Source organism: Perna viridis, chromosome 4, assembly GCF_037379345.1.
Source record: "Perna viridis isolate PV_CMFRI_1.1 ecotype Kerala chromosome 4, ASM3737934v1, whole genome shotgun sequence".
NCBI classification, from domain to species: Eukaryota; Metazoa; Mollusca; class Bivalvia; order Mytilida; family Mytilidae; genus Perna; species Perna viridis.
In genome coordinates this window covers 37,920,370-37,992,458 of record NC_142448.1, presented here as the reverse complement: position 1 = coordinate 37,992,458, position 72,089 = coordinate 37,920,370, and the positions used below count along the sequence as shown (strand labels likewise).

At 32.3% G+C, this 72,089-nt stretch overlaps 3 protein-coding genes across 5 annotated transcripts; 2 read left to right on the top strand and 1 right to left on the bottom strand.

Annotated features, from left to right (window-relative positions):
- The first annotated feature begins 3,664 nt into the window (after positions 1-3,664).
- Positions 3,665-27,716, top strand: LOC148619992 (inhibitor of nuclear factor kappa-B kinase subunit alpha-like). The gene is made up of 19 exons (XM_088580472.1): positions 3,665-3,752; positions 5,699-5,796; positions 6,319-6,531; positions 7,559-7,717; positions 9,312-9,401; positions 10,513-10,637; positions 10,817-10,924; positions 12,271-12,400; positions 13,050-13,250; positions 13,943-14,080; positions 14,631-14,722; positions 16,140-16,241; positions 17,339-17,456; positions 18,085-18,197; positions 18,844-18,893; positions 20,310-20,409; positions 21,645-21,789; positions 22,532-22,674; positions 24,142-27,716. The coding sequence occupies exons 2-19, from the start codon at positions 5,701-5,703 to the stop codon at positions 24,233-24,235; spliced, it is 2,217 nt and encodes a 738-aa protein (XP_088436598.1). The 5' UTR covers positions 3,665-3,752; positions 5,699-5,700; the 3' UTR covers positions 24,236-27,716.
- A 6,483-nt stretch (positions 27,717-34,199) lies between these two features.
- On the bottom strand, positions 34,200-44,798 carry LOC148619991 (multiple inositol polyphosphate phosphatase 1-like). The gene is made up of 4 exons (XM_088580470.1): positions 44,027-44,798; positions 42,581-42,702; positions 40,609-40,724; positions 34,200-38,569 (listed from the first exon to the last, which is right to left on the bottom strand). The coding sequence occupies exons 1-4, from the start codon at positions 44,760-44,762 to the stop codon at positions 38,197-38,199; spliced, it is 1,347 nt and encodes a 448-aa protein (XP_088436596.1). The 5' UTR covers positions 44,763-44,798; the 3' UTR covers positions 34,200-38,196.
- A 171-nt stretch (positions 44,799-44,969) lies between these two features.
- LOC148619990 (bifunctional 3'-phosphoadenosine 5'-phosphosulfate synthase-like) lies at positions 44,970-71,873 on the top strand. 3 transcript variants are annotated; one of them, XM_088580468.1, is made up of 12 exons: positions 44,970-45,060; positions 60,669-61,019; positions 63,200-63,338; positions 63,709-63,827; positions 64,766-64,879; positions 65,833-65,944; positions 67,147-67,352; positions 67,718-67,849; positions 68,130-68,259; positions 68,837-68,979; positions 69,583-69,708; positions 70,544-71,873. In XM_088580468.1, the coding sequence occupies exons 1-12, from the start codon at positions 45,028-45,030 to the stop codon at positions 70,778-70,780; spliced, it is 1,842 nt and encodes a 613-aa protein (XP_088436594.1). In that variant the 5' UTR covers positions 44,970-45,027; the 3' UTR covers positions 70,781-71,873. The 3 variants fall into 3 exon arrangements, with proteins under 3 accessions (XP_088436594.1, XP_088436593.1, XP_088436595.1); XM_088580467.1 differs by lacking the exon at positions 44,970-45,060 and adding an exon at positions 50,962-51,118; XM_088580469.1 differs by lacking the exon at positions 44,970-45,060 and adding an exon at positions 55,943-56,103.
- Positions 71,874-72,089: the final 216 nt, after the last annotated feature.

Below are 72,089 nucleotides of genomic sequence, written 5' to 3'. Positions count from 1 at the left end.
TTTAGCTCACCTGGCCGTAGGTCGTCGTCGTAAACAATTCTTCAAATATCTTCTCCTCTGAAACTACTGAATGGGTTTTGATTAAACTTAATATGTTTGTTCCTTAGAGTATTCTGCACAATATGACAGCATGGATTTTTGATCTGTTAAAAAAACATGGCCGCGGTTACTAAAAATAGAACAAGAGGGTCGAAATACAGTTTTTTTTTTTTTGAAAATAATTCAAAAAACGTTGAATTTAGCAAAATTCAGATAGCGAGTAATATTGTTAACCGTCAGAAGACGGACCTCCGCCGAAATTTTCAAAATGATTTTTTTTTTGTCGTTTTTCACGTGTACAACTCTATGAAACCAATTACAACAAAATTTATTTACGTTGGCATATATTTTAGTGTTTCCTTTACACACTGATTATTTAAATTTTTTATTCATCGGTCGAAAAACATGGCCTTATTTACCAAAAGAACATAGGGGTCAAAATGTTTTTTTTTTTTTTTTTTCCTACTTTTCCCTCAATTATGGAAGAATAATGAAATGAAAATTAAAGCTACTTATAAGATACACATCATATTCTGATTTGACCACCCATATTGAAATTATTTTTAAGGCGGCCATTTTGCGACCATTTTCACCAGTTGCTCAGATTCCAATGATTGCTTTGTTTCTGTAGGAAACTAGGTATTTAAAGTTTAATTCTGATGACAAAAGATCGTTCTGGGCGGCCATTTTCCTGCGCTAATATTTATACTCGCTTAGATTTCAACGGTAAATGGTTTATATAGTGAACATGGTCTGATATGAATAGTGACGATGGAAATGTTGAATAGCCATGGTGTAACTTCATTTTATTTTCTTTTTCATCAAGTGTATACTGTGCTAATGCCCACTTAGACCCGTTGGAATAACAGGGCATAGGGGTACCTCCGCCCAATTCTTTTCTGGATGTTCTAAAAACACTTTGAAGGCATTTCCATTTTTTTACAGTGCCTTAGGTACTCTTTTGAACTTACAGCATTCATCAATATATTACAAACAGCATTAGATATGGTAATCAAATGGGCCAATGAGTGGTGTGTTACCTTCAATAGAGAGAAAACAACAGCAGCCCTATTTACACTCTCACCTAAAACTCAATCTGTCAAACTGACCATGGATGACATCCATATCACAATGGAAGATCAACAAACATACCTTGGTGTAATCTTCGATAAAAGACCTACATGGAAACAGTATGCAATGACAACAGAAGCCAAAGCCAGACGAAAACTAAACATCATGAGAAAAATTGCTAGTACAAACTGGGGTGCTAATGAGAAAGTTTTGAAATCTGTCTACGAAGGAAATGTACGCCCACATCTAGAATATGGCTCTAGTGCTTGGATGACAGCAGCTAAGTCTCACCATCAGGCTCTAGATAAAGTCCAAAATCAGGCACTCCGCATCATCACAGGAGCCATGCAATCAACACATATTGCTAGTATGGAGGAAATTACAAACATACCACCATTAAGTAAGAGAAGAGAATGTAAAGCTATGATACAGGCCACCAAATATCAATGCTTACCAAACCACCCAATGAATTAGAGACTGAACTAACTATCCTCATGCAGACTCAAAAGATCCAGCTTCACTCTAGAAACAAGAGCATTGCAAAGAAAACACCTACATCTACCTAAGCAAGTCAAACCTATAGATTTTAAAATGAATGACAATCTATGCGGACAATGTAACTTTTCAGATAACAGTTCCGTTACTCAGTGCCAAAGATGGACAATCAAACATCGTCAGAAAGACCGTAACAATGAGCATGCTGGAAGAAGAGTATCCATCAAAATTGTGGCCAAGAGTTTACACAGACGGTTCAGCCACAAATGCGACAACAAATGGAGGGCTGGTATCTACATAGAATACCTAAATGGAGAACAACAGTCAATGGCAATACCAACAGGATTACATTGCTCCAACTACAAGGCTGAAGAAGAAGCATTCATCCATGCGGCAAATTACATCAAGGAAAACGCAGAAAATATGCAAGTAATATTCCTAACAGATGCCCTCTCCGTAATACAAGCACTGACCAACAACAAACTATCACAACTTGAAAGAGCTATTTATTCCATCAAGAGCCTTAAAACTGCCATACAGTGGATACCTTCACATTGTGGAATCAACGGAAATAAAAAAAAACAGATAAGCTAGCAAAGGAAGGAGCTCAACAACAGCAAGACGAAAATCCCGTCTGCTACATAGAGATGAAGACCATCATCAAGTCTCTGCACAATACTTCTCAGAAGCAAGATAGCTACCATCAACTAAAAAGATTTGAGCAAACTACAATCTTCAGGCTTAGGACAGGACATAAGAGACTCAACCAACATCTGTACAGAGTTTTGAAGGTCATACCATCACCTATGTGTCCCTGTGGAGAAGCAGAGTAGAATACAGAACACTTTCTGCAGACGTGCAAGTTACACCAGGCACAGAGAGAGAAGATATGGGATAAACCAACCCCCATTACAGAGAAACTGTATGGACATGTGGAAGACCTACAGAAGACGGCCAGATTTGTTGAGGAGACTGGCATTCAAGTGTAATGGCGAACGACAAGAAGAAGATCAATATACGTTCTTATTTTAACTGAACCCAATCTAGTTTTTATTTAATGTTACTAGTTATAGAAGTTCCGGAAAGGAAATGGAACTAGAACGAGAGTCACAAACCCTATAGACTGTGTACTAGTTTTATTTAAACTCTTTTTCTTGTTGTATTTTGTTTTGATTTGTTTAGGTACCAGTAAATACAAAGCTTACTAAAAGGTGTGTTTATTCTTGTTAAAGCCCTCCGAAAGTATTTAAAATTTTACAATTATGGTATACGCTAGGTGGCAATTGTTACGTTTCATCATGTCCGTTCTTTTTTTTATTATTTATTTACTTTATAATATTAATATATAAAAGCTATATTTTATATAGCCTAGCTGGTCGAGTGGTCTAGGGCGCTGGACTTTGTGCAGGCGGTGTTGCCATAGATGTCACAGCGGTACGAGTTCGAGTCCCGCGGAAGGAACGACCAAAAATTTGCATCGCAATTTAACAGTTCTAACATCGTTGGGAATTTTTCAGACCCTTCTATAGAGTCGTCACATTCTGAGACGTTGTATATATATATATATATATATATATATTCGCTGTGAAATATAACCAAATTCTTTTGCGCCTGTCCCAAGTCGGATATTTCTGGCCTCTGTATGTCTTTTATGTTACTTGAGTATATGGGAGCAACTCTTTCGCTATATATACCTGTGTATAATGAAGTTGTGGGGCCAGCTACAGTTTGCCCTGTGGTATGAGGATTTCCTCATCGTTCACTGAAGACCCATGAGTGGCCCTGGGCTGACATTTTCATCCCGGTGGGGTGATTGTCTCTTTGACATATACACCATACCAATTCTCGTTATATATAGTTAACAGAATGTGCGTGTTATTCACAAAGTTAATCATTTATAATTCTCGATAAAGCAAAAGTACAACCAGTCCAAACTTATTAGAAAATTCATGTATTTACTGACCAATTGTACATTTCCTAATTACACATATTCAGGGCGCCTAGTTTTTTTGTTTTCAAATTGATTATTTCCGGAGACGGTACATTGTCAGACCGACTTCGGACATAAATTACAATCTCCCCTTAAAGGAAGTGAATCATGAGAAAAGAAAACTCGTTTATTTTTGTAAATAATGAAATATTTTAAGGTAAATATTGGGTAACAATAACAAAAAGTGGGACAGAGATGTTATTTATATACTGTTACGCACTTGTGCGGTTACTTCTGATTCAAATTGTAAAAATGACGTTGTTTTGAAAATTTTCAGCTTATTTAATGAGTATAGTGAAAGTCCAAGTTGTGAATATAATTACAATTTTCTTTATTCTTTCTTTAACAGTGCATTGCTCCAGTAATGTCATGTGGTTTAATGTGTGATACTAAATATATTACAATGGTATTGAGTATTTGTTTACATTTACAAGTAACATGATTTATGGTATTGACTGCCGTCGTGATTAGGCTATTGTATCTTTATTGTACTTGACATTTAAAAACAAAGTTCAGCTGTGAAATTAAGTAGGACAAATACCTTGGCAAACAGTACCTAGAATAACTGAGAACCTTTCTTTTTTTCCAGAAACCCAGATAGTAAAACCAGGGCCTGCTCTGGCTTTCAAAATTCTGTCCCCAGAAAAATGGTCACTTACCAATTTTTGTTGCCAATTTTCAGAAATTAGAGCCAAAATGGGTGCCAACATTTTTTTCTATTTTTTTAAAAATATGACAGTATTAAGTCCAGTGATGAGTTATCTTTGTCAATTCATCAAAATAATCCCTTCATTCATGACATACATGTATCCAAGATTCACTCTTTTGCATGTATAAAGCAGGTTCTTAGCTCTAGTCTTATTCAGGATCTAAAACCATTTTTATATGCAAAATAATAAAGTATTATTCCAGCTGTTTTATTTCTATCAAGGACTTTATATTACTATGCTCATACAGTCCCTAATTTTAAAACATGTTGACCTTTGTCCTTTGTGGTCTAATTAAGTTTATCTTAAAATATAATTTTATTTTTTATTTATAAATTTTGAACAAACTGGATTCTTTTTTCAAGTGATCAAATTTCTAGCAAACTACCATGGACCATTATCTGTGTCCCTTTTCAATAATCTCTTATTCTCTTTATCTGAATATTATAACTTAATGCCTTCAGTATTTCCTTAATTAGAATTCAGGAATCCCCATCTATTTGTGTACCAATTTTCCCGCCATAAAAGGTACATGACAAAAGTGTAAACAAATGTCATCCATTTTCTTTTATCAATTCTTGCATTTCGAAGTGTTTTAGACACTTCCTTATGGGATAATCATTGTTAATTGGATTTAATTTATTCTGTTATAAAGTAAATCTGTTTCTGAATGTATCATATGGTATAATAGGGCCGTGATACTTAAATATAGCAAAGTGCACATAGCCATAATTGTGTTTACCTTTGACCAGATGGTGAGAGTTTTGATTGGCTCAATAATAAATTTACATCTGATTGACACCTCCCAGGAGTTTATTGTGAGTCACGGTCACCTGGACTAATTACCTTTGATTGGCTTCAGTCGTAAATTGGTTATGGTCAATTAACTTTGACCATGTGTCAACACAATTGTTTAATTTGGAGAGAATATCTGTTGCTGACAAACTTCATGTCAATTCTAATATACAAAACCTAGGCGCCAAGAAAATTGGCAACTGGTTATTTTTGTCGCCAGATCAAATAAAAAATCGCAAATTGCAACATTGGGGAAGCCCAGCGCGATCCCTGTAAACCAAAAACTAGGTGTATATATCTGAAAACTCGATAAAATACATATACAAGTATATATGTATGTTATTTAAACATACATGTACTTTAGATATTATTTTTATTATATGAATTAAGAACATTACAGTACTTTGAAATTAGTCATGTGTCTTTACGATGCCGTATTGGTTATTACACACTGTTATTTGTATGTCTTGAATGTGTGATAAAATTATATCAAAAACATTATTAACGTCAGAATTGTTGCTATTTAGCAGCAGGCAGTCTATTATGACATATTGAAGTTTTCTGTTTCTTTTTCATTCCTTTGTTCTTTTTTTTATCTAAGACATGAGTGCCACAACTGGTGGTGAAAAAGGAGGATGGAAGGAAGAAAAACTTCTTGGATCTGGTGGATTTGGGGCAGTCCATTTGTGGAAACACAAAGTAAGTACATATATTAGGGCAGAAAGTCACTAAAGTTTGTAGGATACATGTGCATGCACCAGTTTGGTAGTTTGGTAAAACCATGAATTCTAATTACAAAAGACCATGAAACCTAATCACTTGCCAACTCATTAAACTACTGTACATTATATACATTGATGTCTCTAAAATGGTACTTTATAAAAAAATATTATGCATCTTGAATGTACCCTATTAAAAAAGACTAAATACATTACACAAGGCAGCAGTGCTCTGCCTAGAAATCTTAGGCAGATAGACTCAGTCAAAAATAAGGACACTTCGGCATGTTTTAATTTGATCATTGGTGTGTTGAATTGTCTCCAGTATTGAAGTCTGTTAAAATTCAACTTCATGTATGGGACTTCAAAAGAGTGTAATTGAGTTTTGGGTGTCCCAAGCAAAACATTACAAACCACCTCTTCATATATGCATCCTACGTCTTCCTATATACATGTATATGCAATGCTCTATTTATGAGCGTTTCCTTTAAAAATATTTTAGAATGGAGATTACATAGCTCTTAAGCGATGTAGGGTACAGAATGAAATGACAGCTCGTCATAAGCAGAGATGGGCCCTGGAAGTAAACATTATGAAGAAATTGGACCACTCCAATGTTATTGGGGCTAGAGATGTACCAGCTGAGTTAGATGTAGGGCCAGATGATTTACCGCTGCTAGCCATGGAATATTGTTCAGGAGGAGACCTAAGGAAGGTATCAAGAAAATCTTACTTCATCCACATCTACTTTTTCCTTTTTTGCCACTTTTTACAAAATTTTAGGTTGTATGGGATCTCCCTTGTTGGTCCATCTGTCCTTGTTTCTTTTGAGCTCAGATTTTATTTTAACGAAAAGTTTAGTTTTTATATGACTGAAAAAGAATTGCTTAACTTCAGTTGTGGTTGACCAATTTGTTCTGAAATTTTTATATGATTTTACTAACCATGAAAGGAAGATTCATATTTAATTTGGAATTCGTGGCCCCTCCTGTTCTAGAAAAATGGGCAAAAAAGTGTGAAAATATGTGTTATGTTAAAACCCTTGTGGAATTTTTGTTTTCTTCTGATTTTAGTTATTCTGTTTTTATTGTGTTCTTTCTTTAATTCTGGTAAATAAATGCGTCAGCAGATTTTATGTGTTTTGGACCATTTCCAAATTATAAAGGGGTCCAAGTTGGGCAATGCCCAAAAAATTAAATTTTTTTATTTTAAGTCAGATTTAAAAAAAAAGTTTCTTGGATTCCTAAAAAAAATCCCTGTCTGCATTTTTTAATCAGATTTCAGATATTTCTTACGTTTTTCTAGTTATAAGGGGTCAAAGGGGCAATATATGAAAAAAAACGACTCTTTATTTTTGGTCTGATTTTAAAAAAAAATTATTGGATTCCTCATTAAAATCACTGCCTGCGTTTTTAAATCAGATTTCAGATGTATCTTGAGTTGAGATATTGAGTCATACCAAAAACTTATAATTAGTAGTCTCTGGATACTGCTCTTCAGCCAAGCACACTACATATATGGTGAATATGATTGGTTAGTTTGAAGTAGGAGTGTCTGAGTGGGGTGACCTATAGGCTGTTGCTTTTATGAGCTAGCACGTAAAAATCTGGATCAGGTTATGAGACTAGTACTAAGCAAGGTCTTTTTAATTGATCAAGCATTATAGTTTTGAAATGCATGAAAATGTCTACCATAGTATAATAACCACAGTTAATTTTTAATTCAGTCTATTAATTTTGAAGATATTAAACAAACCAGAAAGTTGTTGTGGCCTAAAGGAGTATGATGTACGATGCCTGGTAAAGGACATAGCATCGGCTGTTGAGTATCTCCATAGTAAGAGGATCATACACAGAGATCTCAAACCAGAAAATATTGTTCTACAGCCCATGGAGGATAAGGTATAATTAATTTGGCCAAATGATAAAAAGAATTGTTTATGGCCAGCTGTTTTACTGACTGTCATTAGATTTCTTTTTGCATGCGACTAAACATGCATGTACATTAAACATATACATGTAGAGTTATATTACTAAAAGTGGCAAAAGAAACTTGTATTTTTTTGTGGGGGGTGGGCGCCATGAGTTCACATGACTTCACCTTTAGTTTGTTTTTTTCATGTTACTTGAGTGTATAGGAGAGTTCTTCGTGATGTCATCACTTACCTGTGATTTAGTTTTGGTTGGCAAAAATATCCATTGAGTGGCATTCGGCATCAGCTTTAAATAGTCATAACTTTTTAATTTTTTAAGATAATTTAAAAATTATTTTGTTCCCTTCACTGACAATAAAACTGTTTTTATCCGTGAAATTTTTAATTAAATATTCAGTGATTAGACTACATGAGCACAAAATTTTTTAAATAATTTAATATGAAAATGAAGGTTTACATACAAATAACATTTCAAATTTATTTTTTAAGTAGAAGAGTTTTAAATTCCCATTCAAATACGAATAATTTTATCTAAAGAAAAAATTTTACAGAACCAAAATTGGATATGAAATAAGAACGTTATAAAGTTTTGAAAATTGGGATTCTAATCAAGAAATTGTCAAGTGTTTATTTAGTTGTTTATTTGCCAACCAACTAGACACTTAATGATATGCAAATAAGTGAATATGACATCACTAATGAGATTGATGAACTGTACTTTAGGGGCAACTCTTTCACTGAACCTGTGTATAATGATGTTTTGGGGACAGCTGCAGCCTGCCTTGTGTTATGAGGATTTCTTCATTGTTGATTGAAGACCAATGGGTGGCCTTGGGCTGACATTTTTATTCTGGTTGGGTTGTTGTCACTTAAGAATATACATATTCTTGTTATTAAAGTTGGTAATACCAGTATTCTATAGCATTCCAGGTCACTTATAAAAAAATAAGCTATTGGTAACTACTCTATCTTAATATACTATCATTGATCATCATCAGATTGTTTTTATGCTTGGCACAATGAGAACAGAAAGCAAGTGCATATGACCAATTATGTATAATCTCAGACTGAGATTTTCATCAAATCCTTGAGCTTTTCCATTAATTATGATTTCAAGTGATTTGATTTGTTTAAATTTGAGGGAAATTTCAGTTTGAGGTTCTTTATGATACAGCCCCTGTTTCTTGTGATATATTGTCCTTCCACTGCTGCCCTGAAATAGGAAGAGAGTAACAGTATTGAAGGTAAAAAAAGGTGAAATCTGTTGACAAAACAATACCGGGGGTACCAAAACAACAACAGACGAAGAACAAATCCTACAAAACAGAACACCAAAAAATGAACAGCTGAACAGCACAGACCTTATGGTGAACTTAAACGCTTCCAAAGGATATGCAAATAAAGTAAGATCAAAGGGAAAGTTTTAAAATTACTGTAGCATTGACATACATTTGTATATTTATCTCGTGTACCTGTCACTTTATTTATTTTGTACATGATTGTTTTTTAGTTTAATTAGTACTTTTTTTCTAATTACTCTATTGTGATTGTTTCTTTTTCAGATTATCTACAAGCTAATAGATCTAGGTTATGCCAAAGAACTAGATCAGGGAAGTGTGTGTACATCCTTTGTTGGAACATTGCAGTATTTGGTAAGTTGGTGTACAATACCTGTCAAATTCGACATCTGGAAATCTCAGAATTGAGTATTACCTGACACATTTTATATGCCTTTCTTTTTAAACTTGACATATTTTGGTGCCGATGTCTGTCCAGCCGTCATTCACACAATAATTAAAAAATTCTGCCCCTAATTTTTATGAAAGTTTAGGGTATTATTTTTAACCCTAGGATTAAAAGTTTTTTTTTTTTTTTTTTTTTTTTCAAACCAATCTTATCCAAAGACAGTACCAACAATAGTTAAGGATGTTCCTATCTCATGTTCAGTGATTTTTGTCAGATTTTTGGCAGGAAGTACAAGCATACACACTATGTTACTACCAATCAAATGCCCCGTGCTACTAATATTTAACATTGAAGTCTAAATAGTATCAATGAATAAATAAATTTACTTTAACCTCTTCTAAACTAGACTTCAATGTTAATAATTAATAGCATGGCACATTCAATTGATTATAGCACACTGTGTATGCTTGAACATACTGTCTCTGACTCTTCTGGTTTTAACCGTTTCATTACATAAATATTTTGCCCCCATTGACCTCAACTGTTTTTTTTCATAATTTCATAAAACACACCTTAAATGTCATTTGAAAAGTTTTTTATGAGGTTAATGTTATTTCTTCTTGGTTTTTAATAGATGAAACCTACTAAGACAAAACCTATTGAAAATCAACTTTGCATGTTTACTTCAAGAATCTTTTTGACATCTACACTTTACAGTTTTATATGTTTCTCACCCTAAATTCAAATATTATATATTTATAACTTTTTCAACCTGAAGTTGTAATTTAATGCATATGGAAAAATGCTCACTTCTCAACAATATTTTTAAAGTCTTACAAATTTGAACTTTTAAACAAATGTGTTTTTACTATAATTAGTACTGTATTCAATTCTGTGTTGATTTTTCTATTTTTATGGTCCACAGACAAGCATGAAAGAAAGGACCACAATGTTTTTTTTTTAACACTACTAATTTCAGAAATATCAAAAATTAAATTACATACCTGAAAATAACCAACAGCAAAAATGAATATGTTGACATTAAATTCATTGATATTCCTATATCTTATTATACAGGCACCAGAGTTGTTTGCTAGTCAGAAGTATACCTGTACAGTGGACTATTGGTCATTTGGGACTGTTGTATTTGAATGCATTACTGGTGTTAGACCATTTTTACCTCAGTCCCCTCCTGTTCAGTGGTAGGTATTTTTTAGACTACAGTGGTCCTTTGGGACTGCTGTATTTGAATATATTACCGGTGTCAGACCATTTTTATCTCAGTCCCTTCCTGTTCAGTGGTAGGTATTTTTTGGACTACAGTGATCCTTGGGACTACTTAAAATACTGTTATCTACATACATTTGTTTTTACATAACAGGCACAGAGAAGTCTGTCAAAAGTCTCCAGAAGATATATGTGCTTACCATGATATGAATGGTGATGTTAGATTCTCCAAAAATTTGCCGGTGCCTAACTATCTGTGTCGGTAAGTTGTCTTTTTGCATTAAGGACAAAAGTGTAAAAATGTAAAAAAAAGTTTTGATATCTTGATAATACATTTTCAGAAAAAAATATAGCAGTCATCATCAAAGCTGTATGTAGAGTTGTATTAAATGTGATTTAATCAGTGTTTTTTAATTGATGACAAAATTAGATATCCTATTATTTTTTTATTCATAAGAGTAGATTTTCATATATATGTGAATATATGATAGTCCACTCTTGTATATATACATATTTATCCTGCAAACAAGCTTTCTTTAAAAAAAATTAATTGTGACGAATAATTCAAAGCTTCATTCCTCCACTGCATAATATCTTCCCCTGGTAACCTTTTCAGTTATAAGCAATGTGAAAAACAGGAAATAGGTAAAAAGTTTAATGGTCACCTCACTGATGTCACAGTCAAAAGATTGCTGAAAAAAAATATTTTGAATACATTTTGCATGTTATATTTAGAAAACGTGGATGCATGATAAAAACAAAACATGCACATTGCCGAAAATATCAATATATTTTTTTTGTTCTTGCTTCAAAACAGTCAGATGAGTTCAGGGAACTCTCGTGATCTGATTGTCCCTAAAGCTCATCAAATGAATTCAATATTTTCCGGCAATATACATGTATTGTGTGTGTATATATCTTTTGGTTGTTCCCTCCATAGGATTTGAACTTGTACCGCTATGACATCTAAGGCACAACTGCCTGCAGTAAATCCAACACCCAAAACCACTCAGCCAGCTAGGCTTTATAAAAATATAGCTTTTGCTGGCCGGGTCATTCCGCCTCGTAGGATTAATCTAGGGTTGTAACATAGTCCATGATGTATGGAAGTATGGGACAGCTCATCTAGGTGTTGTTATGTTGTATGGAGGATCAAATTAATGATGCATGTCACAATAAGTCATTATAATACATACATGGACATCTTAGAATGTGACGACTCTATTCACTACACTGCTCCATCGGATCAAATTGAAAAAGATAACAAACACATTTGCATGATGTTTCCTCGCTCCTCTACAAAGAAAGTACTTCCTGTTTACTGTATGGTTTAGTAAAATTTTATGTAATGCATTATGGAAACTTTCATAACAAACTTCTCAGCTTCTTTTAGAGGGAATGGTGAGATATTTGGTCCATTGCTTTTGCATGTTGACTTGAACAGGGTCTCCCCTATCCATTTTTGATAGAAATATTTGAGTTGGGGTATTCTTTGCTTGATATATCATACAACATCTTGTTTGTCTTTCTATAAGTAATTCTATCCTTTTTTCTCAGGCTTGAAAAGTATATGTTTTGAATTGATTGTTTTTTATTTGTGTATTGTAGAACACTCCAAGCCTACTTTGAGAAATGGTTGAGAATGATGTTAAGATGGGATCCTAAATCTAGGGGTGCTGGTTTACAGGACAACAGGCCTAAATGCTTTCTATTTTTAGAAACCATATTAAATATGAAGGTAAAGTATGAAAAATTTTGAAACACAATATTTTTTTTAAATTTCTTTTTTGAAAGCAACAATTTTCCTTCTATCCAAGCATCTGTTGGAGAATTTTTTTCCAGACTGGTAGATTTAGAAACCAAACCATGAGTAATCCCAAAACTTCTTTTTTAAGTCCCTCTATATCAATTAAAAAGTATTTAGAACTTTGGTAAGCAAAACATCTGTCTAAACAGAACACCAGTCTAAACCAAACACCTGTCTAAACAAAACACCTGTCTAAACAGAACACCAGTCTAAACCAAACACCAGTCTAAACAGAACACCAGTCTAAAGTGAACACCTGTTTAAACAGCATATGTGTCTTAAACAAAACACCTATCTAAACAGAACACCAGTCTAAACTGAACACCTGTCTAAACTGTAGAAATTTTAAAGTCTTAAGGGGGATCAGTTTAGACCAATTGTAATGTCTGTAATTGTTTTAAAAAAATGTGAAAAAATTGCAATTGCAATATTTAAATCTGAGGTTTCGGTATTATAAATACTACTTTTCCTAAATATCTCAAACATACAAATATATATTATTCACCAAAAAATGACAAAATTACTATATTAAATGCTTTCAAAAATTACTGAATTTACAATATGAAACGTTTCCTTGTAGATAGTACATATATTAGATGTTGCCTCTAACTTTGAACTCCAAGTATTGTCGTACCCCATAACAGAGGGAATGCCAATGAGTGAGATTCAGCATTTGATTGAGAAAGAAACAAGAATTCCAGTGACAGAACAGGATATATTATTAGCCAGTGGTGCTAGTCCTGATCCAAATAAACATGCTACACAGTGTTGGAATAGTCCAGTATGTACATGTACTTTTCAAATAAAACTGTGAAGGAATTTTCATTTGTGAGTGTACGTTTTTGGGTTTATTTTTGAAGCAGTAATAATTCGGTAATAAACTTTGTTTATGTTCAGTCTAACATGTCTTAAGATACTATGAATAAAATATCCCTATGATGTTCATAATTGCTTATTTAACTAGGATAAAAACTTTCAATCAACCATTTATTTTTTTTGTTTTCATTTCGATAGAAGTCAATTTTGAGTTGTCTTTTGATAACTATTTTTGTTAAGAAAAAAATGATAAAAAAATACACAAAAAAAACCAAAAAAATAAATATATATTTTTACATTAACATTAAGCTTATTATAAGATGGGGGCTTTTGTCTGGGAGCTTTTATCTTGGGGGCTTTTGTTCTGGGGATTATGTCCTAGACCCTTATGTAGTGCATTCTATGTAAAATTAATCTGTAAGCAAAGACCACCTGTCTTAAATGACTGGTATTTTGTTTTCACAGGAAGTTCTCTTAAGACAGGGTTCATTGTACATGTGTCATTGTTACTACAGGATCAGCCTGGTTCTTTCTCGGATCAGTACTCTATCAAATAAAATTCCTCTGAACCAATAAAAAAGTTCTCATTTTAATAATCTTGATGACGCACCAGTTGACTGAATTCTAATTATATCAATCTTTATGGTATATTTACAGGGAGATGAAGATTGGGTTGTGTTTCTATTCAGGAAGGGTGAAGTCATTGATTCTGTTAACAGCAGGAGAATGTACAAGCCATTCCCACCACGGGTCCAGGATATCGTTAAAGAATCTACTATTATATTGCCATATCAGGTAATGTTGTCTATATGAAAATGATCCTTATATGTTTAATTTTAATAATTGCCCAATTTCTAGTAGTCATGTGGTTGAAATATTTGGAGGGAAAAAAAGTGACTGAAATCCTTATATGATATTAATTTTTACCTGAAAGTAAGAAATAGAAATAAAGTGAATAAAAATTCAGCAAAAATGGAAAGGGTATGTAACATGTTTTATAATAATAAAAATTATAGATTCAGTGACTGCATATTATTTGTAAGTATTTTGTTCAATGCATTTCAACTGCTCAATTAAAACAGTTGCTGTATAATTAATTGTATTATCCACAAATTCGCTTATAAATTACTGTGACATTTTTGATATCTAGAGGAATATTTTAAGAAGCCAACAAACCAGTTGCATTTCATAACGCCATATTTCAAAATTGGGTAATAAAGACTTGAAACGCTTTGATGCCAATTGATATTTTATACCCTTGAAAGTGTAAGCCAGTCCTCCCTTTGAAGTTTGACAAATGTTAGTTAGTGAGACCAACCATTAAATTGTTAAAATTTTTTTTTAGGAGATGAAGAAAGCCTGGGGAGAAGCTGTATACTACTGTGCCCAACAGCTGTCAGATTATAAGAAACTTATACTTAGTCAGAGGGCCAGTATGTAAGTATATGTGCCTCATGTTAAATTATGTTGTAAGTCCAAATTTCTTCTATTTTTTCAGCTTTCAACAATCTCTGGCAACTTTCCTTCATCACCTGCGTATGGAGTTTTCATATCACAACTCATACGTTATGCCAGAGCTTTCCGTAAATATTCAGACTTTTTGTGCCACGCTAGACTTCATACAATTAGGCTTCTGGAACAGGGTTATGTTGCTACAAGATAGTAGTCGTCACTACAGAAGTTTTATGGTCATCATCATGAACTCATGGATCGTTACGGTGTATCTATTTGCACCATGAGAACTGATTTGGTCAAGGTGTCGTAGTTTTCCTTTCTAATTTTGTCTACCCTGGACTTTTATGAGCAGCTGGGCGGGAGTTTCTAGAAAAGCAGAGGAAGCTTACCCTACTAGTGCACCTGGTCCATGCTCCCAGTTTTTAGTAGAGTCTGAGTTGCTCATTTACTTTGGTTTCTTTGTACATTTTATTTTGATTATTTTATGTTCTTTGTTATGTTTGTCTGCTTTCCATGTCTGGTCTTTGTCCCTGGATTACATTCTTTTGATTTCAGCTAGCATCTTGGTTCCCTTTGATTACTCTTTCAGTAGATAAAACTTTTTGTAAGTTGCAGTTGGAATTTCAGTTTTTGTAGAAAAGAAGTTCTGCCTTTGTTACTATACCATTTTTATATCCAACCACATGAATTGGTAAGGTATAATGTGATACCCTTTGAAAAGTTGAGGGTCTGTCTGTCTGCCCGTCTGTGAATTTGTCCATCCCTGGACAGTTTACCAGCTGATAACTTTTGAGGATATTGTGTGATCTTTTTCAAAGAGTAATCAGGGGAACCAAGATTCTGGCCAACTTGTAGAGTTATCGATTGTTTTAAAACACAGATCTAGTTTTGAGTTTGATCAGATTATTTGCACAGAAGTTAGGGGATGAATTTAAGTTGTTTTACCATCTGAATTCTTTTGCAATTTGGTAGGGGTATCAATTTATGTCTCATTAGATGCCATATTTTTTTTTATTTTTGATAAGGTTTATGTATTTTGGAATATGTACTACATGTATAACCAACCATTGTAACTTTAATTTAACTGATTTTTACTTCACTCTAGGAGTGGACCAATACTGCACATACATTGCCTGTCTGTTCATCTGTCCATCTTATCACCATTATCTTTTTTCTTACATGTTCTGAATATTATGTTGGTAGCTTGCCCACGCAGTTTGTATTGTTTGATGTGTATTTTCTTTTTTAAGTTGAATTAGATTTTGTTGAAAAAATTAACAGTTGTTTCTTAGTCATATAGATTTAGAAGTTTCAGTCTTTATTAGTTAATTTAAAGCATATTCAAGCTTTGTCATTTAAAGTACCAGGTATTAAATGTTAGCAATATTTTTCTTTACAGGTTAAGTTTATTGAGAACTAATTCAGAATTTGTGAAACTCAAAAATACAATGATTAATGAATGGGAACAGCTGATATCAAAGAAGAACTACTTCAAAGAAAGGTAATTTTAATTAGAGTGCTTGCAAAATTTTACCTTGCATCAGGGACATGGATCTACTTAACTCTGAATATTTTGTTTTGGTGATATAACTGATGCACATATAACTTAAATAAAGAGGAACATATCAATGTTCAAATGATGCACATTATATCTGAACATAGCATATGACTTGAATATGGAAATAAGTATTGCTCTTGTATCTAAACAATAGCATATGATTTGAATATGGAATAAATATCTATTTTGAAATGAAACTAGTATTGCCATTTACCTTTCAATTTCAGATTTTAAAATTTAACCACAAAAGTCTTATTCCAGCGTCCTTGCCTTATCAAAATTTGGCAAACCAAGTGTGAGGTTGTGTTAGAAAAACCCTGTCTGTCTTTACAGCCATCCATCTGGAAGTTTTATCTCACATCTTATGAGCACAACTCTTCCTAAAATGCTTAGTGTAGCTGTCATATTCATTTCTTATGGCAAAACAATGAAATTACTAGGGTATCACATTTACTTACATGTCAATTTATTAATTGCCTGCCCTGTGCAGGTCCGGGTGTTAAACGAATAGGCCTGCAGCAGCACTAAGCTTGTCGTAAAAGGCGACTAAATAGTGCTCAGAACCCTAGCCGGGGGCTAGGGCGCTCTGCCCACAGAGCAACTGGGATGTGTGCCTCAGGTGGTGGAATGAAGTACCTCTGGCGTGTTACATGCTGGGGATGTCAGGCTATAATACGGAAAACCTGACCGCAAACCATAGTGGTGCATCGTGTTGGGAAAGGTGCCGCGTTCCTCGCACGTTAAAGAACCCTACTGTGGTATTCTCCCGGAGTATGAACCATAGGGCTCCGCCACAGGAGGCTAAATTGCCCGACCCTACCCACCTCTCCCTATTTCCAGTGGCAATTAAAATTTGTTTACCCCATTGTCCTTTTGTCCCATCCCCTTTTCATTTCATCATTTCATGATCATTTTCTCATCAATTTCATGTTCATCGTCTGAATATAGCTGAAATATTGCTGCTCAGACATTAAACCCCAACAAACAAACAAACAAACATTAATTGCCTACCTTGAATTGATATTGAAATTTTTTTACAGCTTGAAGGTAGACCTAGATAATTACAGATATTTTGCCACTAATGGTGGCCAGATAGCTGATGATCTATACCAGAAATGGATGGCCAGTGGTAGTAATGTAGAGAGCATTGATAGTCTGGTAAGGCAGTTACTATTCAAGGGAGGTAATGACCTGGCTTAGGCAACATTCTTTCCCTTTTACTATTTTTTCCTTGAAGTGACTTTTGTAAATTTGTGAAATAAATGGTATTGGGTTAACTTTATTATTTGGAATTTTTCATGTTTTTCAAATTATATTGGTTGAGGAAATAACTTGTAGATATACAGTATTCTGAAGACAAAGACACTGTTGATATATAACTTTAAGTGCATGTCCATGCAAAAATCAGGCAGTGGGTGGCACATGACATTTTTTTCACAAAGTTGTCACACAAGTATATTCTTTCTCAAAGTTGAAAGTTGGTTAAGGATGAATTGCAACAAACAACATTTAAAGAGGAATTAATTACAAAGAGAGCATTGATATTCATTAAAAAAAAGAGATCTCTTGATCATGTGCAAAATTTGGTTGCTTTGTTTAAATAGGGAGCTTAAGAGTCATTTTCTGAGCAATCCATCATCAAGTAAAAAAATCCTTGACACATATACCCTTTGTATGATATAAACATTACATTGAAACCAAAAATTCAGTGGGAAAAATTGTTGTATTTTTCATAGAGAGCCTCTAAAGTTGTTATATACCTATGTAGAATCTCATTTTCTTCCAGAAAGAGAATGTTGATAGATTGGACCAGCAAGCAGCAGCCTTACAGACAAAAATTATGGAACTAAATAAAAGTCCTTTCTCAAAAATTAGTAAAAATGAGAGGCTGGAAGAATGGTATGTATAGATTTTGTGGTTTATCTTAGTGAGGTATACTTGTTAAGGGACAGAACTCTTGAAATAGGTGATATGTTCGTATCATTTTCAATTTCACCATAGCCTATCAAGCATTCAATTGAAACAGAAACAGGGCCGTATCTAGACGTTGATGACAAAGAGAAGTTTTAGTAAATTTTGTATAGACAAAAATTACCTGTGAGAAGTGTGAGAAGTAAGCACTAAGAAGGGGAAATTTTTGGCTTATTTCTCCCTCCAGATTATGTCCTACAATATTAATCCAAGTTACCTTGATGCTTACATGAGATATATATGTAAAATGGTTTACACAAGCATATCAATAATTTTTAAGAGTTATGCCCCTTACCCTAGGTCTACCTCCCGTAATTATGAAAAATGTCTGTTACAATGGCAACCATTTTACATCCTGTGAAGAATTCTCATTTTAGTTGAAGAAAAAAAAACCTTCTTAGCAGGCATGGCTTCAATATGTCAAGGACATTTGTGGGAATTTATATGTGTAATTACATACCATAACATGTGTGTGTGTGTGTATATATATATATATATATATATATATATATATATAATTTAGTTTATTATTAAATATCTTTGAGCTAATTAATGTTTTTGAATGTATTTTTAGTGAAAAAAGATCTAGAGAATTGTATCAAGAGCTTAGGCAAGCAGGAAAAGGTATGAATTTGATATTAGAATGATACTATATCTGAAATAAGAAGATTATTAGGCCAAAAAATATGTTTTTTCTGGTTGAATACCCCACAAACTCTAATATATTAATGAAAAGTAAGATTGATCGCCAAATTTTGCTTCTGCACATATTTTTATACCCCTGTCCAAAGTAGAGGGCTGTATACTGTTTAACCCTTGTGTTCGAAACAGTTTTTTCCATTGCAGTTTTCTCAGCAACTTCTTGTCACAGCAGCTTGAAATTTTAACACATTTTTCCTGTAGGTATGCCACTTGATGGGATCCATTTTTTTGGAAGAATTTGAAAACAAATTCCTCTTTACGAAGGACTATGTTTACTTTTCACTATATATTTTTGAAAGTTGAAATTTCTGTCGCTCTTTTCCTAGCAACTACACATCACATTGACTTAAAATTTCAATATTCCTTATATTGTGCTTGAAAGCAGTGGTATCACTAGTGATCCGTTGCTCACAGATTTCTTGTTTTTTTTTTTTTTTTTTTTTTTTGGTCTGTGATTTGATCATAAAGTGCTCAGATTTTTACGTAAGGACAAGTCAATTTTTAAAAACTCTTATTTTGAGATGTTACATTTCTTACAAAAAGGTTGTTTTATTTCAGGCTTTAATAACATTTACTGTAAATATGAAGCATTTTACATGTACAGTGAAACCTGTAACTTGAACTTGTCCTATCGGGCAAGACATTCAGAACATTTACTTGTCCAAAACAAAATTAACTTGTCCTAAGTAGTATCTCTTACTTGACTTTTTATGAGCAACTCCACAGGTGTTTCTAGAAAAAGCAGAGGACGCTTACCATACTGTTGCACCTTGTCCATGCTCCCAGTTTTTAGTGGAGTTCGAGTTGCTCATTTGCTTTTGTTACTTTGTATGTATGATTTTAGTTACTTTATGATCTTTGTTGTTTGTGTCTGTTTTCGATGTCTGGTCTTTGTCCCTGGATTACACTCTTCCGATTTCCACTAGAATCTTGGTTCCCTTGATTACTCCTATAAAATTGAGAACATATGGTCATTAAGATATGAGCTTAAAAATGGAAAACAATTACATTCATGTCCTTAACAACAAACTGCTGTAAGAGTCTTTTGTGAATTTCATAATTGTTTTTTGTTACCATGCTTAGATATTTGGTTAATGCTTTTGCATGATGACTTGTACTATGTCTCCTTTTCTATGTTTGGCACTTTTTTCTTCCTGTATACTGTATATGTGTGAGTAGGAGTATTCTTAGCAGGAAGTAGCAGGCAACATCTTGTTACATTAGCTTTCTCTTATGCTGAATTTATTGTTTATGCTGTATGTTTAAGGATATAGATATGCCATACGTTGTAGCTTATGACACAGGCTGTTATATTGTTTTTTTTTTTATGTATTTCAGCGAGGGAGAATGTCAGAGATCACAAACAGATTGTTCAAGTTGTCGTTAAATGTGTGATTACGAGGGACAGCTGTTTACATGACCTTTTTACACATCTGTCGTAAGTTGCATTTTTATACACACATTTAGTAGTTGTGTTGAAATGTGTGATCATGGATATTCAATTACTTGACCTTTTTACACACACACACACATGCTCATATAATGATTGTGGTGAAATGTGTGATTACAAGGGACATCTGTTTACATGACCTATTTACACGCCTAGCATAAGTTAAATGTGCAAATTTATACAGACACAAAACATTGATTGTTGAGAAGTTACTACCTTAGAAGTATTGATGGATAGATGACTACTTATCGACTGATCAATTATGGATAGAAAAGCAATCATTGATTCCAGTTTTGTTAGGAAGTACTATGGTTGATCAAACAAAAAAATAATGGTGTAAATTTTCTCTGGAAAAGATCAAATTTAAAATTATGGGAACTTAAGATTAAATTCGTGTTTTGCATTTTATGAGAAAAATTGCAGAAATAAAATTATTGATGTATATTTCAAAGTGTTTAATGTTGAATACTGGGGTTAAATCAGTGTACACTGAAAATATGAATAAAAAGATATGATCCATAAAATGAACTTATCAGTGGTCATATGATGTACATGTAACATAAAACCTGTCTGAAGCAAACCCTGGATACTGTGGTTTAATTAGTGTACACTGCGAAAATTAAAAAAAAATATTACCTATGAAATGAACTGATCAGCAGTCATGTAATATACATGTGAAGTGAAGCATGTCTAAACACTGGATCAACCTGAACCTTGTGTAAACCAGACATTGTATGGAATCTGTTCATATCCATTGTAATCCATCTCTAACCTGTGTAAACCAAACCCTTGACTTAAGGAGGTAGACCTAGGGAAAGGGACATAACTCTTGAAAATCAGTAATATTCTTGTATCATATTCAATTTTACCAAAGCCTATCAAGCTTTCCTATGAAGCAGAATGAAGTCAGTCCAAGTTACTTTTATGTTTACATGAGATTGATGTAAAATGCAGAATATAAACGTTCCAATAATTGGTAAGAGTTGTGTCCCTTACCCTAGGTCTACCTCTTTAAGTGAAGGAAATCTTTAGTCTAAAAACCTTCATTCTTAGTATTATATGATTTCTATTGAAAAGTTTATGAATATAAATCTTACTACAAAAATTGTTACTTATGAATTCAAGTACCTGAACATTCGTTATATCGGATTAGTTAATTCATACAAATATAATTACAACTTAATATATATATGCTTAACCAAAATATTGTTTTCTTTTACCAGTAAGATATGTTCTTGTAAATATGAACTCTCACAACTTGGCCCAGAGATAAGACAACAGAACCAAGAACTAGCTGACGTTAACCAACGCCTATTGGCTATACAGAAACAGAGACAGGAAGATATATGGAGACTACTGTATTCTACGGTAGTAATCAAATTTAACCTATTTCTCAACTAATAGAAATATACATTCTCCTTCCTCTGTTCCTTCCATTACACAGAGGGATACCCATATCTTATCTGTTACCCCCCCCCCCCCCACCTCCCCCCATTTCACGAAATAGAATTTAATGAAACTTTCACAGATTCTTTATTGTCTGAATATAGCTGAAATATTGCTGCTCGGACGTTAAACCCCAACAAACAAACAAACAAACACAGATTCTTTATTACATATTCCCATTAAGCACCTTTTCTATTCGATTTTGAGCCAAATCAGTTTCTAAGAGGTCAAAAGTGCATGTTATCAAAGGTTACTGAGCTTTGCTCACTGTTGTTGGTAGTTTGAAATGTATCAAGAGACTAAGGCAATTTTGATAAAAGTAAATAATTTCTCTTTTGACCATAGTAAATGGTATGATTAACAACATTTGGCATTTTTTTACCCCATCTTCAAAAGAGGGAGAAGTATACTGTTTCAGTGTGTTACCCTTTGTCCGTTTGTCTGTCTTCCACACTTTTTTTCTGAACAGTTTTTTTTCTGAAATTTCTTGTCACAACGTCTATATGTTTTGACACAAATCATGAGTGTGCCATATCATTAGATTTAATTTCAGGCTTAAGGAAAATATCTTCCTTTTTTCACAACTCTGTTTATATTTTGAGCATGTACTAAAGTTTGGGTGGGTTCACTAGAAGTCATTTGCTCATAACATTTCTTGTTTTAGCTACAGAATAATGTAGTGATTCGCCAGGATTCTAAATCAAGTAATTCATCAACAGAGCAGAACAGTATGCTTATGTCTATGTGTGGTGATTCTTCAATGGAAAGCCATAAAGTCTTGACCGACTCTAAACATGTCAATAAAAAGTAAGTAAGACATATTAGCTTTAAAGGAAAATTATACCCCAACTCAACCAATGGATGCTGTAACGGACTCGCGTTTTTCATCCACCTGTCTGTCCGTCCAAATTTCATCCCGATTATCGTGACTCCTAATAGATGAATTGATATGGAATTTGTGATTTGACTTTGTGTAGGTAGGGGATAGGTTGTAATTGATTCTGGTTACTGTCCGATATCAACTTCCTTTAAATGAGCAGGGAAATGTAACACCACAACTTCATGTTCATCTTTGTTCTGTCATAATTGTCTTATTCATAACGATGAGTATGTCTGTTTCAACTAAAAATAATCCTTTAAATCTTAGTTTCATAATGACATGTACAGGGAGGAAGACAACAATTTTAAAACTTTCTTAGTCTCATCCTAATTATATGAAGCTCTGTGGATAAGCTTTGTCTGGTATGGATTGCAAACAATTCTATGCATTCATATTAAAACCACTGCTAATTAGGCTAATTAGAGTAAAGCATATTTAGCTCCATTATGTTAAAATATGATTTATGAGAACACTATATAATGATAAGTAATTTATTATTGACTTAGCATTTTACTGAAGTAAAGGCTGATACACACATCAAGCTACCTCTTTCAACATTGTTAAAGTATTAATTTTCGCTGTATACTAATTTTTCAATATTTTTGCGGTGAACAGAAAAGCACAAAAAATAGTACCCACAAAATTGAGTTTTAATACTATAGAGCACTTACCATTTTTCAAAACTGCCAAAATTGATACCTGCAAATTAATACGTTTACAGTATCACATAATTGTGCACCTTATTCAAGTTCTCATAACACTTCCTTTTACTAAATTCTATTATCAGATTAATGCATTGCATTAATAGGGATGTCCTTTATATGTATGCTCTGAAACATGAATGGCTCTGATTTATTCTGTTTGAAATGTTGTTTGCAGTTAGGAAGTGAGTGTTTGAACTTTAATTGCAGATAGATGCACAGGGTTTGTTACTGGGAGTCTCGCATATTTTCATTGGTTCTGACATGAGCGATAAAACAACTGCTGTTCTTTGTCAACAAAGTGAAATTTTTTTTTAGAACAAATAGTTCCCTGCCTCGTAGGTGAAGCCTAAATTCATATTAACCCATATAAGATACTATACACAAACTACTGTCAGGACACCAGTATGGTTCTTAGGATAATACTGTGGGGAATATGTTGAACTAAACTAACGAATATTAGAAAACTCCTAATGACTTCAATGAACATTTATTGCCATCTGAATCTTACTTCCACCCGAGCCAACGTCATCATAATGGCAGCGTCGACAATGGGAATGTACAAAAATGTCGATATTATTTTCCTGCGATAATTACGAATCAAAACCATAAGGATCTCGACAAATACATTGCTCCAATATGAACTAAATCTAATATCAATCTATAAATATCTTTATTCGTATCTCATTTCAGGTTAGGAGACATAGTTGATGATATGTTTAATGAACAGGAAGAACTGATGTCAACTCTGGACTGGAATTTTTTATCTCCAACCAAAAACTCCTGACAGGGGAGACAATTAATCTAGTTACAAAATAAATTCCACAACTACAGCAGTTCTGTGAAATGTGATTTTAATAGTCACTACCAATAATTTAACAGCTGTTTATCAATCATTTGATTTACCTCTGAATAACAGGACAAAGGATGTTTTTACCTTTGACTGTCAGTGTCATTATTGACGTGGCAACTCAGCAAGTTAGCTTGACTATGTATCATCGTACACAATGTACTTTGAATGGGACCAAATAATTCTAACTGGTATGAAAGAGGAGTGATTATAAATCTATGTAGTCTCTGTTTATTTCTGTAGAGAACTGGTTTATATTCAGATGAAAAGATGTTTTTTTTAACACATGTCAATGTACACAATGTACATGTTTGTTTTATTCAAAGAATTTTTCCAAATACATGTAGTACTTTCATTTATCCATTTCACCAAGTAGATTTAAAAGACACTGTTTATCATTTAACTATAATCACATCAGTTTCCATTTGTAAATAATTACACGTTTCATCACCATTATAAAAGAAACTGCATTTCCGTGTCTGAAAGCGAGATGTACACCCTTCTTTTGGGTGCCAATGGTTGATTATTAAAGAAATACTTTTGCTATCAAACTTTCAAGCCTTAGAGAAATTTTAAGTAGCACTCCAGCTAAGAATCATGCAAATTGTGATTCATGGGTGAAAAGCCTACGTATTTTTATTTTTGATATTTTGTTTAAATTGCCATAGTAAACACAAATTAACATTCAGTTTTTCATATAAGCCGTGTTCTTAGGAGATAAAAATTACATAGAATGCACTGTAATTTTCAAAATTAAGGGAGATAACTTTGTAAATGACACTCAAATACAATAGAATCTATTGGATTTTCAATGTTGATTATCTCCTAAGAGCAGACATATTGGAATGAATAATTACACATTTCATAATATAGACCCATAAGACAACTTAATTACAAAAATAAAAATATGTAACCTTTTTTGGGGGTGTATCACATTTTTCAGATTTTGCGTGATTCTTACAAATTGTTTACACAAAAATAATTTTCAGTTCTTTACATTGGCACACAAAAGAAGTTTGTACTCTTTGTTCTCTTTTCCAATTTACAGTTGTGCTTTAGCTCATATGTGATTTTTATTATAGCAGGTGTAAGATTCTAAAGAGTAGCTTATTAATACACAATTATACTTTCACTATCTACCTTAATCTGCTCAATCAGTTGAAGAAAATTTTAAGACGTTCAGGCCTTCAGGGCTAGATAATTTTTTCACATATCTGAAACATAACTGCTCATAGGGTTTTGATGAAATATTGTAGGGATTTTACATGTGAATCAATGCCTCTATGAGAAAAGCTGTAAATGTATTGATTTTCGTTGTTGCTAATTTTTGTGGATTCTGTCAAGTGACCATATTTGTGTGTATCAATTTTCACGGTTTAAAAAAAAAAAAGGTTAGTGTTACAAAGTGTTTCAGATCAATTTCATGGATACTATTTTTTGCACTTTTCAGTCCGCAGCAAAAATGAATACATTAACAGTAATTAAACTACATAGCTGCACTTGTTTTAATCTCGTTATTGTAACTCCTTGTAAACAGTGGTATGGATTATGATGATTCTTTGTGTCGAAGTAAGCTTTCATATGTACATGGCCCCGTGCAGGTCCGGGTGTTAAAAGAATAGGCCTGCAGCAGCGCTAAGCTTGTTGTAAAAGGTGTCTAAATAGTGCTGAGAAACCTAGTCGGGGGCTAGGCACTCAGCCCACAGAGCAATTGGGTTGTGTGCCCCAGGTGGTGGAATGGGGTACCCCTGGCGTGTTACATGCTGGGGTTGTCAATAGAAGATGATAATGATTTCTGAATTTCTGCAAGGAGAGACATACAATTTTTCAAAATGGGGGTCATAGGGTGTCAAACGTAGATTCAAGCAGTGGTTGGAAAATGCCTAATTTTGTTTTTGAAAAAAATGTCATTCTTTAGAGATCACAAACTGTACATGTTTGTAGTTTACTGAAATGGTAAGAATGAAATAAATTACAAGAAAAACGTTAAATATAATCTGTCGCACCTACATTATAGGATCTGCCTGGTTTCTCAATGGTCAGTCTTTTAACAAATTTTTAGTTAACTAGTTGTTAGCAGGGGAGTGCATTTTTGTGAATTTGCTTATAATAAACAAACATGGCTGAAAATTTTAACTGCTGCTGTAGACAATTAAACAATAATAGATATGATCTCTAAAGATAGAAACATACCAGTTAGTGCAAAATTTGCAATAAAAGGATCAAAAATGCTATACAATTGTGATTGCAATTAAACCTGTCTAAACCAACACCTGAGTATTCCAGAATCTTTGTAAACCGACATTTTTTGTTAGTCCTTTCTATGATTCTTTTACTATTTTTATACTCTCCTCTCTTCTACTTTAATGCAGGATGACATAAAGTGACTTTTGTATCTGTCTGTTTCCACCCCCCCCCAAATCTATGCGGTGTGGCATAGGAATACCTGTGTATGTCCATCTAGTCACACTTGTAGACACAATTCTTTAGAACGATTTTGTTAAAATTTTGTAGGATAGTCACAATATGTATTTGATCGTAATGTACTGCCATTTTGATTCTACAAATTTTACAGAAGTTATAGGACTTTTGCACTTCAACTTTTTTTCCAGCTATGGGGGACACATGACAACGAGTTGCATGTTGAATTGGACATTCTAATTATTTGTCATACCCAGCATTAATATCTGCGGTCTTTTTCACAAAAAATCGTTAGTGTAAAATTAGTCCTAAGTTATGATATTATAATAGAGTTAAGTATTCTGATGTCACAACTAAAGACTACTTTTACTCTTACAGTTTTTTGTGAAAAGGACCTCAGTTTGGACAGGTTTAATTGTACATGTATTGTGTAGCAGTTCAGTAAATTTTATGATCCAAAAAAAGCTTTAAACTGATATAGGGCATCTAAATACCAATCTTAGTTATATGTATTGTATTTTAGAAATTTGGAATTTCCTTTTAGAATTGAAGAAAGGAATTTACTTATTTTGAATCATGTATATAATTCATCTTTTCCATAAAATTATAATTGTTCATGTGCACTGCCTAAATTCTGCTAAAATCATTTCCATGCAGTTGAAATTTTTTCCAGTACAGAATTTTTTTTTATCTCATTTGCTATGGTACCGCCACTGCACAAAGCTTTTAATTTAGCAAGTAATATGAGTTTAACCATTTTATAAAAAGTCATTCCTTGTTAAAATGTAAAAGTTCCATAACTTTGAAAGGACATGAAGTTTTAATTGTCTATCAATACATTGTTCTATCACACTATTAGTTTCCAAATAAACTTTAGGGCAGTATCCTATGGCCACCCAAATGCATATCAAGTTTATATTCGACAGTGTTTATTCCAGAGATTAACAGTTGGGGTCCCTTTAGTAGCAAATTTAGGAGCCATTTAAAAAAAAAAAAACGAGGTCATAGAAATATGTATGATTAGTTTACATATTGTATTGAACTACTACACATGTTTAATTTATTAATGCCTTTCTATAAGTAAACAAGTACTTGTTCTGAAGTTATGTCTTCATTCAGTAATGGAATTATGCTTTATAGTTTTATTGCATGTATTCAAGTAAAGCTTTCAATGCACCACTGGGACACATATTGTACAAGGTTTAAGCTTCATTAAAAGGTAAATTTGCATCAGTGGTGCAATGGCATGGCCTGGAATGACTTTTATTTATTGTTCAGGTTCATAATGATTTAACAATGAACAGTTTGATTATCTCTAGTTGTATTTTGATCCTATTTGTTATTGATCGTGTAATTGCTTGAAGCATCTCAATTTTTTAAATTTTTTTTTAAGCACAGAATACAAGTCGTGATAAAAAAAAAACTGCTTGTTTTACATTATGATCGAGAGTTATGTCCCTTCTTCATTTTTTTTAAATTGGAATTATTATTTTAATGTCAAGACCTACAAGGTATAGTTTCTTGAAACATCTCATTTGGAGATTTTCACTGAAACTGGAAATCCTCAATTGGTTTGATTTCAAGCAGTCTTTATTCTACATTGTATTTGCAAATTTACTGTTAAGGGTAGAGTTGAAAAAAAGATGATTTTAGATGTTTAACATATCCAAGTCATGCTTTATCTGTAAAAACATGAAGTATATTTGTCAACTTGTCACTATTTGTTTCATCATTAGTTTCAGATCAGTTTTATGTGTGAGCATGTGGCAAAAAAAAATGCAGCAATGTTATAAATGGTGACGAGTAAATGAAATGAAGAGTGTAGAACAATCTGTACCTGGGCTGTCAAGCTTTATAGGCACAGACCATTTTCTTCTCGAGGGGGGATGAGACTTAATGTTGAGTTAGAATTTTTTTTTTTTTTTGCACAAATAGGACAATGATTTTCATGATTTTTTTTTCAGCAGCAGCCGGAGTTTAAAAAAAAATATTTGAAAATATACATTGTTAGGTAATGGGGAAAATATTTGAAATATTGAATCATAATTTTTTTTCTGTCCATTGCTCACTTTGGAATTTTTTATTTTTTTTGCAAAATATTCCCAGTCCCCCCTCTCCCCCTTGTATAAAATGGTTGGTGCCTTAGAAGTCAAATCTGGGATATTTGGGTAAATTTAGACAAATCAACAACAAAAAATTAAAGGTAAAATGATGCCAGATCAGTCTCAAAATGAGATGAAATTTATTATTGAGGATAGAACTTGGAGAAGTTTTTGGTGCAGACTGGTACAATTTTTTTTTCTGATATGGTCATGAGATTTTAATGATTATAATTTTAATGAAGCTTGATTTTTAAATACAAATAATTTATAATTTTCAATTATATTGACATGTCTGATTGATGATACTAGTTATGCTCCCTCTGAGAAATAATAAGACCAAGGACACTGGTAAAATGAGATTTAAACATATTAGTTGAGATTGTTCTTATTTATATATTTTCCATGATTTGTTACGAAAATTAAAGCTAGGTTTGGAACCAAATTGCTGGAAACTCAACCTTTTTTCATGTCACAGTGGAACCTCTTTTAACTAAACCCTGATTTTTTTTTTAAAAAATGACTGAAGCAGATTTACGAAATATAATTGATGAGAGATTCATATGTTTTATTTATCTCAGAAATGTATTACCCTTAGATCAATATTTTATGGTGGTTGAAATGTTCTTCAATGACTGATGGTGTTAATATTTTTGGTTGGGAATTTTTTTTTCTCTTTTAAGACAAATGCAATTTTCACATTGAGTTTCATTCTATTACCGTAATTTAATGAATTTTGAACTTGAATTAACCCAAATACCAGCCTTTATAAATCTGAATTAACCCTTCAGGGTTTTGTATAGACACATTCCGTTGTACTTTAAACATCAAAAACTCACTTTCAGTCTCAATTTTTGCCTTTATTATCCTGCACTGCACTGTATATCATGGCTTAAGTACTTCTATGATTACTGTATGTAAGCATTTAGCTTTTAAATGTGCCTAAAGTATGCTTACTTAGGTTTAGTTATAATACATACTGGTACATGAAGTCAGAGATGGGATAGTCAGAGGGCCTCTGGTTCAAAAAAAAAATTTCTGTTGACATGTTCATGGAAATTTAGTGCTCCCTTGATATAGCAAGGCATTGTTCCACAAAGTAGTCGTAAGACTTACAAAGATGTAAACCCTTAATAAACCATTGGAATTTACGTGAACTTTTAACCTTAAGGAAATACTTATACCTCTTCACAAAAATCCTGGATCGAACTCTGACCTGTCCTGGATCTGACTTGATCAATCCTTGGTCTTGCTTTGATCAATCATGGGGCTATCAATCCTAGATCTGGCTCTGGTCAATTCTTGATCTGGCTCTGGTCAATCCTTGATCTGGCTCTGGTCAATCCTTGATCTGGCTCTGGTCAATCCTTGGTCTGGTTTTGATCAATCCTGGATCTGATATCGATCTATCCTGTATCTCAGTGCTTCTGATATGTGAAACAAATTTTAAAAGCAGCAGCAGTAGTGCTCACTGATAAGTTAGTTTATTATTGTTTATTTTTATTTGAGCTATAAATCTGTGATATTGTGTGCAGACTTGTGTAATGAATGGAAATAATTTATACTGCAATTATTACGAGTAAATTGAGCAAATATCTTATGTTGTATTTTTATATGCCAGTATTTTGATAGATGTTTGTCAGTGCCTCTGTATTTTGTGAAACAAAACTAGAATGCTTTGAAAGGAAGTTTTTATTTCATGATCTGTTTAAAAGACATTCTTTTTGACCTTTTGGGATTTAAAGGAATTGTCCAGTTTGTATCACTGTCTCTTGAACAAATAACTTGTAAACACTACTCTTTCTTAGCTACCAAACAGATTTTAATAATATTTTATAGGAAGGTTAAGCATCCTATGTAGATGTGCATGAAGTAAAGCAATGTGATTGGAAGTACCAGGATTTTTCCGCTACACTAAGAAACTAGAAAAATTGTGAGCAATGCTCTCTAACATGATACCCCTACTCCCCCATTTGATATCATGCACCCTTTGACCTCCATACTGATTTGGATCAAAATGTAAAATAGGAGGTGTACGGTGGGAACAGGTGATAAATATTTTGTATAAGTTTCACTCAATTCCTTTCAGTGGTGTAAGGGGAGTAATAGATAAGAGAGGGGTAACCCCATGGGCCCATATTCACAAATGACAAAGCCCATGTTTTCTAATGTGAAACCCCCAAGTAGATTCTGATTAAAATCTAAAATAGAAGATGCACAATGATATTATGTAATAAAGATTCTGTGAAAACAGTGAAAGTTAAAATCCATTCATTGGTGAAGGAGGAATAACAAAAAATTGATGGGTCTCTACTGTGTAAGGAAAGGAAGGACTGACACCCCCATTACTATATACCCCCCACTTTGTAAATGGGGGTATAATAATAAAATAACATAGTAGTTCAAAATAACCACAAATTAATACAAATATTTTTTGTGGTAAGAAATCTTTCATGGAGACCAATCAATGTATATCTACATTGCCACGTGAAAACCAAATCTACGAGCAATCTCAAAACATAACAACGTGGATGGCAACAGCTCCATTTCATTATACTTCAAGTTATAATCAGGAATAGAGTATGTTTTTTCATTTTTCATACCATGTCTTGAAAACTCCTCACTGGAATCTCTTCAATTTATGATGATCTCGTGGTCTTATGAAACCTCGTATTTCTTGTTCACAGATTACAGGAGATTTAACCATCATCGAAAACGATTCTCTGCGTTATATCCTTTGTAAAGGTCCCAAGTACTGTGAACCATGCTCCATAAATTGGAATTATAACTTTAAAGTTCTTATGGATGCCGTCGAGGACTATGCAAGAAAATGGATAAAACGAGAACAAGAAGACATTGATTCTCTGTCAGAGTGGTTAAATGCTGTGAGGTTTTTAATTTTGAAAGGAATGAAAGTTTTCAGTAAATCAATGGGTGCCAAGGCTACATTTGTTTTCAAAGACCCCAATGTAGCAAAAACATTGTCTACTATACATGACAAATATGTTGTCATACCAGCAGACAGAGCCCAATACAACATTGTTTTTGTCTGCAAAAAGTTTTACATCCAATGTTTATTATCAGAGGTAGACGTAATCAATAATAGCAGTGATAAGACCTATACTGCTACCACACTCTCCAAAGAAGAGATTGTGGAAAACCATAAATCTGTGCTATCCTCTTTTGGTCTCTCTACCAAGAACAATGATTGTGATTTACCGCCTATGTACTGGATTCCTGAACTCCACAAGAATCCATGCAAACAATGTTTCATAGCTGGATCTGCAAAATGTACCACCAAACCTCTTTCAAAACTTTCAACTTCTATACTCACAACTATCAAAGAGGTACTACCACAATACTTGTTACTTCCATAGAGGTATTAATTCAATGTGGATCCTGAAAAATTCTAAAGATCTAACAATCAGTTCAAGACTATTATCTGAATATAACAGCAGTAAAACCTATGATTTTTCAACACTGTATACTTCTATTCCCCATACTCAGTTAAAATCCCGACTTTATATTATATTACGACATTATACATAGTTGTTTTGATGATACACCTAAATACAAATATATAGTTCTTGGTAGAGATTCCTGATACTTTGTAAGAAATAATTCCAAATCATCTTCCAAAAATACAGAGGAAGATGTTTACAAAATGCTGAATTTTTAGTCTACAACATATTTGTCCAGTGTGGTGGACGTGTTTTTCAACAAACGGTCGACATTCCAATGGGAACAATTTGTGCTCCTTTACTTGCTGACCTTTTCCTTCACTCTTTTGAGGCTGACTTTATAGCTGATCTGATCCGGAAGAAAGAATATAGTTTAGCTAGATCCTTTAATCTCAGTTTCCGCTATATAGATGACGTATTATCTTGAAACAATCCTAATTTCGGGGATTTAATACATCGCATCTACCCCAAAGAACTTGAGATAAAGGATACTACAGACACTGTGAAGTCAGCCTCATATATTGACCTACACTTAGAAATCGATGGTAAAGGAAAACTATTGACCAAACTTTACAACAAACGTGATGACTTTTCATTCAAAATTGTCAACTTTCCTTTCATCTGTGACAACATCCCTTCAGCACCTGCGTATGGAGTGTTCATATCACAACTCATACTTTATGACAGAGCTTGCCGAAACTACGCACTCTTTGTATAGCGCTAGAACTCTTAACAAATAGGCTTCTGGAACAGCATTATGTTGCTACAAGATTAAAGTCATCACTACTGAAGTTTTATGGTCGTCATCATGAACTCGTGAATCGTTATGGTGTATCCATCTGCACCATGAAAACTGATTTATTCAAAGGGTCATGGTTTTCCTTTCCTCATTTGTCTACCCGGACTTGACATGAGCAACTCGGCGGGTGTTTCTAAAAAAGCAGAGGACGCTTACCCGGCTGGTGCACCTGGTCCATGCTCCCAGTTTTTAGTGGAGTCCGAGTTGCTCATTTGCTTTTGTTACTTTGTATGTATGATATTAGTTACTTTATGTTCTTTGTTGTGTATGTTTGTTTCCCATGTCTGGTCTTTGTCCCTGGATTACATTCTTTTGTTTTACCGCTATAACTTTGGTTCCCTTGATTACTCTTACAGCAGTTGTCTGGACAATGTTTAAATAAGCAGCAAGGCTATGAGTGCATGATGGCACATGGAAGCCAACCAAACAACTGCTGTAAAGACAGCTTGCTATAATTTTTGTTTCATAGTTTATTTAATTATTTCAGACCTTATGAGTCAAATGCATAAACCAGATTGCCCAGAGTTTGAAATTAGCTGGGGCCCACATGCCAATGTGAGCCCCAGCCACAATTTTGTGTTGGCTACTTAAATTTCTTCTGTGATTGTAGATTGTAAATAACTACACACATTGGCTATCAACCAAAAACTTTAGGTTAAAACCCTGTTGCCTTCAACCTATTTAAGGAACACATCCCTTTTGTCACACTCTGTAACTTAATAGAGCATCTGCCATAGTATTGCTCTCACTATGGTTACAAGAGAAATATACAACTCAAATGCTAAAGGACAAAGAATAAGCCAATAAAAACAAATAGATGTCAAACGAACTGGAACAATTGAAAAAAATAAACTCCAAGTAAATGAGCAAACTAAGATTCCCCAAAAACTGGGAGCACACAAGTGGGCTGGTTTAGAAGTGACAAATTTTTTCAAACAGGTAAAGCAGGCAAGTTTTGCCATAATTGAACTAGCCCGGATCGAGTTTACTTGCCCTTATTTGAAATGTATAAAAAAGATGTTTAAGATCTCAACTTGGTTTCAGAAAGCTATAAACATAGAACTAATGAAATGTACTAATATATGAACAGTAGTTTTGTTTTAGGAAATTAACACAGCATGTCATCAAAGATAAAAGTAACATTTTTTTTTATTAGAAAGGTAGAAAGAACTAACAATGTGCTAAATCTAATTGGCATCACATAATATATCATGTAAAGCTGAATTATACTATAACAGAGGCATATACATGTAAAGTAAAGACGGATATTACAAAACTCAGAAGTTATGACTTAAACAATTTTTAAAACTTACCTCCCTTTGAACACAATTAGCACCCGTGAATAAGTTTACAGTTTTTTAAACAAATCAAGAACCTTGTACATGTAAAAATTGATTAAGTTTAAATTACGTCTATTGATCTCATAAATAACTAAATTTACTTAATTTTTGTCAACTACAAACGGAGTTAAAAGCTGTCATCCTGTAGATTTTTCATTAAACATTGTACTCAAAATAAATGTTTACAAATTAAATTAATTCCTCATTGAAGATTAAAAATAACAATGTAGACCAATCAATGTCTGGAACTGCATTGCACTGCAGCTGTGACTAATAGTCGATGAGCAAAATGCAATGAAAAAAAGTGTTACAGACACAACTACAGAACACAATTCCTATAAAAATTTAAGAATCAATATTTCCTGATAGTTATCTAAACAACATATGGAGTTCTTGCTACCAAGTTTTATGAAATTCAGTAAGATAGTTTCAGAGTAGTTGCATTGATAAACTGAAGTGTTAGGGATAGACAGATGGAAGGAGTGATCCAACTCCTAGAACTGCTATTGCCTTTAATAGGATTACAAGCACAAATTTTTTAGCAAATCTTTGAATAACATACACTGTAAAAAATACTTTTACATATAAAATGAAACAAATTTATTTGAGATTCCTTATCAAAACAAGAGCAACAAAAGCAAGGCACTCCCTTGATACTTAAAGACCTTTACACAGTGACCTAGACCTTTGACATTTCTAATTTTATTCCTTAAGCTTTAACCTATAATGAAAACCAATGATGGTCCTAGATTTTTTTGAAGGACTTCATATATCTGTAATTCAAAGTTGTTGAAATTAAAATTAAGGATTGTTAACTAGGGTGTTAGGGATTGGAGAAAGGCAGGGTTTATATCTTTCACAATTTTGTTATCACCGGGATAGTAAAATTCTTAACTATTTTTATGACAACATAGCCATGTAGTAATTGCATAGTTCAATGTGGTCCCTGGATTACATTCTTTTGATCAATGCTATAACCTTGGCTCCCTTGATTACTCTTTCAATATTTCATGTATATATAGCAAGAATACAAAAAATTGGTAATAAGGCAGGCATACTATTATGAAATCACAACCACTATTAATCTGTTTTATGTAACAAACAACCAATTAATTTCAATTTGTTTAAAGAGTTGAAATAAATTTAAGTTTGTTGAGTTTAAAATTATTAAAAACTGATTCCAATGCTTAGTACATAAGTCATAGATTTTTGTGAAATCAATTTTTTGAGATTGTACTATACATTACCCCCTAAAAAAATTATAACAGTGAAATCAGTCACCAATCAGATAGCATATCTTAAATAACATAATTTATTCACATGAAATTCTAAATTTAAAAAAAATCGTTGGGTGAAACAACCAAAACAAACAATAGGTAAAACTGTCATGATCAACTAAGGCCTTTAAAATGAACAAATACTGAAATACAACATACAATTCTTGCATAACTTGGTCAACATTAACATGATTATCTATGAACAAAACTTAAGGAGGTAGACCTAGGGCAAGGGACATAACTCTTGAAATCAGTGATACATTGTATGTTTGAATCATATTCAATTTCACCAAAGCATTTCAAGCTTTCATTTGAAACAGAATGAAATCAGTCTAAGTTACGTTGATACATATGTGAGATTGCTGAATACAAACTTTTCAAGGATTTGTTAGAGTTGTGTCCTTTACCCAAGTTCTACCTCCTAAAGTACCAGTCCACATAAAATTCAGATATTCCTGTGGTAGAAGTAATTTATGGTGTAGAAATTCCACCAAATATAAAATGCTTCTTTGGTGTATGTATGCTATATTTTTACAAAATGACAGTGCTTTGTGTATTCAAATCTGAATTTTTTTCTACATTCATCTCCCACTGAAATCAACCAAATCAAACAGACCAAGAATGATAACTCTTGTAAAGCGCCAATTTCATAAACAATCTGTATTAATTTTATCTCCTAAGTTAAATGAAATATCATAGTGATACACTAAGATTTGTTATGTGGTCAGTAACTTTTCCTAGTAAAAAATATTAACAGTGAATATGGTGATTTTTTTACATGCATTAATCACCTCCTGTCTGATTTTTATAAATGCTCTTACTTAAAATGTAAAATATGGAATGCCCACTTGATTTTTAACCTGGGGGTTTATGCACCCCTGACTTTTGAATTTGGAGGAACAGAGGGTTTTTATATGGGTACAAATAACCTGATATACTCACAATAATATTTCACTTATAATGTAATCAAATATTATTCTCGAATGCCGACAGATTTTTACAATTAATATTTCATTCTAGAAGACAGAGCAGACCAGAATTATTCAAACAATAAAAAATAAAGAATATTGTTAATGTACGCACATGAATGTTTTGACTTATGAAGTAGTACATACATGATTTCTACTGTATATGAAAAACAAGCTATATGCAGTGTAAAATCATTCATGTTTCCCAACTTAGCAAGATTCTTGCATTTTCTGAGAGGACTGGCTCGAGCGTATAAAGTGAATTTCTAATGTCAGACACTGTTCGGAGCTTGCGTGAAAAACCTACTAAAATATGTGAATGGGGATGCTGAAACATGAAATAATATGTTGGAATAATTGTCTTAACTCTTAAAACTCTAAACATAATGTGATGACATACAGTAGCATCTGTCTATTATGACACATGTTACACTAAGTTACATAATTAACTTCTGGAATAAAGTTGGTCTAATTGACAATCACATGATGAAATGTCTTCGGTATTTTACTGGGCAATTAACAAGGAGATTTAAATTTTCTCTTATTTTATAGATATCTTTTTAAAATCTTAGCTTGATAGAAAGTTTTTATCTCTTTGTTAATTGTCCGGATAACTACCTAAAGAAGTAAAGACAACAAGTTCTATTGTAAATATTTTGGTCCCTAATTCATAACTTATCAAACAACTGCGGCAGATCCAAAGGGGGTGCAGGGGGTTGGCACCCCCCCCCTTTTCAATTGGAAACTTTGTTCATTTCATGTGACAAAAAATGGCAAATAATGTCCTAGCACCCCCTTTTCCTCAGGATCCTTGATTGCCACCCCACCCACTTCTAAAGTGTCTGGATCTGGCCCTGCATATATCTACAATTAGGATTGTTCACCACTACTGATAGCCTACTAACAGTATATTTTATTTTGTTATGAATGCTTCCCCATAATGATCTACTGTCATTGATCTTCAATCATAATTTTTAAAAATTTGGTGGATAAAATTAAGACATAATTCATGGTGGATACAGTGTTGTAATCATTTACACATGGCCTGGGTCTTTATATTCAATTAGCGAGGTATAATATACAAGTATAAAGACCATCCGTGTTTGAATGAGTACTAAATCATTCCTAATATGAATTATTTCTATTATAATATGACAAAAAGTAAATTCCTGCATCTGAATAGCACAAGGGTAGATAAATACAGAGAAATAGATTTTTTTATGTTTATAGAACATCATAATAGAACTAACAACAACCATAATGACACAATGGTAAATGCCAATACTGTTAACCATCTTATTTTCACAAGCGTTTCTTTTCTGCTACAAGGACACAAAAAATCGTAGAAACAAATCATCAAGAATTCTGGATGAATAAATAGTCCTTATATTACCATACTGACGAAGTATTTTATAAATCACAAGAATGATACTACCTTGCACCCTATGGATACTCTAAAATTGTGTAATAAAATATCCACGAAAATAAGTCAGATACAGTATACGATAAAACAAATCTATTCTGTGGCATTCATCACAACTCATCATGTGCCTTCTTATTTTCACAAATTTTTGTGTAATCACAGTTAAAATACTTTTTGTACAAGTCTAGAAATTCTTCATATCTACAAGTTTGTTGACCACATGCTGGAACTACAATGGGTTCTTCATTTACAAACATTCTGATGACATAAGTATCATCTGTCTTCTCGTCTGCCTCACACTGGTACAGACCAATGCCCAAATTAGCTGACATGGGCACTATTTTACTTGTTCTGAAAAGTCTATCTGTCTGTGATCCATAGTTGTCAGCCTTCAGGGGGATGCTGTCATTGAACAGGCCCAATGCTGCATACAATGGAATGATGGTCTCCGCATGTGCAAACTGAATGTGTGACACTGAAAAACTAGACAGATAAGAAAGAATTAATTTCAAGTACTCAAAGATATTAAGGATTATCAAGGCATCAAAAGTCGATCATAGTTTCCTTTGTTAAGCCATTTAAAAGCATGCATTAACTACTTTGGAACAATCATATATTTTGGGGGTATATTTAACCCCACCAGTATAATTCCTAAGTACTGAGGATTACTTGGTATATTATAACAAATTCATATTTACTACAGCTCAAAGCCTACATGCACATAACAAAATATTCAATAAGCTTATAGTTTTACCTAAATTAAACTAAAATACAAAACAATATACTTGCATTATAACTGAACAAGTAATCTTGTGGTCAAAACTATTCATTGTTTTTTTTTTTGACTTACACTAAACAATAAGTTCTCTAAAAACAGATTACCTAATTCAGAGCGAAACAGTGAGACCAATCTGACCCAATGACAGTGGATTTTTAATTCAAGTTGAAATGAATAATACATTCATTTTTGAGAATTCAACATCTAAATATTATATAGGTAGTTCTGAAGTGTGCAAAAAAAAAAAAAAATTACCGCATAGTGGGATATTTATGTAAGGTCGTAATTTTCACAATATTTATGTAAGGTTGTAATTTTCACTATATTTGTGAGGCTTTGAAAATTACAAAAATAAGAGCTTACAAAATTTTAGTACATTTATTTTCCAATTAATTTCTTATCAAATAAATCTGAAGATGTGAAAAATAAAGATCATGAACATTTAATAATCCTATTCATAGAGTAAATCACGAAATTTGGCACCCGTGAAAAATTATGCTCTATACAATATAAGAATCAGATAGGGGTGACTCAGGGTAGAAAAAATAACACACACACATTTTGTGTCAAAGTCAATCTGTTAATCTAACTCTGTTATCAGTTCAGACTTAGGAATGCATCTTTGTTTACATTATATAAGCTCTAACACCCCCTTTTACATGATTGACAGTAAACTTAGGGTTCATCAGTGATTCTATATATTGAGGGTTTGTCCAGATATTTTGCTGTCATTATAATGCAGAAGTTTAGTAATAAACATGTAGAATAGTAAGCAGGATTACTTTATGACCAGAATGTCCAAAAAACAATATAAAACCTTAAGTACCATTCTGTGTAAGAATCAGGCAATGGGTGGCACATCATATTTCTCAGTTTGGTCTTTTTTGCCTCAAATATATTCAATACATCTAGGAAACAAATGAAAAGCTATTTAAATTTATCCTGAAGCTTCCGCCATTTTTCCGTAGTGCATTTCAACTAAATTTGACCTATCAATATCTTAAAAAGGCAAATTTTACACACACTTTGATGGTTATTTTTGGAGGTTATCAGGTATAAATACTTCTTTAATGCAATAAAATCTCTGTGTTTTTTCCCTTCATGTGCCACACCTTATACACATTTTGCCTGATTCTTAGATGAAGAGGTACTTAACACTTTGTTGTAGTTTTGGAGTAAGATAAGCATCAGCAATAATCCTGATGTTGTTTTCTATTTATATCTACCAATAAAAGACAATAATTATATAAAATGCATAATAAAGAGTAGATAACTTGGATAATTGCAATATAAAGTATAGAAATATTTTTTTGATTTTAAATATCTCTACTTAGCGTCCCATATCACTTTCAAGAACTGTCATATACAATAAATGGAAGGGAAATACAGTAGCAAACAAAAATAAAATATACTGATATAATTTATCACACGTTTCAAATTGAAGTTGCAAAGAGTAATCAAGGGAACCAAGATTCTAGCGGAAATCAAAAGAATGTAATCCAGGGACAAAAACCAGACATCGAACATGGACGAATACAACAGAGAATATAAAATGACCAAAATAATACGTATACAAAGTAACAAAAGCAAATGAGCAACTTGGACTCCAATAAAAACTGGGAGCATGGACCAGGTGCACAGGTAGGGTAAGCAAAAGTTCATATGGTAATTGATTTTTTATGTGTTATATCTGAAAAAGAATGTGGACATTTAGACCCTAAGACAAAACTAATGTGAAACTTACTCTTCCCCTTCCTTTGCCTTGCTTATAACATCCTCCAACACAGTTAACAAGTTTTTCATAAATGGACATGTCATCTCCCAGTTAACACTGTGGCCATATCCTCTTCTCCAATATTGCTAAAAAAATATTGATATAAATTATCAAGTAGCAACATGTTTGGAAACCCAGGGTGGATACATGTAACGCTTCATATTACTTTGTCATCAGTTTAAGAAGCTATAGAAGTACAGCTGAAATGGCTGAGACTGGGTTTTGTTGTATGGACAACCAAATTTGGACCATTGACTTTACAATATTTGCTTGATAACACAGTGAGATCATTTTGGTATACACTTGGTAAATTATTATCTGAAATGGTGGATTGGTTTCTGACAATGATCAAGATATTGAAAAAAAGTGTTTAGTAAGGTCTCACTAACAACTTCCAATGTTTCCATTACTGTACATGTTAAAAAAGTAATTTTCAAAATTTCACAGGGAATTCCCTTGACAAGTAACATCTTTAAGATGCATGCAACTGCAAAACTTGGAAAATAAGGCTGGCTTTCAAAATCATTATGCTAATATATGTTATTATGATTGTAGAAATTCTTCACAAACTTTACTTGAATAAATGATACTGAAATTCTGCTAACTGACAGCATGCAGGCAAATCATACTAACACATGTTAACAATATTTATCCAATTTTGTAGTAAATTACAAATTTTTAAGAACTCATTCTCAGCTTTATTTTGACTATTATTGATCAACATACACACAAATTATGGACTTACAATGCATAGATCTAGATTCAGTGTACTTTTTGTCCTACAAAGGGGTCCCTATTTAACCTGGAAGTGGTAAGTAAGACCTAATATGATCAGCTCATTTCCCTTTTTATCAGAGTTCTAAGTCCCATAACTCAGAATGAAAAAATCAAAAACAATGAAAAGGAGCTTCTAAGTTATTCTTTTGAAGCAAAACATTGTACCAAAATATTAATCAAAATAATTCTAAGAGTTTTTTGAGTAATCGTACAAGGTTTAAAATGGCATACATTAATATTTTACCACAGCAGCAAAAAAAAAAGATGTTGGCAAATTATACAATAAATACATATTTAAAAACATTTTGAACAGTAAAAAATAAAACCATAACAAATATTTGTACATGTCCTAAAAAAGGTAAACGAACAAATGTTCCACCTCAAATCAACAAGGTATATGATGATCACAGAATTTATCTGATTCAGCAGCTGTGGCAAGTGAAATATAATAACATAACACAACAATAAACATGTGTTGTTGCTATACAAATAATAATTCATACATTTTCTAAATACATGTATATTTAACATTTAGTATGACTGAAAATAGAATTTCACCATTCCATCTCATTAAATTCCTTTTATCACTACTTCGACATCTTACCCTACATGTATGTACATCAGAAGTACATGTACACTTTAATAGACCAGGTATGCTTAGTGCATTTGATGTAAAGCATCTATAATATGTTGTAGAAGTTTGAAAGAAACTGGAAAATGGGCAGTCTAATACTTGGTTTATATACCATACTCTTATCTGGAAGTTGTCCTTCCTTATACTAGTCTTAGAAAGAATCTGGCAGTTTAAATCATGATCCTTCTCATTTCATTTCATTTAGTTTTTTTCAGACCATGCAAGTCACAATTATAGGAGACTTGCCTCCAACTCCACATTTCCACACTGGTCATGAAAACAGTAGAAGTTTCATTATCTCAACATGTTTAGGTATGGGAAGGAGTTGGACTTGCATGGTACATGGATAAAGCTACAAATATAAGTACATGTACATGCATGCACAGAAATAGCAATTCTATAATATAGCCAGTTTTGAACATATTGACAGACTGACTGTAGTATTATACATGTATATTGCTTTCAAAACTGTAGTTATTCTGTGCATTATTATTGGTACTTTAATTCATATGCTGACAAAACTAAGATTACCTTCAAATCATACATATACTCAAATGAAAGCAAGTCTTCTTTGTCCAACAGTTGACACCAGTCAGACTTTTCAAATGTTGCTAACTCAAAAACACACAAGTGGTGAATAACTTGAGCCTCCTCTGAAAGACAAAAATGTGAATATTTAGCTTTTCTGTCAGTAAGGGATGAAACTTGTGCGAGTAATGTGTCAAAAAAAAGATAATAAGTCTTATATGTACATACTGGGGGTATATTATTTGCATAATGTGTGAGTACCAGTAATGATTGCTCACTGCGTAATGAAATACTTTAAGAGGACTACATTCTCTCTCTTAAGTGTTCTTAATTTTTGTTGATGTATCATTTGCCTCTTTTCTAGAATACCTCAAAACATCATTTTTGTATAAGCATGTGTATCCTGATTATAACTGAGCATTTTTATCATAATAATTATTCTTTAAATTTTTTATGAGGACCATATTGTCATTGTTTAAAAGTACCAGTACAATTTTTCTGAAGTGTTAAGTGCAGTTCTTCAGGCTTGACTACTTTTTGTGTCAGTGAATCATACCTGCCAACTTTTGAAATTCCCCATGGGTTTTTTTAAACGGGAAAACATGTGATCCAACATTTTCAGGACATATTTTGCATGGGTTTTACTTTAGTAATGTATGAATGATATATATATGGCTTTAAAGGGCCTTTTTTTCAGTTCAACAACATGCGCATGCACTATAATAGATTGAAGTTTGTAAGCCCACCCCCCATTTTATGTTGGATTACTCCACATCTAATTAAAAAATTAAAGTTTTATCAAATTCAAAAAAACAAAAAAAATAAATGAGAAAACTTTTATTTACTTTCAAATTCATTTCTACTATTCGTAAATACATTGAGCACATATTTCCTTCTTTCCAATTCATTAATGTCGGTTAAATGGGAGTAAGTATTCAAGTTTTGAACTTGAAGAATCACACTACAGCAAGTTTTTAGGCCTGAACATGCCTAGCTTTGTTTGAGTGATATCATAATGCTGTAGTGTTTTTTGAGAATAGGTAGACAGAAATTATAATGGGCAGCTCTTAATTTTCATAAAAAACATACCATGAGGTACAGTGCATGAGGAAATGTAACAAATTTTCAAGAATGTTGCTACTGAATTTTAAAAAATCATCACTATTAAAAGGAATAGTATTTCCCTTAACTATTCTTCTAATTTAAGGAATGAGATTGAAATACAAATTTAGGGGTTTGATTTCGGAGTTTTAAGGTAATTTTGACAGATCAAATTTTGGGTCAAATTTGACCTAAAAAATCGTTTTAGCAGGGCGAATGGTAAAAAATCGTGAAAACTCAATTAAATTGTGTAAGTTGGCAGGTATGGTGAATTATAAATTATCCAAAGACTTACTAAATGCACAAAGTTAAAAGAATGAAGGAATGATGCATTCTTGAAAAACTAACCTATACTAAGAGTCTTTAAGCCAAGCTTTTCAGCTAGTTTTTGTGCAATCATTTGCACATCAGACCCATTTTTGAAAGAAGAATGTTCTGGGGCAGATGTTTTATTGTTTTCCACACTTTTTCCATATTTAGAGCATGTGTCAAAGAACCGTAAATGTTTATCATTATTCTTATGTTTAACATCAGTTTGACTTTCTCCTTCAATTGCATCTGTCAAACCCTCATAGAAGGCTTCACAACTAGCTTGTGTTCGCTGCTTGTAAGTGACACCATAATAAATACTATCTAAGTCTCCATCAAGCAAGAGATTGAATCTCCTCCCAAATCTCCATCCCAGCTGAAACTGTTCATCCTCACCAAGATCTGAGAGATGACCAGCTTGGGATTCAGGAAAGGGATTAGTCCATGATTTTATAAAAGGGAATCTTTCTACAACCTCATAGTTACTCTTCAGAACATTTCCAAAGGCTGACATTTTCTTAATCCATGACAATGTAGGAGACCTCGAACCATGTCTAAGTAAAAGATTAAGATGTATTATTTGGCATTCTTTGTTTTTAAAATCTATCCAAGTTTGTTCGTCTTCTGAAACCGCTTCATCGATATCTTTCAGCCAAAAATATGGGGTCTTTGTTGAATATAGTGGTACTTTAAAATCGTGATCACATAAGAAAATTTGAAGGAACAATGACAGAAAACACCAAAACTTCAGAAATAGCCCTAGCAGACTACCCATTTTCAAAAGCGGAAGTCAAGTATTGGAAGGAGAAGCACAAAATCCGACTTGATTCCGAGTCTTAAAAAAATATGAAAAAAAGTATTTCTAACATTAAATGGTTCCAATGGAAAGCATTTTTTCATTGATAAATTCTATTATTATATGATCCCATTTTTAAAATTATAGATTTGAAAAATGATGAAACAATAAGGCCAGCAGTATTTTTTTCCTAAATTTAGGCATTTCTTCCCTTCTTTTGAGTGCTCAGCAACAGCAGACCAAGATGAGTGATAAGATTGAAGACAGAATTTGCCACGTGAGAACACTTATTAATGTCTTTCTATAATTATGATTAACACACTCCTGGTCGTCTTTTTGGGAGGTTTGAGTCCATGTCTGATTTGCCCTTCATAATTAATTTCCGCCAAGTAGTTCATGCATGAGCAGTTCAAATCCATTCATGAGCTCAGTTCTTCATTATAATACCCTTGTCCTATAAGTTTACAGAGTATGACTTAGCTGACAATTGAATTGTATATACTGTGTTCAAAGAAAATTAGGATAAATAGGCAAAAAAACTAATATTGTATGACTGAAGGTCATCTGGCACACTTAAGAAAAGGGGATTGCTGCTCCCCTCTTTTTTTAGGCTAGTTTGATGCATTGTATATACATGTTGACCTTAATAAAAAGCATATTATACCCACCCCTCCCCATCCCAAGAAAAGGGGTATACTGTTTTACCCTTAGCCAATTTTGTCCATGTTTCTGTCAGTAAAATTTTTTCACTATAATTTTCTTTTTTGGGAAGACCCTAGCCCTGGGCTGTTTCATCTTTTGTACACTTAGGCCAAACAAAGTTTTGTCAAGTCCCAATCTTAAGATATTCCCGACTTGCAGACCACATTTTTTCAACATTTATCTCCCTTTGGAGCAGGTGTCTATTCGGAACACGTAAGGTTTTCCATACGATATCGACGATACTTTAGAAAATCTCAAAAATCAAAAGGAAATTTCTCATTCTACTGACCCTGCCATAAATTTTCTTTACCCGGGATACAAATGAAAATCATCCTTATGTAACCTACCAACAAAATGAAACACCCTGTACATTTTAGAAACACCATTGTGTTTGTATGCTGGGGATTCCATTTTCATTCGAGTTACCTCTTTTTTCTGCACCTGAATCCAAACATTGATTAGAGAGACTTTGAAATTAATCCTGCTCTTACGGGAGGTAACTCTGCAAAAATAGGATAAAATATGGCTGCAACCCGAGCTCTGCAAGTAGGGAATCCTTGGCTTCAGATTCATTAGATTTAAAGTACTGCTAGTTTCCAACAGTTTTTATATTAATGTTTGTTGCAGTTTCTATTCAGTAATGAGTTGTAATTATGGTAATAGTTTAGTCTATAGCTCACTGTATGTATTTAGAAGTTAGTTATTAGGCATCAGCCATTGAAAAATGGCTCATTAATTTATCTTTAAAATCATACATGTACATGTATATATATCTTACCATATTTATGATAATGTTTTAGATTCATGCACTGATTGAAATTATTGTTCAAGTTCTTTTAATGTTAAGTGAATGAAAACCTTTATGGTAAGTGTTGTATCATAATATTGGCTGGTTCATTTTTAATCTGGAAGGTGCTGTAAATTAATTTGAACTCCATGTATGATACAATTGTACTTTGCTTTGCATAGTAAAAATCATTTTTCAGTTGTTAAGTATTTCTCCATCTAAGAATCAGGCAAAGGTGTATAAGGTGTGGCACATGAGGTAAAAATACACAGAGATTTTATTGCATTGTCCAAGTATTTATACCTCATTATCTCAAGAAGTAACTGTCAAAGTGTTTGTAAAGTTTGCCTTTTTAAGATATTAATAATTCAAATTTAGTTGAAATACACTATGGAAAATGGCAGGAAAATTTTCCTGAACTTTTTCCATATATAAGCATTTAAAATGTCTTTGTCACCAATGCTTCAGGATAGATTTAAATAGCTTTCCAGTTGTTTTCTAGATGTATTTGAATATATTTGAGGTATAAAGACCAATTGAGATTAATGATGTGCCACTCATTGCCTGGTTCTTACACAGAATGGTACTTAAAAGTTTCTCCATTCTAGAGAATCTGGCCCATACATGTGGACTTCAAAGCCCATGACTTATTTTGAAGACCATCATCTCAGATTTAAGAATATACCCTGTGAAATCAAATCTATATTATAGAGTGAAATGTTCTTTGTGAAGTAGCACTCAGGCTTAGAATCATGCAAAATGTGATTCATGGTTGGAAAGCCTATATTTTTTGTTTGGTGTCTTTTTTGAAATGTTAATAAAATGTAAACAGATATTAGCATTTGGGCTCTTCTGTTTGGCTATTGCCTGGATTTATCAGTTTTGTAATTTGTTATTACCCATTGTTTCATATAACCTAGTAAATGGTCTTAGAGATATTAGTTTTATAGAATGTATTGTAGAATTCAAAATTAAGGGAGAAATACACTAGCCACTAGGGATTTTTCAGTGTTAATTATCTCATAACTTAGACCAAACAGATTGGAATGAATAATTACAGATATCATCATGTAGACATGATAGACCCATATAAACGCAACTTAATAACAAAAGTTGTCACTTGATGTGGATACCTTTGTGTCATGTGATCCAATTAGTAGACATATCATATGTTGTTTTGTTTTGTTTTTTTTTTTTCACTCATATGACACACTTTCAGAATACATGTACAGTATATAGTGATAATATAATAAAAAAAAATCAAATTGAGCCTTGATTTAAAGCATTATTCTTAATTTTGACTAAGTTGTCCAATTTTCATAAGGGTTATTTTCTATTCCTATGAGTCAGTCCTTTTCTTCAAAATTCTCAACAACTAGGTAAAATAGTAGAGGACTGTAGCCTGAAACAAGAAATGTACATATCATTTCACTAGCCCAAATTACTTTTTACTTGCCCCAGGCTTCCGGTTAGTGGCCAGCACTGATGAGTAATTTTACATGTACCCCCTCTACATTGTAAAATGTTAAATGTACCTTTGAGTATTTTTCAGACTACTTATTCCTGTACAAGTGTTGCATATTTCTTCACAATTTATTTTGTATTATTTTATTGGGCATGTTAGATATACATGTATATGTACTATTGACAAGTCAACAAGTGTTTTAAGATGTGGTTCATTACTGTGTGTACCAGTAGTTTGTAACTGGTGTACAATGGTATGTGCTTAATTTCAAGTACATGTGTATATACTTTGAATACAAGGTTATCAAGTGGCATGAGTAATCATTAAGAGGCTAGAAAATTCATGTCTTCAATTACAGTGAAGCCTGTCAAATTGAACCCTGAAAAAAAATGGAAACCTGTGTAAACCAGAAATCTTATGATTGATTCAAATCAGTTTCAATACTTTTTGAACCTGCGTAAACCAAATACCTGTCTTATCTTAACAAAACCTGTAGTACAAATGGGTTTGGTTTAGACAGGTTTCACTGTATACCTATCATTTCAGAATATTTTCATGAATATGCAAATATTCCAAAACTTAGCTACTCTGTCATTGTGTGGAAAAAGAACATTAGTATCTGGCTTTATTTTAAAATTAGTATAATCATTACATTCAAAAAGTGGAAAAAATTTGGAAAGTTAAATACTGGTACTTCTTAATTTTATATATTTCTAATGTTTTACCTAGCTTTTTGCACTTTAATATATACCATATTGCCTGATCTTGCTAATTTTTAAAAGTACCAGTACCAGTGTTCTAGGATTTTTCAGAAATTGAGGTTTCCCCAGGTAAAATCCATATAAAATCAACTTTCCCACAGTCAAAGACTGCTTTCCCAACAAAACAAATCCTTACAGCATATGAAGTTTTCAACTTGCCACAGGAAAGTGTAACTAAGAACCTATCTTTCCCTGACCCAAATTTCACTTGCCCTGGGTAACGGGAAATAAGAATCCTAGAACACTGAGTACTAAGATTAGCTTTTTTGGACATAACTTAAGTTGTCCTTGAAATTATAACAAGACTTTTAATAATCATGATAATGCTTTGTGGTTTTTTATGAAGGGTTGAGATGCCCCCTGATGATCATCTATCATCTACCTTTAAACAGGTCAGACTTATAGATAGACTATGCTTCATCATGGACATCCCTTTTAAGGATAGACAACACTGATTTTGTGTTTAAAGTGAATAACATATAGAAATTGATTTTACTGGACATTTTTTATGTCATAACACAATAGACGATTAAGTTGTTTTCACACCGATGTTATTTTTCGTACTTCTTTGCAGTGCTAAATTGGTAAAAATTAGCACATGATGAAAGAATCTGTTTATTCAGTTGTTATTGAATTGTTACACTGCCCTTTTTCAGAACATTATGGTAGAAAATTAGAATATTCCTCAGATAATATACGATATAAAATACATTGTATGTATAGGTCAAGTTAAGTGCACATACACCATATCACTGTGCATGAATTACCTAGCATATTCCTAAGGTAAAATGTTCTAATTTTTGTCCTATATTTTTAACAGGTTTATATAGATAACCTTAATATGCTAGCCAAAACATTGATATCACATACATAGTGTTGTTCGTTGTACATGTATTTGTTGCTGGTGTTAGCATTTAGAACCCTTGTATGTACATGTATTGTAGCCACGTACATGTAATTCATATTTTACAAGTAGTGGTAGAGTAATGATACACTGTCAAGCTGACCAATTGAATTGCAGGATCAGTGGGCATATTTCACTCAAATAGAATATACTACATGTACTTGTATATTTCAAGGTGCTGCAAGCATCATTTGCTAATATTTTAAGATAATTGAGCTGAAGTTTGTATAAATTTCTGATTTCCTGGATGGTTGAGCAGACAATGAGCAAAACTGTCTATTACTTGTACATCATATGTAGGAAATACAAGCTGCTAACCCAGACTGTATTTTTGTTTAATATTTTCTATGTGATCAACTAAATTTTACCCAAAAGTTTGGTAGCCCAGCTCAATATGTAGTAGCCATGGGATGCTGGGAATTTTTGTCCCAGTCATATATGTAATGGGTATATTTGTTGAGTTACAACATTATTAAATAATTCAATTTGACTGTTTATTGTTTATCTGGGCAATAAATGTTATTTTCCATAAACAAATTTGGTAATGTGACATCATTAACGTTGATCAGTCTACAGTCCTCAAGCCAATTCATATAGTTCCAACTAGATAAGGCTTTGATGAAGTGACAAATCCTAATTTTGACTTTAATCGAATAGAAATTAAATTGTAAGGATTGTTTTTAATGTAACATTAAAAAGTTTTCATGAACAAAAAAATGATAAAATTTCAAAAGGACAGGTTGTCCAGTTGTCAAATACAACTTCAATTCCATTTCACTAACAAACAAAATACATGAGATTAGGAAAATGGGGCTTTGAACCAATATATAGGCACATGTCCCATTTAACTTATTGGATTTTATTTAAAGAATTGCTTTTTTAATTTTTTTTTTTTTTTTTTGAATGATGCCCCTTATGGTCATCCACCTTTAAACAGGTCAGACTTGTAGATAGATTATGCTTCAACATGGACATCCCTTTTAAGGATAGACAATTCTGATTTTGTGTTTAAAGTGAATAACATATAGAAATTGATTTTACTGGACATTTTTATGTCATAATGCATTAGACAATCAAGTTGTTTTTACACAGATCTTATTTTTCGTACTTCATTGTAGTACAGTGTACTAAAATGGTAAAAATTAGTACATGGCCCATCAAACTTTAAGGATTTTATTTGAAGAATTGCTCTTTTAATTTTGTTTTTTGGAATGATGGATATTGCATTTTGGAAAGTACACAGACTTGACACCCGCACCTGAGTATCCTGAAAATATAGAAAAAATATATACAAAATTTTCTGCATGTGTAATGTAATTGAAATCCCAATGTTCAGCTGAAATCTTGAAAAAAATCATGTAGAATATCAATAGTCATAATTACTTATTTCTCTCACTCTCGTATCCTTCATCTTTTTATATCAGATCATAAGGGCAACATATGGCACATGTGACATAAAATTAATACATAATCATTATCAAGAAATATATACATCTTTCTTAAAACAATTTGGTATGACAACAGTATAGTTATCTAGCTGTCCTTACCTATTGGTATGCTCAGGTCCTGACTTGGGATATATATATATATATATATATAGATAGATAGATAGATATCCAGACTTGTCCACTCAGTGTAAACAGCTTAAGATCTAAGCATCTTCCTAAGGACTTCTTGATAATGTCAGCTTTTAATTTAAAGTTTGCAATGCATCAGGTAAGCTTATAAAAACACTTGTAAAGATTATATCTGGGAATCTTGCTTCTTTTGAAGGAGTTTAAAAGTTGTTTTCAATTAGACCTCTACTAGTCTTGGTGCTATGTTTTCAATTTTTTTTATATGTAATGAACACAAGAAATTTTATTTTAAAGAATTTATTTTGAATAGTCCTGATAAATGTTCTTGATTCTGGAGCCAATAGTCTTGCTAAACTTGATGTTTCTGTTGGCTTTAACTAAGTAACAATAGGTTGTCTCCCATTTCATAAGTTCATGTAAATTTGTATTATTAAAGTCTTACAATTTCATAAATATTTACAAGAAGGGTATTTTTATTTTATTATGACATTACTTTAATAAAATGTTGTACTGACTTTAAATAAAAGATTACATCACAATTGTAAAAGTGATTTCTTTTTAGATTTTGTTTCTCACGATCATAATTACTGGATTTAGAAAAAAATGATGATTTGGTGTGTATATTTTGACAAATGATTAGTTTTGTTTTGACTAAGTATTCTCCTAATGACCCTAGCGGTCCTGATTTTGTCATTACTTTGGAAATAAACTTGTGTGTGAATTAATTTAAATAACAGTACCCACCAATGTTTGTAATTAATACACTGATATTAGATTTCAGTAGAGTTTTTTTATGGATTATTGACTGTCCTGGTAATCACAAATTTTGGACTGACAGGAATCTGTCATAGCTGACTATAGTAGTGGACAGTTATGACAGTTTCCTGTTAGTCAAAAATTTGTGAAAAGTTAATTGCATTATTTTCATTATCAAAATTTTGTTTTGCCTGACTAAAAAGGAAAATCCAGTGGAGAATTTAAAAAAGAAGCCGAAATTACTGTTATAAATTGTGTCTATACCTTTCTCTCCTTAAAGTCTTGAAGTAAGACATGGGACAAGTATTCACAGACTAAAGTGATTCACATGACATTCACACGAAGTTGACATGAAATTTATGTGATATTCATGCAAGAATTTTATGTAAAAGTTTCACTTGAAGTACATGGAAATGTCACAAAATTCATTTGGTCAATTCAAGTAAAAATCATGTAAACATGTGAAGTTATTTTGCCTGTATATCATAAATAGATTTGTGACAGTAGGACATTTGATCTCAGTTTAGATGTATGTGTTCTGTCAAGTACAGGCTTAATAAAGAATCAGGCAAATAAAAAAATGTCAAAATGTTTTGTCAACTTTCTATAACCTGAAAAATCTGTCAGAAAGTATAATTTTGTCCCCCACCCCAATCCCAACTCCTGTGGTGAGACCTACTGTTTTTTCCTTGTCTGAGTCTGTCTGTCTGTCACACTTTTGTAAATGCGACTCCATGGAAATTATACACCAAATATCATGAAACTTTGTAGGCTGTAAAGATATATGATACATGTATGTAATGTAAATATTACCAGGAATTTATGATAAACTGTGGAGTTATACCCCTATAATTTAATTTCAGAAGTAACTTGGTTTCTGATTGGATTAAAAATTTCGTTTATCACCTCACAGTAGGTCAAATTTTGAAATGACTGACATCATCAAACTTTTTTAATGATATTCTCTTTGAATTTTGGCACTTAGATTAAATTATAAGGAATGACTGTTATATTTTTTTCAGTCAGTTTGAAGTAACTTAAGTGCTTGTGATGCACACTCCAAAATAACCTGCTACACAGGTTATTTAATGTGCACCATGTTATTGGGGTTATTTCTTTGTAGATCGAAAAAATATAAGTCATTCCTTAAGGAGGTAGACCTAGGGTAAGGGACAAAACTCTTGAAATCAGTCATATGTTTGTATCATATTCAATTTCACCAAAGCTTCTCAAGCTTTTGTTTGAAGCAGAATAAAATCAATCCAAATTAGTTAGATGCTTGCATGAGGTGGATGTAAAATGCTGCATACAAACATTACAGTAAATTTTAAGAGTTCTGTCCCTTACCCTAGGTCTACTTCCTTAAATGAACATTGGAACAATGGAAACATACATTTTTTAAGGCAAAAAACCAAAAAAAATTATCAATAAAAGGTGTATCTAATGTTTGAAAAATAATAAAAGTTGGTTTAAACAATTAAGTATGAATTCTGTTATTCCTGCCAGATTATTTCATACAAAATTACTGTACATGTACACATATCCAGTCTATTTTTTCTTGACTTCCAAAACCTTGTTCGTTACTGAGAGTGTTCTTGAATTACTAAAAATCCAGACTTACTGGCTTCATTTACACAATTACACATTCGACAAAAAAAATGGACTTGTTACTCTCTGCATGTTTCTTAGATTTATCTACATGTACTTCTGTACCAGTCCACATAGAATTCAGACACTGCCAATTATAAAGTGATTTGTGGTGAAGTTTTTGACATGCATGAATCACCTTTTGTCTGAATTTTAGAAAGACTGCTACTTAAAACTTGGAATCATAATTTATTCTTATATATTTGAAAAGACCTGAAGTTAATTATGTATAACTTTGTTGGACAATGACCATGCTTCAATGTTAAATGTCTGTCCTATTTTGAAAATCGACATATATGTTAAATGAACAGAATATGTCCCTGGTTTTGATCTTCTTATTCATTTGTTTCATCAGATACTTACAAGGCTAATGGTAACAGCCTGTACATTTCAATACAAATATAAGTAATAGATCATGATATTAGTCTACCTTATGCCTTTGTCAATTTGCACTCTTATTGATTTGAAAGTAACATCATGTTGTGGCTATTACTTTCATATAGATACTTCAATGCCATGTCAATTTCATACGTGGCAAATGTAAACACCGACTAGCACTTTAGGTGACATTTGAGTTTATTGAAGTTTTAGTGCCCTACTATTATTGCAATTTGTCAGTTGGAAGAAATTAGACTTTAATTGGTTTCTATTTGAGGTCAATACATGTTTTTGGAGGGAAAATATCGATGAATAATTGTTTACTACAAAATGCTAGAAAATGATTAATCTTTTAACAGATTTTTTACTTAGTGGTAGAAAAGTCAAGTTAAGGAAAGCAACATCTGGAATGATGTTCATGCACATAAGTTGTAAGTCTTTGGCAAAGAGTATGTTAAGAAAACGTACACAAAAGCAGCATAAAGATTTCTGTAAGTCATAATGGTCAATATTGTTTCCACTTGACACATTGATAAACCTTTTGGGAATTTTCTGTACTTTTATACCATACCCCAACTAGATCCTGATGTATGTTGTAAATCTAGAGTGTTTGTGTGGGTGTGAGGAACTATTTTTATTGTTAATATGTTTTATACTGACACCATGGATGATTTATGGAAATATTAGCAAATATTTAAAAAAAAAAAAAAAGAAAAAAAAAGTAAGTTCAAATGTACTATTACGGGTCTTTTTTGTCGATAATCTCTAATTCCTCATAAAAAAATAGGGGATTGAGGCATGTAGTTATGTTCTGATAGACTATTAATTGATCCATCATGATGTCTAAACTTGCGAATATGAAATACCTGACACGTCACTTACACCTAGAAGGTTTTTTTAGAGGAGTATGTTTTGTTAAATATTAAAAAAAATTGGGTTAAATTGTTTTTTTATAAACCCATTGAATAATTTACTTCAATAGAATTGTTTTAGTTCTCAGCAGTATCATGCTTGAATGGTGTGTCCAAAATTGACCCAACTGTTTAATGTTTGACCTCTGTAGTCCTACTCAGCTGAGCCCAGTGAAGCATTTTATTGTTCATACATTATTCTTCAGATTGCTACAAACTGTTATTTTCAAGCTTTTTCTCCTTATCTGTGACAGGTTAAAATATCTGTGACATCTTGTTTGTCTATTATTATTATTAAGATATACTCTTAATTTTTCACTATTGTTCACTCTGATGTTTTTTTTTTAACTTCAAAATTTTTCATTTTTTTTTTTTTTAAGTTTTTGTAATCAGTAACATAGTCCAGGGTGTATTTAATTAATGTGGAAACTCTCTAGTGAACTGGAAAAAAGATATATTGATTGATTGATTTATTTATTTATTTATTGTGGTTTAACATTCTATTGCAGATATATTGTATTTCATACATTTCAGGATGAGAACAATAGATAAATCAAGCAAGCCTTACTTTGTACTAGTCCAGCACACTGAGGAGGAACTTTATTGTGCTAGTCCACAGTAGCAACAGCCCATGGGTAGCCATACCGCCCCACTCTGACACTTTTTCTGAGCCAAAGTCTACAGTAGTCACTCTATCCCTTTAAATACCACATGTTTGGGGGGAGAAGCAGTAACTATCAATATTGAAGTCTTTGGTGTAACTTGGCCATGGATCAAACCCACAACCCCACCCCACTTGAGGCAAGCACTCTACGCTGAGAAAATAGATTAAAAATATATATATGAGTATTTCAGTTCATCAAATCACGGGCACTTGTTCAGTCTATAGATAAGTTTATTTATTGTTATTTGTGTGATTCATTTTCTTTTTGTTTATATATTACTGGAAGATGAAGAGGTGGAATTTTGTGAGATCACATATATGGTGTTCCTCTTATCTCAACCTTGATGTAATTCATAATGTACTGAAAAATTTTGTATGCCTCAGGTATCAAAAGGTGGAATTTTCATCAAGTTAAAAGGTTGAATGCAATCCAACTTATAAAGTACTATTACACTATACCAAAATGTGAGAAAATGTTCTAAATTTAGGACAAATCATCTGACCATATTGTAGTATTACACTATACAGGTATAGGCTGTTTTGATCAACGGCATAGATTATGACCCCAAAAAAATCTCTTCACTCAGTATAAATCATAAGTCTGTTAAATCTTTGTTCATTCATGACTAAATTTTAGTTGAGTAAGGAAAGATAGGTTGCATTTTATATAAACATTGCCACGTTGTTAAAGATTTCTAATCAATAAGAGTGTTTGATGAGCAGAGTGCATTGATAAATAAGATGTCGGACAAACAGCTTATTTTACCTGTAAGTAGATACTGCTTAAAAACTTAGCTGAAAAATTTTTTTTCAATTATTTTTTTATTTATAGTATTTGGTTTCAGTGTTTAAATTTACATTTGTGGACTTTTCATTGTTTTAGGTTCAATTTTTAAGTTCCAAGATATGTATATAATAGGTTTCTTGATATTATAAGGACAATATGTTGGTAATTAAAAGAAATTGCACATGAAGTAATTTATTTATATCTTTTATATATCTATTTATTTTGGATGTACATGAAGATTGGTTTTAAAGAGTAATCAAGGGAACCAAGATTCTAGCGGAAATCAAAAGAACGTAATTCAGGGACAAAAACCAAATATGGAAAACAGACAATCACAACAAAGAACATAAAGTAACTAAAATTATACAAAGTAACAAAAGTATTAGAAAAAAAATTAATATGTTTACACAAAAGTTCATACATGTTATTTAAGCTTCTCGTATTAAATAATCATTTAATTGGATAAGGATTATTTGTATTTGGCTTGGTAACATGTTGAATTACCTTTTATGTGTGTGTGTGTGTGTGTGTGTGTGTGTATAGAATGGATATATGTATGTATTGTACCCAGTTATACGGTAGCTAGGTCATTCAGTACTCTAGATTGTTTTTAAGTTTCTTCATTTGATTAGGAATTTTGGCAGGAAAATTACAAATTCATATTATTTCTTTCCCCTCATCAAAAATGACCTATAGACACTCGAAAGTATAATTTAACCAGGTCTAAATCTGTGTTCATTGGGTAACTAACAGGAAATGGAAATTCTAGAGCTCAATCAAAATGGAAATTCTAGAGCTCAATCATTTTATGTAAACTTTAGTGAAAAAAAAATGTGTGCAGTAGATTCATATTGAATTTCTTAGTGTGCACTTGAATTGCATTTATGATCATTAAAGAAAAGATCAGAAATCAGAGTATACCCCTAGATAGCTGTATAGGTCATTTAGTAAATTACAATCTGTGTGAAACTCTTGGCAGTTTAGTTTTATCATAACTACTCTATCTAGATCTGAAGATGTAAAAATATTTTGTTTAGCTTTGCGATTATTATTGTTGATGGACGGTATAAAATGTATGTTAAATATAGCATCAGTAGTTGATGTTCTGTTTTGATTGATAGGCAATTTTTAAAATCTCTAAATTTTTGAAAATAAGACACTACTGATGGCATGTGCAAAACTGTGTTTTAATGATCAAGAAATAAGTTTTATGCATGGAATAGATACATTTTTGTACATCCAAAATAAATTTGATGAAGTGTCTAATTTTTTTTTCTGTGAAATAATTTGTGCATCTTAACCTAGAATTGAAGGTAATTTTTTTGCTATTTTGTAATGGTACATGTATATAAAACGTATGAAAATCATTTACATGTATAATACATGTACAGTATAACAGTACGGTTACCAAGAAAAGAAATATGTAAATGTGCATATGATAAAATACACAGAAATTTAAATGTTAGCATCTTACAGTGAAATATTCTTCAATAACTTGTACTACCAAGATGATGAAAAAACAGTCTTGACAGTAAATGTACCTAAAGAGACAAATATCTGTTATCCAGGTGAAATTTTAAATGACCTTGGATTGATAAAGTCTCCTTTTATGAACTTTTTCACGATTGTATCTTGACAAAATTTTTCCACTGCATGGTATTTGAAGTCTATACTTTATATAAGCAGATGCAGCTAGCTAAGTTGTCTTGTAATTGGGCTCCAGTATAATTAGCCCAGTTTTTTGTCAACGATCAACAGCTAGTGAACATTGTAAGATATCTCTCGTTCCTGATTTTAATGGGTTTACATTGACTTCCTTATTGTCCATGATATTTAAAGGGACATTCAAAAAGTTTGAGTTTCGGCTGTTTAACATGCTTTTGTTCAAGTAGCAGAATTGTGTGAGATTATTGACCAGAATATCAGATCAATTTTAATCCATTTAAATCGTTGTATAATTGAGGGTTTCTTCGTTGAATTTTACTATAAAACTACATTAAAAATTTCTTGTTTTCTACACAAGTCAATATTGTACTGAACCTAGCACAATAACATGGGCTGTTTACTTATGATGATTGATTGTTGCTGTTGTTGTACAGGATCGTGTATGGTCTGTCTGTTCCTTGAATTAACCTCTAGTCTTATACCTGAATGATCATTTTTTTAAAATCAATTTTGGATATTGAAAAGTGTTAGTAATGAAAAATGGTTGATATTAATGGATAGGGCCAGTAAATGTTAAAAAAATGGCACAGACAGTAAGACTGGTCTCATCATTACTAGTTATATCATAAGCTTGAAAAAAATAATATGTTTACTATACATGTAGCTTAAAAAACCTGAAAAGGGAAATTTTCTGGCTTTATTTTCCAGTGCCCAGTTTAATGATAAATATCAACTTAAGAATTTCCTTACACCTAATGTCTTACATTAAGACTTTTAACTCTTAAAATTCACCTGAAATATTTGTTTGAGGAAAACCTCAATTTGAGATTTGTGTCAATGAAAAACCAGTCCCTAAAGAGTTTTTCAGCTACATACATGTATCATAATTAGCATGTGTTATATAGCTATGAAAGTGTACATGATAACATGTCTTGGGCTTAAGTTATGAAAATAAACCAAAATGATATGTGAACTAGATTAAAACCATTCAAATTGTAAAAGTTTTCCATTTATATGTCAGTTATGGAAATTTTTCAGCTTAAAAACTCCATTCATTTCAATGACCAACATGACAAAGGCTCATGCTATGTAAAGCTTCATACTTTTTGGACCATGTTAAAGTTTAAATGACTTTATGACCCTTTATTCAGGATATTTATGAATTCTTCAAATTGAAAAAAAACACAAATCTCTTAGCCTGATTATGAATAAAGACTGAGCTACTTACCATTATGGCATAAAGGTCAAGTTCAATAGGAGTTGGATCTAAAATACAGTACCATTTAATAGCATATATTTTAGGTCAGGAGGGTATTTTCCCCCAAAAAAAATTTAGTAAGAAAAAAAGTGAAGGCGATATTTCTCCTGAAATTTGTTTTAATAGTTACTGCCTTCTGTTACAAAATTAATTGTTAAGTAGCACTCTAGCTAAGAATCATGCAAAATGTGATTCATGGGTAAGAAGCCTACATACTTTTACTTTTGATATTTTGTATGAATTACCATAATAAACAGAAATAAACATTTAGTTTTTCATATATCCCCTGCTCTTAGGAGATAAATATTATATAGAATGCACTGTAGATTTCAAAATTAAGGGAGATAACTCTATAAATGACACTCAAATACAATAGAATCTATTGGATTTTTAATGTTGATTATCTCCTAAGAGCAGGTAGATTTGAATGAATAATTACACATTTCATAGTGTAGACCCATAAAACAACTTAATTACAAAAATAAAATTATGTAGCCTTTTTGGGGGTGTTTCACATTTTTCAGATTTTGTATTCTTACAAAGACAGCTACTTAAAATCTTTCCACAGTTTTTCTTTGATGATACTTAAGTTTTAAATTGCATCATATATATTTATATATGCATGAATGTTAAAAAATGTGATGTTACAATTGAATTAATAAACACTAGGCATTATTCAGACTCAATTCAACAAGCAAATGAAAGCATTCTGTAGCTTGGAATTTTTTTTTTTGACAGATTTTTTTCCATGCATATAAACCTAGGTTAAACATTAATTTTGGAATACAATTCTTTTTATACTGTATATTTACAAAACATGCTTTTATATTAATGAAATTACTAAGAGCAATGGTATTAACTAACCCCCCCTCCCCCCAAAAAAAAAACAAAAACAAAAACTAACCCCCCTCCCAAAAAACAAAAACAAAAACTCAAGATTTTAGCACTTCACCTTGTTATCAGAGGAAAAAGTCATAAATTTAGAAACAATTACAAGTTATTTATATACTTTTAGTACGTGCCTTTGGAATTACAGAATGATTATTGAAGGTTTTAAAAAATTTGGTAATGGTCATTCTTACAAAAGAGTTAATCCCTAGAATGAAACAACATAACATTTCAGTTAGAGAATATTCCTTGTTGAAAAATCTGTCAATCATTTGGAGACAATTGACAGCTGGTGGGAACAAAACAGTTCCCTTGTAGCTGCAAAATATTTGCTATGTACTTCCTAGAAAATCTTTCACATTGACAAAGAAAATGTGGTTTAGGGGAGCTTACATGATCAATGTGTTGGAACATATTGCATTGCTCTTTATATATAGGGTCCTTGTTTTAAATAATACATCAAATTACCTTGTATCTACCAGCTACCACAAAACCACCAAAGAATGACATCAAATGTCAGAAATTGACAATTTTATTTATTGGAACGTGAAGTAGTGGAAAATAAAAATAAACTACCAGAAAACAAGATTTTCACTGGAAATAGTCGACATATTGTATAGATTTATTACAATTTATGAGATTTTTATATACTTTGACACAATGTCACAGAATAGTGTAGTGGATCGTAATTGGTTTGATGTTGGAAAAAGTCTGTATTTTAATTATCACTTGCAGGCGGTGCAAAAGGCCACCAATGTCACTTTCCAAGATAACTTGGTCAGCAGGGCCAAGAGAGGTCAAGTTCTAGGACAAGGAAATAGGTTTTTGGGATGTACAGTATGGCTTACTGGTTTATCTGGAGCAGGAAAAACAACCATCTCCTTTGCTTTGGAGAACTATTTGGTAAGCCAGGGAATTCCATCATACAGTTTGGATGGAGACAACATTAGAACTGGACTGAACAAGAACCTTGGCTTCACTCCTGAAGATCGTGAAGAGAACATTAGACGTATATCAGAAGTTGCCAAACTGTTTGCTGATGGTGGCATTGTTTGCTTAACTTCATTCATCAGTCCTTATGAAAGGGTAAGTTCTCTTGATTACTGTTTTATGCTACTTTTAACTTTTTAACTTAAAGTAACTTCTGTATAGTATTAGGCCATGGTCATTTTCATTTTAGTTTAACTAAATTTTTCAACCAAAACCATGGGAAGGTTTTATGACAAAAATAAAATTCTACAGTTGTTGTTTGTTTTTGTTTTTTGGGGTTTTTTTTGGTTTTTTTTTCTCTTTTTCAAACCAATCTTTTCTAGATCAAAAATATTTTTTTTATTTCATCATTAGGTCATTTCCTAGTGATTTTTTTTTTACATTTTATTTAATCTTGACAAGGTTTGAGTTCAAATAGCAATTTACAACATCTATCTGTGCCATCAATACAACTATAGAATATATTTTCTTTCATGCAGTTATGAGCTTAAATTATTATTTTTCTGCATGAAAAACACAAAGTCAGAGAAGAAATAAATTTAAATTCAACATCTTTTATTTTATTTTTGTTTCCAGTTTGTCAAAATTTGAGGCTGGGAGCAGTCTAATTAAAATTAGACCCTCCGATTTTTATTTGTCTTGTATACATAAAAAAAAAATACAAAAAAAAAAATGCAAGGTCTAATTTTAATTAGACTGAGGCTGGGAGGGGGTCATAAAACTAAAACCTAAATGACTTTGGCCTATGGTAACATTTTACAAAAACTACTAGGTTCTAATTTACATGTGATAAAGTGCATCAGTGTTCTAGGATTCCTATTTCCTGTTACCCAGGGCAAGTGAAATTTGGGTCAGGGAAAGTTAGGTACTTAGTTACACATTCCCGTGACGAGTTGAAAACTTCATATGTTGTATGGATTTGCTTTGTTAGGAAAGCAGTCATTGACTGCGGGAAAGTTGATTTTATATGGTTTTTTTCGAGAGGAAACCTCAATTTCTGAAAAATACTAGAACACTGTAGTCTGTACATACAAATGCAGACACGATTTTTACTATTTTTTCAAATCTGGACTTATTCATAACTTTCTCTTTTTACCATATATTTACTTCAAATTTCCTAAATTTCTCCTTTTTGTTTTGGGTTCCTAAATGCTAATTTTGTAAATTGCATACCTTTATTATGTGGTAGGGGAGATTTTACAGTTTTAACACTTCATCAGTCTTTTTTAAATTTGACAAAAATTCGAATTGAATTAAAGATTGTTTACAAAGGTGTATTAATTTTACATATGTTGCATGGGTTAAATCTCTGAGGGACATTTTTATGATAACTTCAATGCGATTTAGGAATACATGTAATTACAATTTACGTGCACCGTATTTAGTGTGCACTAGCTTTAAGACAATTAATACATGTATATGTTGTTCAAGAAAACCACAATTGCATAAAAATTGAGGAAAAGAATTTTCACCTAATGAGTGATAGTTGTGGTTAGTAAACCAGATTTTTTTGTTCAAAAATAATGTCTCTGCTAATTCGAATGATACTGTAAAAATGTGTAATAAGTACATAAGTACCTGAATCTACAAAAAATACTTTGTTTTTTAGTAATCATAATCATCTGTATCAGACTGTATGGAACATTTTTGTACTTCTAATAAGTTAATGATACTGTGCTTCAAACTGTGTAAATTGAACCTTTTAGTGCCACTTCCAATACTTTTGGAGGGGTTTGAGTAAATATGGGTCCGAGGTGCTGGACCATAACCCTTTGAAAGTATGTTTTCTTTGGTCCTTGACTTTCATCCCTTGGGACTTTGATTTACCTCAGGTGAACTATGAATTTGAAACTTGGAAAACTCCAGGACTTTCCACACATGAAAGTAAATTAGAATCCCTGTCATGTCAACAAATCATGTTAGAGGTCAGAGGACAGATGAAAACATCCTCTTCTTCAAACGTCTGTAATTGATGTTGTCCACTAAAGTCTTAAAATCTGAAAGGTATTATTTTTGGTTCCTAAAATGGGATAAATGTTAAGTTAATTGTAAATGGACATGGCAGAGTTTGAATATCAGCTTTCAGGAGTGATGGTTTAAGATTTTAAAGTATCAGTATAGATTCACCCATTTCTGTTTCGGCAATGAAATGGGCACCAGACTGGCAAAAATAAAGTTAATTTCAAGAGTCCTTGCAATATAAGTGTATGTTTTTCAAAGAAATATATACACTGTAGACTTAGTAATATTTACAAAAAGGACATTTTCTCCTTCAGGACAGAGCTAAAGCACGGGAGCTCCATGAAAAAGCTGGCCTGAAGTTTGTTGAGGTATTTGTGGATACCCCACTTAATGTCTGTGAAGAAAGAGATGTTAAAGGATTGTACAAGAAGGCCAGAGCTGGAGAAATCAAAGGTGAATAAGCCCACTTTCCACAGGAAGCTTTATTTTTTTGTCCTGAAATTTTATGTTCTTAAATGGACTTTGTTTAACCATTGAAATCTAAAGTAATTTGTAAAATTAAAATCTATTAATGAGAAATCAAAAACCAATTATGGCTATACTATAGGTTGTTGTGAATAATAGATTTAAAACGATTTAAGATTGATTGAATAAATTTGTTTCTTAACAATATTGCAGCAATTCAGATTTTGCACTCAAACTTTTGGACGTTTCTACCAGTTACCTTTGACCTTTTCCACAAAAATTGCTGAGGGCATTATAGGCATATAGAATTGTTTAATATCATCAGGTCATTAAGTGAATTTTTTCTTTTAATTTTTAGGTTTTACTGGAATTGATCAGGCTTATGAACCTCCACCTAATCCTGAAGTTAGAGTAAAGGCTGGCGAACAAAATGTAGATGAATGTGTCACTGAGATTGTTCAACATCTCCTCGAGTTGGTTAGTATAAATTAAATTATAATCTATGATTAGGCCTTAAAAAGCCTGGATTTTTAAGGGTTTTACATGTTAAACCTCATAAGCAAACTCCTCCTAAACTGCTGAAGGGATTTTGATTAAATTTAATAGGAAGGTTGTGTATCATATGTAGATGAAGGGTTATGATACTTGCCAGAGGATTCCAAAGGGAGATAATCCAATTTAAGGGTAACCTTTTAAGCACAACTACTCCTAAATCACTCAGGGAATTTTGATGTGTTTTATAGGTAGCTTGAATATCATACGTAGATGTGCATAAAGGAATGCAATTACTGTCAGAGGACTCCAAAAGGAGATAATCCAAATTAAGAGTTTTACATTTTAAATCTCGTAAGTTCAACTCCTCCTAAACTGCTCAAAGGATTTTGATGAAATTTTATAGGAAGGTTGGGTATCATATGTAGATGTGCATAAAGGAATATAATTACTGTTTGAGGACTCCTAAGGGAGATTATTCAAATTAAAAGTTTAACACATTAAAACCTTATAATTTCAACTCCTCCTAAACTGCTCAAAGGGTTTGATGAAATTTCATAGAAAGGTTGGGTATCATACATGTATTTATATTTGCAAAAAGAAACATAATTATTGTTGGAGGACTCAAAAGGGAGAAAATCCAATTTAAGGGTTCAACATGTTAAAATCTTGAAGCACAAGTCCCTCCTACACTGCTGAAGGAATTTTAATGAAATTTTATAACAAGGTTGGGCATAATATGTAGATGTGTATGAATGAATAATTACTGTTGGATACTCCAAAGGGAGAATATCTAACAAGCATTTTACATTAAAGTCTATTTGAAGTTGTGAGCTGTAGTGAGAAATGTTGATATTGTTGAATCATTTTTTCCTGAAAAAATGATTAGTAATACATCAGTTATTTCTGCCTTTATTTTACAGGGAGTTGTACCAACCACTGCAGTGAGGAATGTTAAGGAATTGTTTGTTCCAGAAAACAACTATGAGGCAGCTAAAGCTGAAGCAGAGGCTCTCCCCAGCATGGAGATAAACAAGGTATTATAACTTTAGGCCTGCAGAGTTCTGATTTATACAGAATATTGGACAATTGGTTTTTTATACTGACTTTATCATAGTATCTCAGTTCGAGCCTGTTAGGGGAAGCCTGAAGTTCCTGTGAGAAAGCTAGTATCAAAAACCAATTGCCTAATATTCTGCTTATCGGTAATTTATAGGTAACATTTTATTTGTTTGGGTTTTTTTTATATGCTAGAAAATACAAAAAACATGACCTTGAAAAAGAATACTTTCAAATGACCTATGTTATTGGGATGAGCCAATGTCATTCAACTCTACTGTGACCTTACGACTTTTCACACATGCCTAGTTTTAAACTGACCAGTTATTTTTGTATCAGGGCCAATATGCTGTGACAAGCATTATTGATCTGTAATACATCAAAGAAAATGTCACAAATTATTGATAAATGTCCATTTCTACAGATTAGATGATGCAGCTAGCTAAGTCTCCTGTGAATACACCTTTATTCATCAGTAGAAATGTTTATTTTAAAATCATATTTGTTCATCAGTATTCCAATTTGGATATCATTAGAGCATAGATGGAGATTTCTTTTGAAACTTTGTAGTCTCTAGGGACTTCTAATTTGTGTTGTGAAAAAAAACACAGAATTTTATACCTCCAGATTAAGTATAAGTTTTTGACTAATGTATACTCGGGCAAAAATTGTTGAAATGAAACTCACATGAGTTGATTTATTTTGAAAATAATGTGATTTAACAAGAATTTTACTTCACATTATTTTAATTGAAACTATTCAATTGTTTGATTTACATTTATTTTCCATGAATTCAACCACAAATAAGCATGTAGACAGTATGTTAAAGATTATGACATATCAGAACAAGGGGAATACTTCAATTTCTGTTGCTTCAAAGAGAAATTTTTTTTAGACATGTAATAATAGGAAGCAATTATACTTTTGACAGCTGGATCTCCAGTGGGTGCAGGTATTGTCAGAAGGCTGGGCATCACCCCTTAATGGTTTCATGAGAGAGAGGGAATATTTGCAATGTCAGCACTTTGGTTGTTTGTTGGACGGTATGTTGATGAAGTTAGAATTGTGAATTTATCAAGCTTTGAAGCCCTTGCCATTAGATGCGGTGTATAGAAAGTTAACTGCAACATCTGTGCATATATACCTATATTTGTTGCATAAGCTTTTGTCCACTTACTGTACATTTGAAAACCCTTTTTGTGATTGTTTTGAAATTTCATGTGCATAATTTGAGTTTTTTTGTTGGTACCTTTGACTTCTATCTCAGTTAAAATTAGCTTCTTGTTCACTGAATAAGCTAAGATCTCTGTGTTCTAAAATCTTAAGTTTCATGCAAAGTCTGTAATATGTGATACACCTGAAAAAAGGCTACACATTTTTTTATTTTTTGTTATTAAGTTGCTTTAATGATGAAATGTACAATTATTCATTCCAGTCTATCTGCTCTTAATCCACATTGAAAATCCAATAGTTCCTATTGTATTTTTGTGTCATTTAGAGAGTTATCTCCTTTAATTTTGAATTCTGCAATGCAGTCTGTATAATTTCTATCTCCTATGAATAAGGGTTATATGAAAAGACACGTTTTAATTTCTGTTTACTATAACATTGTACACAAAATATCAAAAATAAAAACATGTAGGGTTTCCAACCTTGAATCACATCTTGCATGAGTGCTACTTAATTTGTCTTCAAGTGGTGTCTTGGATGGTAAAATTTAGTCGGTTTGAAATAGCAAACAAAAATTGAAACTTAAAAAATCATGGGAAAGTTATATATTTCAATGTGAATAAAGGTAAATGGACGCAATTAAATATAATTTAAAATTTTATGAACCAGGAAAATTAATTTTGACATTTATCATGATTACCAGTAATTTGAATTTTTAAGGATGCAGAAACTTCACATAGTGTGATCTGCTTTTTAGAACATTTTACATAAGTCAGCATGCACTTCAAGCAAAAGTTTGTTTTTTGTTTTTTTTTTTTGTTTTTTTTTTGTTTTTTTGTTTTTTTTTGGGGGGGGGGGGGGGGGAGCCAAAGGTGATTATACAGTCCAGTATGTCATATTGCTTAGACCAATATTCATTTCAAATATTGGTTTGATTGGACTGGTCAGAACCAGATCAATATTTATACAGGACAGATAATTCTGGGATTGGAGTACTTTTACATTTTTGTATTGTATAAACAGATGTAAATCCCAAGCACTGAACCATGACCTTTATTTTTGGTTTTTGTTTTAGGTGGCATCACTAACCAGTCAATCCCCATTGTCCTGCCTGTATGTACAGATGATAAAGAGAAGCTGAAGGACTGCTCTGCTTTTAGTCTGAAGTATGAGGGGAAATGTGTGGCTATTCTACGAGACCCAGAGTTCTATCCACACAACAAAGAGGAAAGATGCTGTCGTCAATTTGGTACTAGTAATCGAGGACAACCTTATGTCAAGGTGAAGAAAATAGAAACAGATGAATTAAAAGAGTAATCAAGGGAACCAAGATTGTAGCGGTAATCAAAAGAATGTAATCCAGGTACAAAGACCAGACATGGAAAACAGACATACACAACAAAGAACATAAAGTAACTAAAATCATACATACAAAGTAACAAAAGCAAATGAGCAACTCAGACTCCTCTAAAAACTAGGAGCATGAACCAGGTGCACCAGTAGGGTGAGCGTCCTCTGCTTTTCTAGAAAATTATGCTTAAATAAATGAATCCTATGTATCATATGACACAAGTAACTGTATAAGAGATGCTACAATTCTTTAGTACATCAAGAATAATAAGTAAATTTGAACATTTTATTTGTAGATGATATATGAGAGTGGTGATTGGTTGGTTGGTGGTGAGTTGGCAGTTCTGGAGAGGATTCAATGGAATGATGGGCTTGATCAATATCGGTTAACACCGTTAGAACTAAGAGCAGAATTTAGAAGGCTAGGGGTAAGTTAGTTAAAACATATTTTTGCTGTATCAAAATTAAAAGTGGTAAGTTGTTGAATTTAGACCATCAAATGTAACTTCAAATTTTATTTCCTGAAAAATTTATTTTGACATTTTTCATTATTAGTGACGTTATTATTGGTAAATATTAGTATGATTTTAGGCTTTGCATATGATTGGCAGAGCTATTTGTACTCAAATAGTGAATTTCTTATGGGTGTATGCATTAGTTCAAACAATCATTTCTAAGTACTAATTAGTATGTCATTTGTTAAAACAGGCAGATGCAGTGTTTGCTTTCCAACTTCGGAATCCTATACATAATGGTCATGCATTGTTAATGGCAGACACAAAGAGAAGACTTATAGAAAAAGGATACAAAAATCCAACATTACTTTTACATCCTTTAGGTAGGTGGTGAAATTATAACCAATTAGTTTATTTAATCTGAATTTCAATGGTTCAAAAACCATTTTTTTATGGAATACTAGATGGGATGTCAGGCAGGGTTGTCCACTTTATATTCCCCACCACTTGAGTGGCAAGGTATTATGTGATACTATCTGAAAAGTTGTGTCTTTCTATCCATCTGTCGGTCATTCAGTGTTTTCCAGATGATATCTTTTGAAGATATTGTAGGGTTTTTTTTTGTTGTTGTTGTTGTTTTTTTTTGTAATTTTTTGGTCATATTTTTCAAAGGCACGCATTATTTTTTCTACTGTTTAAGGAGGTAGACCTAGGGTAAAGGACATTACTCTTGAAATCGGTGTTATGTTTGATTCATATTCAATTTCCCCAAAGCCTCTCAAGCTTTTGTTTGAAGCAGAATAAAATCAATCCAAGTTAATTAGATGCTTACATAAGATGGATGTAAAATGCTGCATACAAACGTTCCAATGATTTTTAAGAGTTGCGTTCCTTACTCTAGGTCTACCTCCTTAATTGAATTTGATAAATTTCGGTCATAAGAATATTTGTCTTTATTAGGTGGTTGGACAAAAGATGATGATGTTCCTTTACCAACACGTATAGAACAACACAAAGCTATTTTAGAAGAAGGAGTGTTAGATCCATCATCCACAGTACTAGCTATATTCCCATCACCAATGATGTATGCAGGTCCAACAGAGGTAAGAACAATGTTCCGTAGATATGTTAGTTACTTGTTGATGGGTATGATTTTTTGTCTACTCCACAGAGTAAAAGAACACCTCAGCAAAAATTATTTTCATAAAATGCAGCTGTTTTTTTCCTAATACGATAAGTCAAAGGTTCTGGTACTCAGGTCCAACAGAGGTAACAACTAAGTTTCTGTAGGTCTTGCATGTTGGTTACTTGTTGATGGATACACTTTTTGATCCACAGAGTAAAAGAACACCTCAGCAAAAATTATTTTCAGAAAATGCAGCTGTTTTTCCTAATATGAAATGTTAAAAGGTTCTGGCAAAACATACCTGCTCATTTCTCCATTTGTCTATTACTTTTGTTAGGAGTAGTTCAATGTATTTCATTAATTTTTTTCTTCAAATAAATGCTATTTAAAGGGAGATAATCCAGCTCAAGTTTCAATGCAGTCAAAAATCTTTTGTGATCTTAATAACAGAATATCAGGTTATTTTTGCCATTTGATTAAATCAAAAGAAGTATATAATATAATGAAAAGATCATTTGTAAGGTTTAATTAATTAAAACAGTATCGGAGAATGTTGCAGCCATTTGGTTTCATATTGTAGGTTCAATGGCATGCCAAAGCAAGAATGTCAACTGGTGCCAATTTCTACATAGTAGGCAGAGATCCTGCTGGTATGCCACATCCAGATGGAGGCAGAGATCTATTTGACCACACACATGGTGCAAAGGTTAGTAAAGACTAAGATACATTTCAATCATTGAAAGGTAGCACTGGTATTATAGAGATCTTTTTTTTTTACGTGTAGTACTTGCATGTCACAGATTTAATGTCTGTTACAACTATATTCTTTGTACTTTAAATACCCGTTTAGGTATTCTTTTAAAGAACAAATCCTGAGATTTCAATTCATTTGTAAAAAAATTTTACTTTTGAAAAATAAGGATTTATTCATCTATTTACATTGACTTGCTATTTCAAAATGGCTTCCATAAAATTTGAATTCCCTTGAATTACCAATCAAATTTAAGTGTAACATCACATCAGAAAAGGGATTATAAGGAATCAACTTCTCAACTTGGAACTATTACTGCTCAGACGTTAAACCCCAACAGTCAATCAATCAATCAACTTGGAACCTTTTCGTGGATGTATATTAAGCATAACACAGGTGTACCACATTAAATATATTTTTGGAGATTGCTATATTAGATTGGTAATTCAGCTTATTGTTGGGTAATTCAGCTTACTGTTGATTGGTGTTTGTAAGAAGTCAGGCTTTGTTATGTTAATGTGCTGACATCTTTTTATCTTTTGGTCTAATTTCTATACCAAACATTTAATGTTGGTGTCATGCTCATGTCAATTATCAAGCTTGTGACATTTTCACGCTGGGAATTTCAGTTCATAAGTTAGATCTCGTCTGTAAGTTGGAACCCTTCCCACCAATTAAAAATTTAGTTAAAAAAATCTGACATATAAGCAAGTATGTGCTGTATGTCCATTTGCTTAATTCTTTTTATCTTTGGTCTATTTTCTATACATCATATTTTTTTTTTTTGCAGGTTTTAACCATGGCCCCCGGTTTAACACAGCTAGAAATTGTACCATTTAGAGTTGCAGCATACAACACCAAATTAAAATGCATGGATTTCTATAACCCAGAAAAGAAAGAAGATTACGACTTTATATCAGGAACAAGAATGAGAAAACTAGCAAGAGAAGGTCATAATCCTCCAGATGGCTTCATGGCACCAAAAGCATGGAAAATTCTCCAAAACTATTACCAATCATTAAAGTAAACGGACTATAGATTATCATGACACTTTACAGAGGGACTCAAAACCATAGACAATCTTTTTTTTGGGACTAATATTGATGGGACCATTTAGCAAAGCATAGGTCTGAACAAATTTTGATTATTATTAATTTCTATATATTTGTTATACTTGTACATTTTTTTCACTCAGCTATATGTAAAATATGTATGGACTTTGAACTTCTACCTTTGGTTTTTCTGTGTTATATTGTTAACTTGTTTCAATGGTCAAGCTGATTTTTTTAAAGTTTACTTTTTATATATACCATTGTTATTTTCAAAGACAAGTGTTTTTGTCAATTTATGAATTATCTGTTTTTTTTATTATAAACTTTTCAGAACTTTTGAAAGTCTTTAACAAAGTTGTTATTTTTATCATAAAGTTGTGCAATAATCTACATTAAATTTCATTTCAATTTACCTTTGACTGTTATCAAATGTATTTAAATGTTCTACTGTGAAGATAGTATCCCCAATGGGTGTCAATTGTCATGATTTGTCAAAATAGTATTATTTTTATGGAATTTTGTTTGCATGGATTTCATTAAATTAAATGATTTGGGATATTTTTTATGGTTTTTGGGGTGGGATTTTAAGTCATGGTTTGATTGAACAAAACAAACCACAAAAATTGGTACCCTATACAAATAGTTCTTCAACAGTATTTAGAATACTTCATATTATAGTAATAATATGGGTAGCATTCATTGTTTTCAAGAGCAATCATTTCTTGTTAAAATGGATACATTGAAATCACTAATGAGTGTTAAAAATGAAACATACAATATAATGATATCAGTATTAAAGTAAATTGAGGAAATAAAATTAATCTGAGCTTGAGGGTATTTATAAAAACTAGGGATTCAGAATTCGTCAATTTAAGTAATTTACAACTCAAACTCATGTTATTTCACGAAAAATTTCATTGGGCATAGCAGTATTAAATGGGCATTTACTATAGTAAGTCAGGAATCTAAGTCAGTAAAAGCTGAAAGTTAAAGTAGGAACTGAAATTTATGAAAGTGAAAAAAACTCCCCCCCCCCCCAAAAAAAAAAAAAAAAAAAAGAAAACACAATGTCAAATTACCTCCCTAATATACCATTCCCCACATTGCTTTCAATGTATCCATTAGTAGGTGACAGACAATGAATTTCGTTATACTAAAGTTAAAACTGTTATATTATTGATTTGTTTTCATATTTTACATATTTCTGATGTAATGACACTGAAACAATCAAATTAAATGAGTAAAATTTACAAGAATCAACAAGAAAATTTAGGACTGAAAATT

What these genes read in the sequence shown, in the direction of transcription:
- LOC148619992 (XM_088580472.1), top strand. Translation starts at nt 5,701, where the DNA reads ATGAGTGCCACAACTGGTGGTGAAAAAGGAGGATGGAAGGAAGAAAAA. An exon ending in CAGTCCCCTCCTGTTCAGTG is followed by an intron (nt 10,638 to 10,816) that starts GTAGGTATTTTT and finishes TTTACATAACAG; the next exon opens with GCACAGAGAAGTCTGTCAAA. An exon ending in CTTAGTCAGAGGGCCAGTAT is followed by an intron (nt 14,723 to 16,139) that starts GTAAGTATATGT and finishes TTTTCTTTACAG; the next exon opens with GTTAAGTTTATTGAGAACTA.
- LOC148619991 (XM_088580470.1), bottom strand. Translation starts at nt 44,762, where the DNA reads ATGGGTAGTCTGCTAGGGCTATTTCTGAAGTTTTGGTGTTTTCTGTCA. An exon ending in AGTATATGTATGATTTGAAG is followed by an intron (nt 40,725 to 42,580) that starts GTAATCTTAGTT and finishes ATATTTTTTTAG; the next exon opens with CAATATTGGAGAAGAGGATA. An exon ending in AAGGCAAAGGAAGGGGAAGA is followed by an intron (nt 38,570 to 40,608) that starts GTAAGTTTCACA and finishes TTATCTGTCTAG; the next exon opens with TTTTTCAGTGTCACACATTC.
- LOC148619990 (XM_088580467.1), top strand. Translation starts at nt 51,083, where the DNA reads ATGTCAGCTTTTAATTTAAAGTTTGCAATGCATCAG. An exon ending in TCATCAGTCCTTATGAAAGG is followed by an intron (nt 61,020 to 63,199) that starts GTAAGTTCTCTT and finishes TTTCTCCTTCAG; the next exon opens with GACAGAGCTAAAGCACGGGA. An exon ending in TTCAACATCTCCTCGAGTTG is followed by an intron (nt 63,828 to 64,765) that starts GTTAGTATAAAT and finishes TTTATTTTACAG; the next exon opens with GGAGTTGTACCAACCACTGC.